At 40.0% G+C, this 72,089-nt stretch overlaps 2 protein-coding genes and 1 long non-coding RNA gene across 3 annotated transcripts; all 3 read left to right on the forward strand.

Moving 5' to 3' along the window:
• The first annotated feature begins 7,131 nt into the window (after positions 1–7,131).
• LOC124259797 (delta-like protein 4) lies at positions 7,132–13,272 on the forward strand. Its single transcript, XM_046694000.1, has 7 exons — positions 7,132–7,377; positions 7,496–7,638; positions 8,703–8,814; positions 11,227–11,363; positions 11,665–11,792; positions 12,846–13,070; positions 13,211–13,272. The coding sequence occupies exons 1-7, from the start codon at positions 7,321–7,323 to the stop codon at positions 13,270–13,272; spliced, it is 864 nt and encodes a 287-aa protein (XP_046549956.1). The 5' UTR covers positions 7,132–7,320.
• A 186-nt stretch (positions 13,273–13,458) lies between these two features.
• On the forward strand, positions 13,459–19,129 carry LOC124259794 (furin-like protease 2). The gene is made up of 8 exons (XM_046693998.1): positions 13,459–13,553; positions 14,206–14,316; positions 14,559–14,675; positions 14,811–14,921; positions 15,031–15,141; positions 17,663–17,780; positions 18,392–18,498; positions 18,797–19,129. Exons 1-6 carry the CDS (start codon positions 13,502–13,504, stop codon positions 17,776–17,778), a joined length of 618 nt encoding a protein of 205 aa, XP_046549954.1. The 5' UTR covers positions 13,459–13,501; the 3' UTR covers positions 17,779–17,780; positions 18,392–18,498; positions 18,797–19,129.
• Positions 19,130–32,386: 13,257 nt separating this feature from the next.
• LOC124259795 lies at positions 32,387–57,599 on the forward strand. The gene is made up of 3 exons (XR_006893921.1): positions 32,387–32,398; positions 43,471–43,477; positions 57,481–57,599. It is a non-coding gene; the product is annotated as an uncharacterized LOC124259795 (long non-coding RNA).
• Positions 57,600–72,089: the final 14,490 nt, after the last annotated feature.

A 72,089-nucleotide genomic window follows, 5' to 3' on the forward strand; every position in this document is an offset into this window, starting at 1 on the left:
CCTAGTGGTTAAAGCGTTCGCTCGCCACGCCGAAGACCCGGGTTCGATTCCCCACATGGGCACAATGTGTGGAGCCCATTTCTGGTGTCCCCCGCCGTGATATTGCTGGAATATTGCTAAAAGCGGCGTAAAACTAAACACACTCACTCACTCACTCTTGATAAGATGTTTTACTTAGCATATTTTAGCAATATTTACAGGTCATATTTTCAGTGCATTCAAATTTTCACGGCCTTAGCATTTATTGGTTATTAACTGAAAATCTGGGTTAGAATGGTCTTCAGCAACCCATGCATGTCGTAAGGGGCGACTAACGGGGTGGTGTGCGCAGGCTATCTGACTTGGTTGATATAATTATATCATCGTGTGAAGATTGCGTAAATCGATGCTTACGGTACCTATGAATGGATTGTCTGATCCAGACTCGTTTATTTACAGACCGTTGTCTTATCGCTGGAGTATTGCTCAGTGCGGCGTTTAACAATAAACATACAAAAAGCCACCCACATTGACTGTCCTAGTCATAGAATAGTGACAAATGCGTCCATAAAATATTACTAGTAACATGCCCTCTCCTTTGGCAAGGCCAAACGGTCCGCATCTGGTGGAGCTTTGGACAAACACATACGCACAATTAGGTACTTGTTTCGAATCGAACCCGGATCTTCGGCGTGAGGAGCAAATGCTTTAAACCACTAGGCTACCCCACCGCCCCTATGGTACTTGGAAACCTAAGTCAACATAGACAAATATAATGATCCGATCCGATCCGATCCGATGCATACTGTTTAGACTTATACTACATGTCCCAGTGTTTTTAGGTGAATTATTGACCTGCGTTTGCATGACTTTTTGTCTGTGACAGGTTCCACAGATGAGGCAGGATGTACTGACCAGTCCATATAAAATGTGCAGTGCGCATTACATGATGCACATCTGATGATCATAACCTTTTCTCAGCAGCACGAGAAGAATCGTCAAAATACTAAGATAACTATTTTTATGTTCTTAAACAAATAGAATGTAAAGTATCCAGTGTTATAAAGTGTGGATATGGTGATACCATGTTGTATCGATCAAAAGTATCCCATAGATGTTCAATGGGGGGCAAATCGGGTGATCGAGAAGCTAACACCTGAACATTGTTTTGCTGGAGGGAGTCCTGTCAAAACACGTGCAACGCGAGGTCGAGCATTAACCGTTGATGTTGATGAAGGGAACGACGTGACGTTGAACTGGTTTTCTCGCAAACAGTCTGGCTTCCCATAGCCAATTGCGCACTGTCTGGTCGGAGATTCGGCGCAGTCCAGGGATTTGGATTGTTGTGGATGATGCAGCCGTGGTGTTTGAATGAAGATGTCTCAACCGGATGTAGCGATCCTGTGCGGCGGTGGTAACTCTAGGTCGACCTGACCTGGGTCTGTCATTAACACTCCCAGTATTGTTGTATCGGGTCCATATGTTTGACATGGTCTGTCTGGACACGCTGAAGTGCCTTGCCACCTCATGCTGCGATGCCCGTTCTTGTAAACGGCCGATTCCGCTGTGTCGTTTGGCTTCTGTCAGTCTGTTCATTCTCTCGTCGTCTATAGTGGCTTAAAGCAATGCATGTGGAGTACCATTGATGTGGCTTTTTAAAGCCTACAGTCATAGACTTCAGCTCAGGGAGTTACACAATTTCATGATTCACGTGCATTTCATGCAGGGTGCGTTTGAGCGATCCACTGAAGACGTTGTATGTTTGTGTGTGTGTGTGTGTGTGTGTGTGTGTGTGTGTGTGTGTGTGTGTGTATTTATGTGACTTAAAATCTTAACTCACTCACTCACATTTCGTATCTATGTGTTATAGAAGATAACATACATTATATACTGAACAACAAAAGAAAAGTTTTTAAATATAAGACAACCAAAATTATGTCTAATGATTTATTCTATAGAAAATACTGTCAATTTAACAGCTGACAGTGACTGTTGACATTGAATTGCAATAATTTCAAATTGATCACAGTCCGTCAAATGGAGATACCCCTGAACGCGAAAAGTGACAGTCTCTTTAGTAGCGCGTAAAGCCACCTTGAGCTTGCACACAGGCCGTGCAACATCGCCTCATTGAGTTCACTAGAGTCTGAAAGAATGCCTGAGGCAAGTGGTTCCACTCAAACACCAATCTCTGTTCCAACTGTGCAAGTGTGAGTGGCTGTACACCTGCAGCAATCCTACGTCCAATGTCGTCCCAGACATGTTCAATGGGAGCCCTATCCGGGGAAAGAGACGGTCATTGAAGAACGTTAATGTTGTTCTGAGCCAGATAATCCATCGACACCCTTGCTGTGTGAGGGTTGTAGACTTGTAGATGTGTCAAAATTGGCCCCACATATGGCCGTCGGCAGTGGATTCCAGCAGCCCGTAGACGACGCCTAATCGTATCGCTGGACACTGCTCCCCTTGACCCATGAACTAAGGCTGCTGTTACTGTTGCTGCTTGAGTTCGGTACCTTAGATGAGTGACCCGGATGAACCGATCTTGTGCATGAGTTGTCGCTCGTGGTCGTCCTGTACGGGGACGATCAGACAGCAACCCCGGTTTGCTGATGACGTTGAGCAAGTCGTGTAATGGTGGTAAGATGATAGCCCTATTGCCTAGCTACAGCGGTTTGATGAGCTACCTCCGTGCAACTTTCCAATGACCATTCCCCTCCGCTCAGTCGTTAGTCTAGGCATCGTTTTGCTGTGTGCGAATGTTTCGTATGGACGTCAAATCGCATGACATCATCTCATCTGGGATCATTACGTCACTTTACTATAAACGTTCCGTAAACATGAACACCTTTCTTTATCAGATTTATTTTTTTCGAAACTTGCGTTTCTTTTGCTGTTCAGTATATATGTTAGTGTGCAAAATTAATAACCTTTTAAGACACCTAGGCATTTTTGCTAACACTAACATGAATAATGATTATTCTCTGATAACTTTAGCACAACCTTGTCTTTATGCGCTTGATACATTACAAACTCTGGTTATTGTAGCAACACTCTATATAGAATGCATGTATATATACTGTACACGAGCCTCTGGCCTTTATATTGTGAAAAAACACTATCTTAACTATCAATTATCAGTATGGTTATAACACTACAGACAGACTACACTGTATATGGTACAAAGTCGCATATGTGATAGATGGGAACCTACAAACCTCGAAACCTCGAGCTGATTACTAACACAGGTAATCATTTAGTGACGGTTGTCAAGGACTGATAATCAGTACTATGTGCTGATGTCTTATCTGTTTAGTTGATAGTGACAACCAACAGTGACAACCCTGTTTGGGTCGAACTAGAAATCAGTCATTGTTTCAAACATGGAAGTGAAAATATGAAAACAACACACTAAATTTGCAAAAAAATTATTAATAGAAATAGGAAAGATGCTTTTACAAATTATTGCGATTGCGAGTAATATATATCTCATTTTCGTAACACTCTTTTTGTGTTCTGACAATGCTAAATCTAAAAGGTAGTACTTTAGCCACACTCAGATGGTTCTGCCGTTACGCAGCGTATCCGACTATCTGTCTAATTACTATGACAGACACCCAAACAGTCACAAATTTATTGATCTACTGAGTGCGTACAATTCTTTAACTCTACGAAATGTATCAGCATTTATATTCAATGCATTAAACTATAGAAAGACTGTCATGTCTTAGCTGATTTATGTAAAATCCACGTTAATGATTGCTTATATTCTACCGTATGCATATTGTAAATGTACTACAGGTCTGTGGCCTCTTTAGTACTGAATAAACAGATTGGAGTGGATTGGACAAAGGGATGTAATTTATTTAAATAGTAACTGGATTTCATGGCTTTTCACAACTCATATGTTTGTAGATCTTGTCTAACAGAACAATGCACTTTCAACAATTAATCAATGTGTCCCTTTACTTCGTTTGTTTCAAATAAACACGTGTACAGTTCTTTGAAACTTGGGTCGTTGTGTCAATATTACTATTGCGACTGATGAAGGGGGAACAATTATTGCGACAGCGATAGTCTATTGCAACATACTATTGCGACAGCGATAGTCTATTGCAACATTCTATTGCGACAGCGATAGTCTATTGCAACATACTATTGCGACAGCGATAGTCTATTGCAACATACTATTGCGACAGCGATAGTCTATTGCAACATACTATTGCGACAGCGATAGTTTATTGCAACATACTGTTGCAACAGCGATAGTCTATTGCAACATACTATTGCGACAGCGATAGTCTATTGCAACATACTATTGCGACAGCGATAGTCTATTGCAACATACTATTGCGACAGCGATAGTTTATTGCAACATACTATTGCGACAGCGATAGTCTATTGCAACATACTATTGCGACAGCGATAGTCTATTGCAACATACTATTGCGACAGCGATAGTTTATTGCAACATACTGTTGCGACAGCGATAGTCTATTGCAACATACTATTGCGACAGCGATAGTCTATTGCAACATACTATTGCGACAGCGATAGTCTATTGCAACATACTATTGCGACAGCGATAGTTTATTGCAACATACTATTGCGACAGCGACAGCATTGCGACTAGCGATAGTCTATTGCAACATACTATTGCGACAGCGATAGTCTATTGCAACATACTATTGCGAAAGCGATAGTCTATTGCAACATACTATTGCGACAGCGATAGTCTATTGCAACATACTATTGCGACAGCGATAGTCTATTGCAACATACTATTGCGACAGCGATAGTCTATTGCAACATACTATTATTGCGACAGCGATAGTCTATTGCAACATACTATTGCGATAGCGATATTCTCTATTGCAACAAGTATTGCAATAGTTTTTCTCTCCTTGAATTGTCTCATTTGAAGTCATTTCCCAAATGAATGCATAGGTTATATGAAATAAAAGCAAGTTGAAATAGTTTAAGTCTATTTTAATAACTGACAAGAAACTTGAAACCCAGATCAAGTAAACAATTAAAACATAAACTCAACGAAGCTGCCAGTCTGCGTCCAAAAATCCTATATTTTGCGCTGCGCATTTATCAACGGAAGTCAATTACTAAACTATCGATAGTCACACATACTATCGATGCATCGACAATTTTTCGTTTCTACCATCGACTAATTGCCATTGCTTCGATAGTTCGATCCATCGTTACAGCCCTAATTACTGATACATACATTAGAAGTTGGTTTCCTTATCCGGGATAGTGAGTGGCAGTGTAAAATGGATACACAGGGTACTTCATAATGATACAGGCAAGTGTTTTGGGGAAGGAGGAAGGCACAAAGATACCCTGACACAACCGCCAACTATCAAATATCTACATTCACCCATCTACCATAACGTTCATGTCTTTACCAAGGAACCTAAGTTAACATTGAGGATAACTTCCCAAATGGTAGTGTTTCTTTATAGAGTGATCAATCTCAGATCCCACAGTACTGTTCGGTTTGGTAGCGCTAGATAGTACCATGTGTGATTGATATTGCTTAATGATCATATCATTTCGTGAGTGAGTGAGTTTAGTTTTACGTCGCAGTCAGCAACATTCCAGCTATATGGCGTTACTGAAGTTACTGAAGATCACTTCTAACCCGGATCTACACGGGTTCATTTCGTGAAGGCTAGTTAATAAATTCACCCAGCGAATCACAACATGAATAATTCCATTATCTTAAGTGTTTTCATGTTCATCTGATGTTGCTTGCTCGGTCCACAGGAACATCAGTAGCTGCGTCATGGCATTAAATGGCTGTGTTAGAGGAAGAAGTTTTGGATAAGTAAGAATAAGTTAGAGGAAGAAGATTTGGATAAGTAAGAATAAGTTGGATTGTCCACCCAAGCTATCCGCGAAGATTTGGATAAGTAAGAATAACCGATGGATTGCCCCACGCCAAGCGCAAACCGCTAAAATTGAGGAGGCGTGCATCTCTTCGATCGGCATACCGTTCCACTAACCGATCTTACCCTAAGTCAATCGTAAAGTTAAGATCCAGAGTCTAAGTTGACCAACTTAGGATCGCCAAAATCAATCGTAAAGAAACCAAAACATTATTCTATGTGAAGAAGAAGAGCGAGCATTACACTGTGAGCGTGTTTTTCGAGACCGCTCATAGATTCTAGATACATTATCAGATGATGTGATTTTGGCGAGGTCCAGGATGCATCGTCACGCCTTGTTTATGCTGATCGATAAGGTTCAGCCACATGGGTATGCCAAATACCCAGCGTTCACGCGCACTTGCCCCTGAAACCAAAATGCTCTCTACCGTAAAACTGCTCTTTTTCGCTCGAGGTTTCTTCTCTTCCTTTACACATGGTTCCAAAACTGCTAGACTATGCAAAGGGAAATAACTCGTGCCTCGCATTTTTCTATCTCTCGCACGAAAGAATCTCGATCTTAGCTACAATCGGATCGTAAGATCGGGATCGGCTACGATCGGCCTAAGATCGGTTAGTGGAACGGGCGTAACTTTTAGCAAAGACAATTGTAAAATTGGCGTAACTTGCTAAGATTGATCTTAGATAAGATCGGCTAGTGGAACAGCACCCTGGTGACGTAGCAAGTGGGAACCAGGATTCTATCGTCAAGCTTGTTAGAACTTGCTAATTACTGTAATCTACATGCAACTGTTGTGACATACACACTGATATCTGTGGAATACTGTAAGGGACATTCTCGCGATCTCGCATTCTTGCGGTCTCGACCTTTGGAAACAAGCTAAAAATGCCCAAAGTGCGAGAATGCGAGATTGCGAGATTTGACTGACTGACTGACTGAGTTTAGTTTTACGCCGCTTTTAGCAATATTCCAGCAATATCACGGCGGGGGACACCAGAAATGGGCTTAACACAGTGTGCCCATGTGGGGAATCGAACCCGGGTCTTCGGCGTGACGAGCCAAGCGAGATTTGACAGCATGTGCAAATGTCGCATTCTCGCGTTGTCGACTTTTGACAAAAAGTGCTATGTACCAAAAACACGAGAATGCGAGATCGCGAGAATGTCCCTTACAGTATTCCATTGATATCTCAGGGTTATCTCATACTGTACTGAACCAAGTGATAATGACACTCAACGATAACATCAATTGTTGATAGATGCAGAAGTAGAAGACAAACCTATTGTGTTGTACCTTTGGTGTTAATTTAAAACGAGTGGGGGGAAAAATAAGGAGGTGCATATATGTTATCCATTTAGGTGGGCAAACCAGTATTACATTTCTGGACATCAGCAAACAGAGGAGGGGGTATCCAGTTGTCTACAACCCAAAAGCATCATGTGGAGTTTGAGCTACATGCTTGTTGTGATTTTCTTGTTTGTTTATTTGTTTAAGGTAAGTAAATAGGTAACATTTTTCTGTTCGGTATCAATGTCGAATGCTGTTTTTAATTTTTTAAATTGTGTACATCTAATTCTGCATCTAATCATATGCAAACCTCACTCCCCGACAGCCCAGTACCAGCAGCGGGCGTGTCTCTGTACATCTGCTGGAGTATCACAGGTCATCAGATACAGGATGCAATGGAAGCTTGTTCTCATCTAATCCCTGTGACCTAATGTTCACCGTCTGTTTCAAGGGGTTGTCCGGCAAAGAGTAAGTGGTTTTACTACACATCAAAGTCTAATCTGAACTTGGTAAACAACCTTGAAGTTCTACTAGCCATTGTCTACAATCATTAGGAAAAAGTCATCTAACGCATATTTTACTATATACACTGACGTTGCTGAAGATGGTAAAAAGAGGCGCTTTTCGTCAGGTACAGACTATTGTAAATGTACGACTTCCCAATTATGACCGACAACAACCGATCGTATTTTGAGAGTGTGAAGGTGTCTCATGATTTTGTCACAGTTCCTGTACAAAGACGAGTGACCAGTACAAGGGCACGAGGGATGTCAAATTTGGGACGAGCATTAATGGCGGGATAACCAACCCCATCGTCAAGTCGTTAACCGCGTTCCAGGTAAATTTAGCGATCTTTGTGTTGCTGAAAATTCAGTACTGAAGCTATTTAAGCCATTACGTTTACATCTACACTTGAAATAGTACTATGTTATGCATGTTACATTCTATGCATTCTCCATCGGTAACCATAAACAGTGTACAAAAAAGGTGGTCCACGGATGAAACTTAAATTTACGTCCTTTTCTGACAGAAACAAGGTGACTCTTACATATTGACAAGAGTGAATTTATTTATGCACATACTGAAGCCAAGGTGTGAAGCATATTTCAAAGGATGCAAAGAAAGCCTTTTTGAATCTGCTCATCCCTGTAGCCTAATGTTCACCGTCTGTTTCAAGGGGTTGTCCGGCAAAGAGTAAGTGGTTTTACCACACATCAAAGTCTACTCTGAAGGCGAACAAGTTTGACGTTCGATTAAATCCATTGTCTACAATCATTGAAAGACTATTTATGGTTAATGCATATTAACTATATAATTTAACACTGGTGAAGATGTACAATGGTGCAAAATAGAGGTTGTTCTTATGAGGTATAGATTGAACATGTACCACTTTCGAATTAAGATATGCCGCGCACAGGTCTCAGGTACATCATAATTCAGGTATTTCATCACATCAGATGGAATCAGCACAAATCGTATATTATCCTATATGCACGGGAAGGGTGTGACAGAGCCTCATGATTATATAACAGTTCCTGCACAAAGACGAGTGACCAGTACAAGGGCACGAGGGACGTCGCATTTGGGACGAACATTAATGGCGGGATAGCCAATCCCATTCTCAAGTCGTTCACTACCTTACAGGTACATTTAACTAACTGGTCATGTCGCTTAAAAGTCAGTAGTGAAGCTATTTAACTAGTGACATCGTTACAGGGAATGTGTGAAACCAGGGATTTCACATAAACCCTAAATCCAGAGTCAGTGATTTTATGAAATCCCTGTTATTCCTAGGGATTTCATGTATTCCCTAAAATTTCCAGGGATTTCATGAAGTTACTGAAATATTAGCTCAGGGATTTCATGAAATCCCTGTAAGGCTTTATTGAAATAGAGAACACCAAATTTATAATGCGAGTACAGAGTATATGCTGATAAAATTCATTTGTTTGGACAAGATAGGCTGTTGTCATACAAGTTATTACACTTCAGTAGCACTTTACAACATTTACAACGTATCGATTTACATTGGTTAGGACCACAGTTACATTTCTGGAAACCCTGACCACCACAATTCGACTCGAAAATCACAGCTGTGTGGAGGAACAGTTCTTTGTCCATTGTCACATCATTCGTAGAGAGAAGACGCTGAGGACAAACATGAAATATGTGCTTTGAAAAATACCCTTTCCTTCCCAATGGCCTAATCTGTTTATGCTTAAAAGTAATGGTGACTTGATGTTTCACCAATATAGGATTCGCTGCAGTCGCATTCTGTCTGGTAGACGACACCTGCAGGATCTGGCTTCTTTGCCGGGGTGGGTCTGCCTGTGGCAAAGAAGCCAGATCCATTAGGATCAAAGAACACCAGGCCTCTGTAAGAAACAGACTCTAACTCCGCCATAACCGACCACCTTAAAGCCAACCCAAACCACAACATCAGTTGGAACACCACCAAAGTCATCGAGAGGACCAGCCTGATTTAAAAACCCGAAAACTACTTGAAGCTGTCCACATAAAGAAGATTTGTCCATTTGTTCAGCCATCAACAGAGATGAAGGATATTTCATCCCCAAGGCCTATCATCACTTGCTCAATTAATCTAATGTAACCCCACTCAACCATTGTACAATATCCATTGTGTAACACTGTACATTATCCATTGTGTAAACATCACTTCACTACTGGCTTCCCAAGAGTCCTTATATCACTTATGTAAACAACCTATGGACATCATTCCCTGTTGGCTGCCCATCAACATCCTTAATCTCTTATGTATACAACCATGTACATGTTCTTTACTGGCTTCCTTTCAACCTACTTAATCCTGTGTTATCAACCTCTCCTATTGTATAAACAACTCATTTTCGCCTCATCCCTCATCTATTGTACAAACATCCCATGCATATATACTGGCCACATAAAGAAACAGTGCACACAGAAAATAGAAATATAGGCACACAGCGTATTTATACATAAATTATACATTTGTGAACACAGCAAGTACTGGAGACAATCAAACGCTCATGCACGTGCCAGGCGACGTGACGTCATTGGCGGTGTCCTGAGGCCTTGCAATTTGTTACAGCACGTGCATCCCGTACAGATGCACACAAAATGTGAAACTCTGAAATTGCTGTCACTGTCGAAAGCTTGATCTTTGGTCATTCAAACGTTCACCAATTCACATGAGAAGATACTTGCACATCATGCCAAGATTAACATGTGCTCAACGTCATTAAACCATTGGAATGGTTCGAGCAGGAATGAGCCAACAACAGGTGGCAGCACATTTCCAATGCCATCGTAACACGATATCTGCATTGGTCAGGCGTTATCGAAACAGTAATGACGTCGCCGACCACCCACGTTCAGGGCGTTCCCGACGTAACGACGCCAAGACAGGACAGATGGAATCGGGTGACTCATCTCAGATACAGGTTCCAGACAGCAGTGACCACGTCCCAGACCATTCCTCAGTCCTTCAATGCTCATTTGCTAGCCTTTGAACTTCTGACGTCATCGTTACGGATATTGTTCATGTTCTTTTGACATTTTCTTTGGTCAGATACTTCAGCTTATAACGTGTCTACATCATTTCGTCTTTGCTGTGTTGTATTTCAATTATGAAGGCATTTTCTGTGTGCACAGTTTTTTTATGTGGCTAGTATATATCACCCAAATTACTTCCCATGTAACACTTGCTTGACAACGACATTAGAGTCTATGTCGAAACGTCGCCTATATAGACTAAAGAAGTTGTATATCCATAAAAATAGTCCTCATTCTTCATCTACCCAACTTCTACAATGCCAATCAAAGAAAGTTGTATACAAATTTGCCGCTTTTTAGGAATATTAAGGCAGGTTTTAGCGGTTAAAAACGATACACCTGGACAAGTTTACGCGAAATCCCTGGTTTCACACATTCCTTGTAACATATTAACGGCAAAAATACCTACTCATGCACATTAGAACATGCAAAACGAGGATGATCGAGTTGAAACTACATCATACTGGTTAACAAAGTAATCAAACAGAAATTGTATTTGTTCAGACAGGTGCGGAGGTTGAGGTCAAAGTGGATGATGATTACTGGTTGTCATCAACACCTCTTCCTCTGGATGACTTGAAGACCCCTCTACCGCCGTTTCACAATGGTGGCACCGTCAACCTTACCGACAGCAATGCAAGGTGCGTGACTACAGCAATATTTGCCCTAAGAGTGTTCTCGTCTCGCTCTGTATCCCACTCTACATCTATATAAAGAGGTCTATCTTACACAGATTTTAACATTATGTTTTATCCATTCAAAACATTTTCTTCTTAAGTCTGCCTTTAACGTCCGACTGAAACTCTTAGAGCAGATACTATATATTCTTTTGCCATGACATTTTGAATTGTCATGTGTAAACATGTTCAGGAACGACTTATACCTTGTACATCAATATCTGCCACTACAAGAAATGTCAATATGGGTGACTCCACATTGCAGATTGACACTGACCATCACTGTGACCTGTGACCCCCACTACTATGGACCGAACTGTTCTGTCCTGTGTAACCCAGGGTCAGCTGACCACTACACATGTGACCCGGACGGGTTAAAACACTGCATTAAAGGTATGTTACACAAAGTCAAGTTACACCTGAACTAAAGACAGGCATGCAGACAACTGAACATGCCATCGACATTAACGTTTCTTAAAAACGAAGTTCTTACCTCAGATGTATTGTACTAGACACTGAGAAAGCCTCGCACTTCTTTAACACTTAATTAAAATATGTAAGGCTATCCAGGGATGTCTTTCACGTACTTTGAATCGCGCGTATAGCATGTTATCGTGAAAATGTGATATTTGTTTGGTACAACAGGCATAGATAGCGCTACACATTTTGATCCCTTCGTTAATCCTTTTGTCAGTGTCTAAGGGTTGCACTGTACAGCCACCGTCTCAGTGCTCTAGGGGATAGATCTGCACATATCTAAATCAATGTTAATGTACAAGATGTGAACCCATCTTAGAGATTGTCTAGGAAGTAGAGCACACACCTGCCATCTTCTTCACCTTATGTCCATATCATCTCCAGTCCACAGAAGCTGCGATATGTTTTAATGAAAACTAAAATCAGACAATGTATGTAAAACTTAGCAACCGGAAACGACCATGATTGCTATATTTTGTACGAATATATTGCGTATCTCGACATATCACGTGTTTGTAAAACCGTGCATCAATGGGCGTCATTCATCCCTCAGTGAACTTAATACTAACTGGAAAGTGATGGCATCACTTAGGACATCTAAGAAACAAATTGAAACAAGGCTTTCTACAACATGATTATTTACAAAGATTATTCAGGACGTAAAGTGACACCACAATTAATCTTCTAGAGACTGGGGATTTAGAATCTACAGTCATTATGTCAGACTTTAAACTAGTACAATGTTGTCAGTGTTCAATAACGCATAGTCGGTCTCTTTTATTGTTTACCTTTACAAGCATAGTGGAAAAGCTAGATATATTTAAAGTAAGTCATCACATCACATGTGTGTACGATGCATGCATATATTTTGTTTAACTCTATAAATCTACTCACATGTTAAAATCTTAATTATTTAAGTTATGCAAATGGAATATGCTAGCAACTAGATGCTATCTCTGTAATTTTCAGGCTATACCGGAAGTGCTTGCCAACAAACACCGTGCCACAACGTTGCCTGCCACAACGGAGGAATGTGTGTTCTAGTAGGGTCAACATTCAACTGTTCCTGTCCATCTGGATTTAGTGGTGTACATTGTGAGACCACACCTTGTACAAAGAATCCATGTCAGAACCAAGGAACGTGTCATGTTGTTGGATCGATAGCCACCTGTTCCTGTAAAGCTGGATCTCATGGTATACGTTGTGAGACCAATCCCTGTACAAAGAATCCATGTCAGAATCAAGGAACGTGTCATGTTGTTGGATCGATAGCCACCTGTTCCTGTAAAGCTGGATCTCATGGTATACGTTGTGAGACCACTCCCTGTACAAAGAACCCATGTCAGAATCAAGGAACGTGCCGTTTTACTGGATCAAAGGTCACCTGTTCCTGTAAAGCTGGATTTAATGGTACACATTGCGAGACCAATCCCTGTACAAAGAACCCATGTCAGAATCAAGGAACGTGCCGTTTTACATCAATGTTTTTACGTTCTTACGCCAGTTGTGACGTTATATTAATTGCTCTTTGTGTTTTGGGTTTTGTTAATACCATTAAGTAAATATTCTGTTATTCAGGAATGTACTGTGATGTTCTGTCAAACACAAATGAAGTCACTCCATCAATGGCAGCATCATCAACAGACCGGACTCTTCCACATCTTCCGACTCCAACAGGTATCAGTTTAAACAAGTAAAACTTAAATTTACCTGTCAAGGTGGAAATGATAACTGACAAAGTTGAACCTTCATAGGATCAGGTTTCCAGGCCTTTACTTAAAATAGGCTAGACCCAAGTAGCTTCCAGGCGCGTAATCATATAATGATTGAATATAGAATCATGGCTTCTATATGTACTAATAAATCTGTGAAAAGTAACATCATGATGGCAATTACAACCTCAATCATATACTGCAGTGTGTGTATATCACGCAGGTCACAGCCGCCCACAAACCACAGCCAGATTAATTTTGCCACACAGCGTCTTACAGGAAGCATACTACCACTCGTAAAATACTAGTTCCGCTTGTAAACATTATTGCCATATATGTCAATGTTGTGTGAATGTGTGAGTAAAATATGGCCCCCATAAATGAACTATTTGGGACACTGTTATAATGGAACTATGGCAGTCAGAAGTGTGTCTCGTATTGTCTCGTATATTTACTTTCAAAAAGGTAAAATCTCGAAAGTTATAATTTAAGAGAAAAACAAGCTGAAGATTGACCTAACCATTTGCACGATACAATTTATCCTCATCATAACGGGGAAAGAACTGAAAAAAGACCGGAGACTAATGTCCCTTTATGTTTTGCTTCTGTATTTGCAGGTTGTGCCCACAACATCAGTAACTGTGAGTTAGCGGAGTGTCCAGATCTGACCTCTGTCCGATGTGTCCGGTGTCGGGCTAGTTACACAGAGGTTGAGGGACGCTGCATGAGTAAGTTCAAAATATAATTGAAAACAAAATGCAATTTAGAAATAATACAGTTTTCAATGCTAATATCGCCTAGTTGGGTGATAATTCATTGTGGATAGTTGTGCACAGTATCTATTAGACTCAGCCGGCCATTGGTTCGAAACCTCGATTCCTTTCCGGAGCCTACAAAATCTCAGTTTTTAAGAAGACGACTTTTCAATCAAACCCGGAGTGACTATGAGAACTGATGAATTATGTTTCAGCGTGTCCAACCCGCACCCCTATCCTGCATTGTGAGGAGGAGCAATCAGTCGGCTGTCTCTTCAGATGGTGCAGCAGGTGCGAGCAGGGATTCTACCGGGAAGCTTCTGCTTGTGAGGGTGAGGCTTCCTTATAACTCGCATTCTTCCAAATACACCACCTAACTTTCTTCAATGTATACAGAAATCTCATAAGAAATCATGTCAAAAGCTTTTGATGATACGATTGACAATATGTCTTAACATCCAACACAGTGTGTCCCCGTCTCCACGCCGGATGTCGTGATCACGTCTGCTCCTCCGCTGATGACGTCAGGTGTGTTAGATGTCAGCCGGGTTTCTTCCTGGCTGGAACCACCTGCAAAGGTAAACAATAAGTTTAACGTTCATCTTGTGCTTATGTTTAATCTTATGGAATGAATGTACCACTGAGGCCAAATACCTTGACATATCAATTCCATATGTGCTCTTCCAGAATGTCCTTCCCCAAACCCAATGTGCGACGAATTCACCTGTAGGGACTCCAATGACGTCACATGCACCAAGTGCAAAGATGGATTCCTGGAAGTAGACGGCCAGTGTCTCTGTGAGTTATTTTAGTTGAAACACAACGTTATACTTACAAGTCTTTTCATCAACTTACTATACAGATAAGAGAGCGATGGGTGTGGTTTGAGCAGTAGTCCAGTTATATCAGGGTGTTGTAGTATGCTGTGGGAAGAAGGCACTTTGGTGAACCCCATGAGTTTGGTGCTGAAACCACGAATAATAAAGGGACACAACTCTGCAAAGAGATTTGAGACGTCTTATTAGACAGGGCAACTAATGGCCCGCTCGCGTGAGAATACATTTCATCGTGTAACCAAAAACAATTTCGGCAAGCAAGCATTTGTAGCTCTTTGAAATGGTAACTTTCTTAGATGTTCCTTCTTGAAAATGAATATCAGAAATATCACAATGGTAACTACATGGTGAGGTGAGGTGAAATTGGGGTTTAAAGTCGTGCTTGAGAATATATCGCTCATATGACGACGTGCATGCGTGTGTATGTGTTTGTGCGGCTGCTTGTACTAGCCCAGACTGAAGCTGGTTTTATAGTGCTAGCCCACTGGGATACCATGCCGCAGTGAAGCATGAATACCCCACTCAGACACATTATACTGACTCCGAGCCGACCAGTCTTTGTTGTACCCATTAATGCCGAGCGCCAGGCAGAGACCAACAAGTACCATATTGTAACGTCATTTGGTATGACTCGGTCTGGGATCGAACCCGCGACCTTCCGCTCTCCGGGCGGACGCTCTAACCACTACACCACGGAGGCGGTCCTGGTAACCACAAACTATTTAGGGGCGGTGGGGTAGACTAGTGGTTAAAGCGTTGGCTTGTCACGCCGAAGACGCGGGTTCGAATCCCCACATGGGTACAATGTGTGAAGCCCATTTCTGGTGTCCCCCGCCGTGATATTGCTAAAAGCGGCGTAAAACTAAACTCAGTCAGTCAGTCAGTCAGTCAGTATAAACTAAACTCTGTCAAAAAAGAAACGCAACCCCTGTATTTTAGAGATTTTGATCTGAAGTTTTTAGACGACACAGCATTTTTATTATTTAAGACAGAAGTCTGAAATTTGGCAGAATAATAACCAAGATGGGCATGTTTAAAATTGTCATTTCAAAAGTCATCTCACAGACACCAGTTTGTCACCAGGGGGGCGTCTTTCTCAGTATCTCGCATGAGCACCACGATCTGCAATCACTGCACGGCATCTCCTTGGACAAGAACGGATAAGACGCCGGATTCTTTCCTGGGGAATGGCTCTCCACTCCTCCTGCAGTGCAACGCCGAGCTGTTGCAGCGTCTGTGGCGGCGGCTGACGTTGACGTACGCGTCGACCCAGAGTATCCACAGGTGTTCAATAGGGTTGAGGTCTGGTGATTTAGAGGGCTATGGCAAGACATTGACGTTGGAATTCTGCAGAAAGTTCATTGTTGCACGTGCAGTATGAGGCCGGGCGTTGTCTGGTTGAAAAATCTGTGTCTGTTGGTCAATAATCGGGAGAAGGTGAGGCTGTAATACGTGGTTGATGTAACGTTGGGCTGTCAGGTTCCTTCAACGATCACCAAGTCTGATTTCTGGTTGTATGAGATGGATCCCCAAACCATAACGCTTTCTCCGCCAAATCTGTCCCCCTGTCGGACGCAGATGGGCGCAAAACGTTCATGACGTCTCCTATACACACGTTTTCTTCCGTCGTGATGTTGCAAAAGAAAACGGGATTCATCAGAAAACCAGATGCGCCTCCAGTTTTGTAAAGTCCATATCCTTACGTTGTTGCACCACCTGAGTCGTCGGCGGAGATGTAGGGGGCGTAGTACAGGTCCAACAACTGGTCTACAGGCACGTAAACCCGCTTCTTTCAGACGGTTCTAATCGTTTGAGCTGACACTCTCCTCAAACCTGGTATTTGTGTGGCAGTCACGGTTGGTAGGGCATGCCGATTACGCAGGTGATGGACCCGGATGTACCGATCTTGAAGGGGGGTCGTGATTCTTGGCCTTCCACTTCTCGGGCGATCGTTGGTCAAATTGAAGTTGTTGTAGCGGCTCCAAAGTCGGGATATCGTTGTTTTGTGAACATTTAGGTGCCGTGCAACAGTTCCAAAACTTTCTCCGGCTTGAACACGACCAATGGCGATATTTCGGTCGGCAGCACTCAATCGTGGCATTTTTCACACAGCTTTTCATGCGACAAATGAATGAATATAATACGAAAGCACATGGGCTTTTATACACCCCTACATTAACTGCCATTTTCATGATTTGCATGTGGTTTTTTTGTGCGAAGTCACCATGAGGGTCATTTCATGCGTTGTGACGGAATAAGCAATAAAATACACTTATGCGTACAAATGCAGTTGTTTGGATGGTAATCTTCATTAATTACGTGTATAATTTCAATACATTCGAATAACATTTAGTTTGGAAGCAATAACTTCATTCAAACGAATTTTTCATATCTGAGGACAGGGGTTGCGTTTCTTTTTTGACAGAGTTTATTTAGCGCAATTGTGCAAAGATCGTCCATGACCTGATTTCATTTGGCTGCAGTATGTCCGTCCACGAGCCTGATTCCTGACTGTGTAGACGTTGCCAGAGACGGCTGCTTTAAAAAACTGGTGCAGGAAGTGTGCTCCAGGCTTCTTCATCAGCGGAACAGCTTGTGATGGTAAATAAAGTTAGCCTTTCGGCCTGTAAACGGTACGCTGCCCCGAAAGCCGATGTTTAATTATTCTCATAATCTTTTTCCACTTTGTTTTGCTTAGCGTCATAAAAGGTCAATGCCAGAAAAATAGGAGTGACCGAAACAGAAACCCGTACACAAAAAGCCAAAACAATGATCAAAACTCCACACGGAAACTAAACGCAGATCAGTATCTATGGAACAATGAATAGATGTCTTCCAGAAATGATCATGAAGCTTCTCGTTGATTGCCCGATCTGCGAGGTCTGCCTCTTCAAACTCTTTAGAATATAAATTAGAATTGTCTGAATATGCCACCCACTGTTCTATATTTTAGGACGTTAAAAGTGCATTAGCTCTTCCAATGTATCACTGGCCAATATACATTCGAGCACACCTCGTGTCATCATTTTCAGTGATGATCCATATACTTTTCATACACCCCTTACACAGAACAGAAATCTGTTCTAAGGATAGTCAAGGCTGGGTATTCATTGGTAATGACGTTTCAGAAATATGTCATATCATCACCTGCCGAAAATGTATTAATTAACATACTTTTCCACGTTATTATTTTCAAAGTGTCCATTTTTCAGTCTGTCCCCACCTGGTGTAGGCTGTCAACTTGCTGAATGTAATTCTACCCAAGACTCGCGCTGTGTCACATGTTTCCATGGCTACGACTTAAAGGGTGGAATCTGCAGTAAGTAGTTGTTATTCCATAGTTCGGGATCGGGTGGTCAGTCTCGCTGACATGTTTGACACATGTTTGACACATGTCAGCGTATCCCAATTGCGTAGACCGATGCTCACATTGTGATCACTGGATTGTCTCATCCAGACTCGATTATCAACATTCCGCCTCCATATAGCAGGAATATTGCTGAGAGCTGCGTTAAACAAACCATACCACTTGCTTATTAAAACAGTTTATTAAAGTCGTGTGTTTCACATTTCTTGTGTAGATTGTAATGATACAAGCACACTTGTTTTGTTTTCAGCACATTCCCATGGCAACGAATCAACTACTACCTTAACCCAATGCGTGGACAACCCACACGTCGATTGTGCTTCCCTTCACTCATCTCTCAACGTCTGCTCAGAACCGACTACGGCCTGTGAATACTGCCCTCGTTACTGCCACATGTGCAACACGTGCACCCAGGGTGTGCCTATCATTGGCTGATGAAGCAGAATGAATGAGATCTGTTTCAGGCTGTTTTGCACAGTATTTCAGTCACATCGGGTGTGCCGCTGCTGAAACCCCGACGAGATGACTGTGCAAATGTTTGTCATTTACGCGTCTTGCGGGTATGATGCTCTCAAAAGGAAAATGTAATCAGCCTGATCAAGTGTTAGGACCCATAGTTATATATTTCTGGCACGACGAAGGGACGCAACTCTGCTCAATACCAATGGGACTTAGAAGCTGTCATTGTTGAGATAAGTATACGTATAGTATTATGAAACAAATCCTGTAAGTTTGTTTTGTTGGGAATATATTTGTGCAATCATTTTATCGATATGATAACGCTATAATCTGCAAATGCTGTACAGTCACTTCTTGTTGTGTTTGTTTATTTGTTTAACGCCAAACTCAGACAGATACTTCAGATACATGACGACCGTATGTAAATCATGTCTTGAAGTGATTCGTAATTTGACATCGATCAACGCAAATGCGATTCCATGTATAAACCAAGTCGCCCAGCTTGACCACCCGAAGTACCAGCCGTATATGGACACGGAGTCAAAGTCATGTAGACTCTCAGTAGGAAGGCGTTTCCTATTCTCGCGGTACTTACGGATATCGGCTGAAAAAATAACACAAACAATTCTTATCGTATTAATGCTTGTTGTTTTTAAATGATGGGCCTTCTCCTCTAACATCTGCATCTATCAGCTGCCAGATCCATCAGGTGAATTACCACTCGTGAGCCCGGTGATAAACAATGCCATCCGCCATTGACGAAACCAGGCTTCTCCGATTCTCGCGGTATTACCAGGAATTAACGTTATTGAGTGTATGTAAGAGCAATCCTGCCGGAAAGGGCGGGAAAAAGTAATGATATGTCCAAGTTGGTATAAACTCGCCAATATTCGTGATACTGCAAGATTTTGATCATTCACCGACTTGGTCCACTTCCTAGTTACCAGTCGGTGATGTAAACAACCGCTAAGTGTCGCGCATCGGCGATTTCGGCAGAAAACGTGTTTACCGCGAGAATAGGAAACCCGCGAGAATAGGAGACGGACCTATACAACATGTGCTCAGTTGTGTGTCAAAGAACTACGACGGTTTCAGATGAATCAGTTTCTGTTATCGCGCATGAGCATTGTATTTTCTCAATGTGGTTTCCTCAAATGTGTCAACAACCGAACAGATACAGATAAGTCCAAGATATTTTGTAATCACCTTCAGTATCCAGGTAAATCCCGCATGTGTGTTCGGGCGTGCAAGAGAGAGTGATTTGAGCCAGTGGTTGTGCCCGTGTGTAAGAGTGTGTGCGCACGTGTGTAAATACAAAGTGTACAATGTTGCATCTACATCCACGTACACACCATTACAACAACATATACAGCAATGTTTATCTTTAATGGGATTCTGGTTTAACTGGTTCCACACTATACGTATGAGAAACACATGTTAAAACAGTTGGTTGTAGTGCCAATGTATTTCCTTTAAGGCCATATACGGGCATGAATACTTAATCAAACCCAGGGAAATATAGTAGAAATATATGGACATTTAATTAATTTTATATCAAGAACAAGAGTTGCTGAAGAGCAATTCTGACCCAGAATGTCTTAGTCAGCAGTCTGACTTATCGTCTGTACTGTTACGTCATCCGGGTGACAGCTGGTTTGATGGACGATGGACGTGAATTTGAAGGCACAAAGATACCCTAACACAACCACCAACTATCAAATATCTACATTCAACCATCTACCACAACGTTCATGTCTTTACCAAGGAACCTAAGTTAACATTGAGGATTACTTCCCAAATGGTAGTGTTTCTCTATAGAGTGAGCAATCTCAGACCCTACAGTACTGTTCGGTTTGGTAGCGCTAGATAGTACCATGTGTGATTGATATTGCTTAATGATCATATCATTTCGTGAGTGAGTGAGTTTAGTTTTACGTCGCACTCAGCATTATTCCAGCTATACTGAAGTTACTGAAGATCACTTCTAACCCGGATCTACACGGATTCATTTCGTGAAGTCTAGTTAATAAATTCACCCAGCGAATCACAACATGAATAATTCCATTATCTTAAGTGTTTTCATGTTCCTCTGATGTTGCTTGCTCGGTCCACAGGAACATCAGCAGCTGCGTCATGGCATTAAATGGCTGTGTTAGAGGAAGAAGTTTTGGATAAGTAAGAATAAGTTGGATGGTCCACCCAAGCTATCCGGCATCTCTTCTGGGTGCCGTTCCACTAACCGATCTTAGCCCTACGCCAATTGTAAACCCCTAAAATCCCAATCTTAGCGTGACGTTATGATCGGCATACCGTTCCACTAACAGATCTTACCCAAGTCAATCGTAAAGTTAAGATCCAGAGTCTAAGTTGCTCATGACCATCTTAGGATCACCAAAATCAATCGTAAAGAAACCAAAATGGCGGCTTTCATTATTCTATGTGAAGAAGAAGAGCGAGCATTACACTGTGAGCCTGTTTTTCGAGACCGCTCATAGATTCTAGATACATTATCAGATGATGTGATTTTGGCGAGGTACAGGGTGCATCGTCACGCCTTGTTTATGCTGATCAATAAGGTTCAGCCACATGGGTATGCCAAATACCCAGCGTTCACGCGCACTTGCCCCTGAACCAAAATGCTCTCTACCGTAAAACTGCTCTTTTTCGCTCGAGGCCTGACTGACTGACTGAGTTTAGTTTTACGCCGCTTTTAGCAATATTCCAGCAATATCACGGCGGGGGACACCACAAATGGGCTTAACACTCGCTCGAGGTTTCTCTCCACGTTTACATATGGTTCCAAAACTACCTCCATCATCTGCTAGACTATGCAAAGGGACTCGTGCCTCGCATTTTTCTACCTCTCGCACGAAAGAATCTCGATCTTAGCTACAATCGGATCGTAAGATCGGGATCGGCTACGATCGGCCTCAGATCGGTAAGTGGAACGGGCGCAACCTTTAGCAAAGACGATTGTAAACTTGGCGTAACTTGCTAAGATTGATCTTAGATAGGATCGACTAGTGGAACGGCATTCTAGTGGAGGATGCATTCGTCGGTGGACTCTAACGCTTTATAAATATCCCTATTATTATTATTATGTTTTACAGATTAAAGATAATATGCAGCAGAGAGGGTTCGGTTGATCCTGGCACATTTAGGCTGGTAAGGCTCATCATCAGCTCAGGGTCCTTGCCCCCTCTACACGCAGCCCAGACAGCGAATGGGACTTCTCCCAGGAAACGCTGCCTAGTCGAACCCACCAAGAACTTTCCGAAAATATGAAGGCTCCCCAACACTGCAGCCTTCTGCATTACCCAGAGTGTCAGAAGACCTGTACTCCCGGTGGAGAACCCGGGCACTCTCCTGATCTGCGCCAAAAGATCAGGAGGTACCAAACCAAGGGCACCGAGAACAATGGGGAGCCTGACGACAGTGTACTTGGGATGCAAGCGAGACATTTCAAAGGCGAGGTCCGCATATTTATCATGCTTTTCCTTGATCTTGTCAATCACATTCCTGTTAAAAGGGACAGAAAATTCAATGATATATATAAATTCATTGGCTTTATCAAAAAGGACAAGATCAGGTTTGTTGGCTGGAATTCTTCTGAGGCTGTACATGGGCCTATTCCACAGAAGTTTGAAAGCATCATTTTCCATGACGCCCTGGACATGTTCAGGGTCGTACCATGGATGGACCTCGGAGTCAAAGCCACAGGCATGTCGGAGACGGTAGTAAAAGCAGCGAGCCATGCCATCATGTCGTTTAAGATATGCTGTTTGTGCCAAGGAAGGGCATCCACTGACAAGGTGTTGGACAGTCTCTGTGAATTCATTGCAAAGTCGACATTTCATGTTAATATTCTCTTTAAGAATCACATTTAGGCGATTACGAGTGGGAAGTGACTGGTCCTGAGCAGCAAAAAGGAAGCCCTCAGTTTCACATTTAAGACCAGCCGACTTCATCCAGGCGAAGGAGTCGGAGGGATTGCTATTCTGTTCCACACACTGCATGTACACACGATGCAATGGCTTCTCAGAAAGCTTCTCCACAAAAGACCGACTCTGGGCAGACTTGGTGAAGGACTTCACCTGGTTTACTCCCATCGCTGTACCGTCCAGCAGTACATCGCCATCAGCAAAGTCAACCTCAAATTTCAGATTCTGTCCAACAACCTTGGCACGCTTAAAATAGCTGTGGAATTCCTTGCTTTCATCATGAGTCTTCACATGCATCACCAGAGGATCATCCGATAAATAAATATGTGCAAAAGTACACAATAAAATTCTGTCATGAAGAGCCTCCACATTAATCAAACCCTGACCTCCAGAATTGATTGGCATGTATAAACGGCTACGAGAGGAACGAGGGTGGTGGGCTCTGTTGTCAGACATGATCCTTCTGGTCAGACGGTCAAGACTCTGGATGTCTTGTTTTGTCCAATCAACTACTCCAAAGGAATAGGAAAGGACTGGCACAGCAAAAGTATTGGTGGCTTTGACCTTGTTTCGAGCATTTAGCTCTGAACTCCAGATTTTCTTTAAACGAGATTTGTACTCGGCCCGAAGTTTGTCTTGAATCTGGGCATTCTGGAGCTTGTCTCGAACTTGCATTCCAAGATAGGTGTTGAGCTTTTCAATGATGTCTGGGATAACGCTGTGCTTTTGACTTGGGAAGATGCTTGAAGTGAAGAGTCTCACGTTGACGAGGTGTCTGGATACGGTGCTGTCCATTCCATTCCTGGCTTTCTCGGTGCAGGATATTATATGATGGTACAAACCGTTGATATTTGTGGGCTCGCATGATAAAGATGTAAGTTCCTTGTGAATATGGTGTCTGTATTGTTCAAAATGTACATTGTTGCATTTATGCCAAGCAAGGTGCTTTCTACTGATGTTGGATTGACTGAATGTCAGAGTCTCGGGTGGAAGGAGGATTATCATTTTAATGAGAAGATGATCTGAGACGCAATTCCAGTTTTCGGGTTCCATATATTGTCTATCCTTTGAATGTGATTTGGGGAGTAGTCTGTCACGAATAAGTAGTTGAGTAATGTCTGTCCCGGTTGAAATGAGAAGTGAGGCCCTGTGCAGAATGGTTGAGCATTCAGACAGGAGAGGTTGTTATGCGTTACAACCTTGTTAATTGAGTTAAAATGTAACGTCACCTCGGCAATATTTCAGCCAGAGTGTCGAAAAGGGTTTTACATACACAATAAGTAAAAGTTGTTAAATATTCAGTCATCGAAGGACTGTAAAATAACTAGCGTATCACAGTTGGTGTCTAAAACTAGCCTGTAAATGTAAAACTATTTTATTTACAAAACAATTAGCCGAAATTTAAAATAACAAAAATATTACGTTTAATAACCGGTAAGTTTAAGTTTACTTTGAAAGTTTTGCGACTTACGTACCCTCTCAGGAGGACAACAATGTTACGATACTTCAACCCCCTTTGAGGATACAGCCACTAACAATCACTGTTACTAATCTATACTACCATCTTTATAATACCATTTATCTATTTACAAAACATATTATCAAAAATTTATCTTATGATTCTATTTCCTTTAAAAATCAATTATTAAATCATAATTAACACTATAACGAAATCCTTAACTGTTTTAACATTGAAATATTTACCCCTTGTGATGGAAAAATCAATGCAGTCAAGCAGGACATGCTTGACCTTTATTCAAGCTCGTTAAGAAGTTTGGATCTTGAACATGAAGGATTTTACAGTTCAGCATCCATGTCGTATGGCATATCATCACTCTGTCTTGTAAGTTGTGGACGTCAAGGAGACCCTGCAGATCTGAGAGACACGTCTCGTAAGAGTCAATGCCATATTTATCTATAGGCATGTACCAACGAAGTAGAAACAGAGGCTGTGAACTGAGTCTGGTAAGCACAACGAACTCGTAAAGTAGTATCCAGAGATGAATCTGCTTTTGCAACTGAGATGTATTGTGTATTGATAGAGTCCAGGTAGCAGAGGCTGTCAGTTCGTGTTCTGTTACACAGGCAACATCAGTATCGTGGATGTCGAGTATCTCTCCCAAGGAAACAGCTGATGCTGTTATCTACGAATGTATGAAATCTCATTATGATACTTCTTTACTGGAACGTAAATTAGGAACAAAGCACAGTAATATTTTAATCAAATTTTAAACCGCCAACCATAAATTACCTATTGAAACAGGTCGCTGGGAAAATATTCCCTCAAATAAACGATTCTGTCCGTCATGTCCCTCCCAACTCGGAGATGAGTTTCATTATTTATTTCAGTGTAATAAATTTACTGCTTCCAGAAATATGTATTTAAAGAATGATTATGTAAACAACCCTAACTATTATAAAATGTCAGCCCTATTTCAAACTCATAATATGAAGCAATTAAGAAATCTATGTAAATTTATTTCCATTATAATGTCTGTCAACATGACATGATTAGTTTACCTGTACATAATTGCTGGATTTGTTTCAAGCCATAGCCTAAAAGTGATATATTTTTAAAAAATACCCCCCATGATGCTTTGCATGTATTTGTAAACTTATGGTAATAAAAAGGATGATTGATTGATTGATTGATTGATTGATTGATTGATGATATAGCACCTCTAACATTCCAGTTCAATACATTCAAAGCTTGTGTTTCTGACATCTGAGGAGTTGAGAGTTAATGAATTGACAATAGTTAGCGCACCGTGGATTTGGTTCACGTGAATCGCTATCTTCATCACACGATGAACGTCAACAATAAAAAGTCAGTCCTCAAATGTTGACAGACCTCGTCCAGATGAACACTACCAAGCCGGCTGTCGTCAACTGTGTTGTTTCAAAAGACATTATAAAGCACCACCTGTGATCAGCAGAGCGTTAAATGCATTAAATGTTCTGCTGACCCAGATCCATATATATATATTTTCCAAAATACGAATACTAATATTACTGGGAATATCTCCTTATAAGAACCACATTCGCCCTGGGACCTTAGACATCCCAATAATTTGTCTTATACTCCAAACATTCCGCCCAACCCCTTCTTGCAATGCAATAGTCCAGACTCCCACTGGTGCTGAATCTCCGAGCTCACTGAGGCTAATTCAGTATATACTGAGTTATCTATTTCTATCAACATTTCCTATTTTCAGTGACTTAGCGCTTTGTAAAGCGTGTCACGATACTGTAATCATTGATCGAAACATGCCCCTGATATGCTTATTGGTTTTTCCAGACGATACCTATACATGTATTTCTGATGTTCTCCCACATTAGACAACTGTTGAAAAATCCAATATTCAACTTGTACGCTTTGTAGCCTTTTTGTGGTATTTCTGCGTTGGTTCCCAAATATTATCACCACAAAAGGAATATCCTATATTTTGTTTGAATAGTGAACAAATGACCTGCACTAATGCCACACCATTATGTAGTGTAACTGATCTCCTGGAATATGTCAGGTCAAGAATTGCTACTACGTTTCACTTTCACTATGTTAATACTCTTATTTTCACAATGAATCAAAATACAATACCATATACAATTATACCAAAAAATTGAAGTTACTTAATGTAATCAATTTCATGCTTTTGCATCTATCTGTCGTGTGATGTCTGCATACTTTTTGCCGACTAAATACTCAGTGTTTACTAAGCGTGAAATCATGGCGTGACATCGCGATATGCTGACACATTCGCCAGTCGTGGTAAAGCGAAACTTCGTGTGCCACTGTGCCCCGATGTACGTTGGTAAGTACGCGATCATTTTCAGGAGGTTCCGTATGTTTGGAATACAAAGTCCGGCATAACACTGCAAACTAGTCAGTCCTACGCTGTAAGCTTAAATCTTAAAGAAGGCTACGCTGGTATGGGCGTTGATTTATAGTAAATTACATTTATAACGAACTCGAAACACAACTAATTTGAGTTATAACCGTAACGCATTTCGACTAAACAATAGCTAACGGACTGGACAAATATGTTCGGTTTATCAGTTCTTTGTAAGCAGACAGACAGACAGATTATTTATTAAAGTCTCACCCCTGTTATACATATATACAAACTAATTAAACATATATTTACATAAGGGCCATTCCATACGGAATTATGAGAGACTAAAATTCTTTAAAAATTGCATGTACATGTATTATGAGTAACAATAATTAAAAGTTATATAATACGGATTTTCTCCTTTCTAAAATAACATGGCAGGTTTTGGCAGCTATAAAACAGATATTGCTATTGGACAGGATAAAAGCAGTTTTTTGTATATCAGTAAGATTACTAAAATTCTGACATAGGCTATCACAAGTATTTAAAAGACTAAAACGTTCATCACTATAAACCGGACAATTAATTAAAACATGAACTTCGTCTTCAACACAGTGTTTTAAAACATTTTCTGTCAATAAAACATTTTTGCAGTGCCGCATCTTTATATGCATGGGATATTGTTATATCCTACCATAAAAGCATGTTGGTCAACGTTATTAATGATGTATAGCACTGCCGCATCTGAACTTAGTCATATGCATGATGGATTAGAAATTAACGGACGTATAATCATTGTAAGCGCGTATAAACATCCTTAAATAGTATACCGTTTATAACGAAAGCGTAAAGACAAATATGTTGGTAAGCGTAAACGTCGGGCTTAAAGAAGGCTACGCTGATATGGGCTTGAAACGTTTATAAAGGCTAACGGACTGATATGTTCGGGATTCTTTGTAAGCATGTTGGTCGTAAGTACGTTGATGCGTTGATGTATAGTATACTACGTTAACGAAATAACGAAACTCAAATAGACACAACTAACGGACTGGACAAATATGTACTCGGTTTTATCAGTTCTTTGTAAGCATGTTGGTCGTACGTTCGGGCTTAAAGAAGTCTGATATGGGCGTTGATGTATAGGGCGTTTATAACGAAAGAAGGCAACGCTGATAAGGGCGTTGATGTATAGTATACTACGTTTATAACGAAATCGAAGGGACAGCTAATTTGAGCACGTGATAACCGTATTTCGTTCTACATTTCGACTAACAAATAGCAAACGGACTGGAAAAATATGTATCAGTTGTTCTTTGTAAACATGTTCGTTATATACGTAGTTTTCTTTATTTGAAAGGGTGTGTAACAGCATATGGTAAACATACAAGCGACAAAAGAAAATACAACCCTTAAGCATAAGATATCTCAGTAAGCGTTACGATTAAGATGATATCATTATCACATGTCATTGAACCTTGTGTCGTGCAAAGGTGAGCGTATACTGACCCACATATGACACAGTTATGACAGCGATGATGATCAAGTAGCATTATGCCGCGACACGACTAGATAACATGCAGAATGTATGCACGTGTAGGCTTGATATGCTGTTCTAAGTCTAATTAACCAAATTCAGCCGCCCCATCACGGGTTTCCTAAACAAACCAAGATAAACTAAACCAAAACGATTGTTTTAATGCATTTGAAAGTTGAAAGGACCGTTGTTAAAATTGGTGTCTTTCACATCACTTACTCCGTAAAAGGTACTCTGCGGTTGCCTAATTTGCCAAGTAAAGAGCTTTATGATTACTTCAATAAGGAATGAATTAACAGCCATAATCCCCAAATTTTGGAACTTTGTGCTGAAAGGAAACATTGATTTCTAAAGGCAGTTGCGTATTAAGCAAAATGTGTAGTTTAAACATAAAGGTTTTAAATCAAATTATATATTAGAAACTAAAACAATGTAGCACAGAGTGAGTATTGATGAATGAGATGATAAGCATCAATACCAGATTCGAATGGCGCGTCATCCTTGGTTTTTCATTCATCCACACCTGATCTGGAGGTCAGATGACTACACAAGCGGTTATTACATGTTATTCTGTTATTACATGTTACAAACCTACAGAAGGTGTATTCTATTTCTTTGACTTCCTTTAACTATGGAAGAGACTGTTTCAAAGTTATGTCATGCAATCCTTTAGAATTATGGAAACATATGCCTTTGGTATTAAAATAGCTGCATTGAGAGGTTGTAAATGTCATGCATGTACATGTATATACCACAAAACATACTCTACATGTATATTGTATTTCTGAAACAGGCTATAACTATTTACTGTCGAATTGTATGCGTCTGTGTTGTCAAAGCTGTCCTATAAAATTCATATAACAAGGAATAATCAATGAAAATACCCACCTTTATCATACAATGGATAGTGTTCTCGGCAGGATAAAGCCAACGGATATTTTCGGTATCCGTTGGGGTCATATACGGATATCGATGCAAATTAGAGAGGTCATATGCAAATCTTAGGGACTACTTTCACGGTGTAAACAAACATGGCGTCACGCCCATCTATCGGCGATCGTGTCCGTATTGACGGCCGTGGCTACATACTGTGAGTTCCTTGATCAGAGAAAATTGTTGTCTCGTAATTATAGAAGGGACTGATTACGAAGCAAAGTTAGAATTTCAGAGGGTCCGGAAGATACCAACTCCAGTTCCCCGACCGACTGTCACTGTAAGCTAGCAGACGGCACGGGGTCCAGGTTTCGTACCGTTGAAGTAGATGACATCAATAAGATAACTGAGAACAATGAAGACAAGAATACTGCTAAAACAACTGCCTATACAATGAAACTTGTGACCAGTTATCTGTCAACACAGAACGAGTTTCGTCCCATCGAAACTATACCCCTTAATGAACTCTCCACTTTCATGTGTAAATTTCTCATCGGTGTCATGAAAAAGAACGGCTCAGACCCCGAACCACTAACTCTGAGGTCATATCTGGCTAGTGTTGACAGATATCTGAAAAGTAAAGAGTATGGCCTCATTCTTTCTCATTCACCTGAGTTCTCTAAAGTTCGAAGCATATGCTGAAATCACGTCAAGTCGATTTAAAAAAACAAGGAAAAGGTAACTTACCAAATCGTGCAGATTCCATATCCGACGAAGAAGTTAACAAACTGTGAGAGAGTGGTCAATTTGGAACAAACACTCCTCATTCCATCATTAACACATTGTGGTTTTTTAACACAGTGCATTTCGGGCTCAGGGGTGCCGAGGAGCATCGATCAATGTGTTGGGGGGATGTCTCCTTAAAATCCGACAGTAATTGCCACGAATACTTGGCTTTCAATGAGAAACAGACCAAAACACGGTCAGGTGTCAATCCTAAAGATATCAGAGAGGTGACACCAAAAATGTGGCAAAATGTTGATGATCCAAGTAGATGTGTTGTTAGTATCGACAAGCAATATGCAGCCAAGCGTCCGAGTGGTTATAGTGAACCGTGTGATCCCTTCTACATCGCAACAAACACACTTGGTCCGAATTCGGTTTACACTGACACAACCATCTGGTTTCGTCGCCAACCAATCGGTGATCGAAAGTTGTCATCTCTGATGAAATCCATGTCAGAATCTGCACTTGAATCATCCAAACGCCTGACCAACCATAGCGCCAGGAAATATCTGATCCAAAAACTTTCGGACAATCATGTTCCCCCAAACCAAATAATGCAGCTCTCGGGTCACAGAAACATTCAGTCAATAAACAATTACAGTAAGATTAATGAACATCAACACCGTGAAATGTCTCGAGTTCTGTCTGACACAAGTGGCAATCCTGGAAATTATCTCTTGACCTTGCCGGCGGGCACTTCACATTCCATCATGGCACCTCGTGCAGTTTCGTGCACTTCCACTCGATCCGAAAACCAGATGACTGTCAATGTTTCTGGTGGTGTTAACACTTTGTTTGGGGTTCAGTGAAGGGTGGCAACATAACTGTAAACATTGTCCCAGCTAAAGCTTCACCAGCACCGAAACGCAGGCGTCTTGCGATCATTGACTAGGACAGCAGCCAGGAAAATCTCGAATGAACTGTTTGACACTGTCAGTTGACAAGTGCGCTTGCAGAATGTTACGCGAACATTATATTTGCTGTTCAAACGGTTAATTGAAATTTTCTGAAATTCCACTCGAGTTTTCGTTATTTTTCAAACGTAAGCTAAGATTTGTTGACAACAATACACTCTTTAACATAAAAAACTTACTAGGAACTAGATGACGTAACGCAGTCAAATGAGTGATCAGTAGAAAATTGCGTCGCAGAGTTTTTGACGTCACGAATTACTACGCACATATTTGTGACGTCAAACATATGCGGGCACATTCCACGAAGTTTAGTTTCATGATTTGAGGCAAATTAAATCGCATTTTTAAAAATTATAAAGTAAGAATGACATTGTATGATAAATAGGTTATCACACTCGTGTGTTTTGGGATGGTTAATATCCTGCAATAGGAATAAACACTATGTAGTTAGCTCTCCAAGGCTCGCTAAATACAATGTTTATTCCTAATGCAGGATATTAACCATCCCAAAACACACTCGCGTGATAACAAATATATATCACAGGCTATAGGGAATGTAACCTACGCCATTCGTATGTGTGCCATAACATACTGTCTTATCATAATATTGAAACTGACTGTAACTTTATACTGTCAAATAGTAGCGACAAAACCCTTTCGACGTCCATGAGAAATCTCTGCTTAAAGAAGAGTTGATTGTACAATTGTGACAAAATCATTTATGTTTTTCTTTCAGCGGTATTACAAGTGTGCGATGTTGGGCTTTTCAGTTGTAACCTTTAATGTTGTAATAAAAAAACGTTTGAGCAAGAGTGGTATGGTACTCTTTGATAACTTGGTACAAAGATCCTGCTCGATTGTATCTCAAATGTTGTGAAATGTAAACACCAAAGGCTGGGGGTGCTCCACATGAAAGGAAAGTTTGAAATCATCCCTTTTGTCATACATCTTTCATGAGAGGTGTTTTTATTTGACACTCTGAACTTTCTAAATGGTAATGCAAACACTTTTCGGTGTTTTTGTTGCATCTCCGCAACAGTCCACATCAAAATCAAAAAGAAAACAGCTGCACGTGTAGCAGATTACTCAGAATGTAAATTACTTGCATATAAGTGTATATTGAAAAATGTGGGTTATGGCATTATTGAAACTGACTATACATTACTACGGTCTAAGAAAAGAAAACAGGCTATAAGTATAGGTATAAAGTGTTAGTCGTAGGATTCTAGATACACGATCTTCATGGACGCCAAGGCTGATTTCATTCAATAAGGTTTGTAGAATTATTTATGAAGCATATACTAATATAATTTTATGTTGAACATATTTTTGTGGTTAGATGGGTCGTGTGAGAAAAAGAAGTACATAATTATTAGATTATTATTTAAAAATACATTTGGATTGCACGGACATGGCTTGAGATGGTCATAAAAATACATGCCAAGATCTCAATGAATGTAGGATCCGATACAACTAAGGAAAGGGTTGGTCAGACATCCCATAGCGTTGACAGTTGTTTAATGTTTGGTCCTAATTTGATTATCTACAGATTGTCACCCGCCTTGATATTGCTGGAATAGTGCTAAAGGCGTACAACCATACCCACTCACTTACGTATTTAAAAATGGTGGCTGAAACAGCTGACATCCGTGATGTACATTCATCTTTAATTTTTTTTTTTTTTCATACTAGTTTTAAATCTCTATCTGTTTTACTGTCCTTTGTGAACAGATTTTAGTTTGAAATCTATTATCTAAAATTGTCGTAGAATTGTATAACTTGATCAAGTCACAATATGGCTGAAATACTGCCGACGTCATTTGAATTAAAACTCACTCACTCACTTACTACATTCATCTTTCAATTATTCTCCAACGGCAAACCGATACCTATTTTAATATTGTGCAAGAGATCAATGTACATGTGATTTGTAAGTCTTTGATATCCAGTCGAAGTTGAAAGAACGTAAGGGCATGAAACGTTTTATGGATAACAGCTTTTTTGTTGTTATTGAGGAACTTAAAGAATTTAGAGAAAATAAGTTAAAACGTAAAATAACAGAATGCATTGTCTGACCAGGTGACCAGACAGTCACATTGTGACAGATCCTTTCAAGCCCTCTGATTGGTCGACGCTTGTAAATCTGAACATTCTTTATAAATTCGCAGCAAATTTTTATTTCATCACCTGCTTAGTTCCAAGGCAACCTCGTCTGGTTTGGCTTCATCCATTTAGAAAACACAGCATCGAAGTTCTTCCGAAGGAAGTTTAGAGTTTTCTTTTCCTTTAGTTAACGAGCGTCGACCAATCAGATGGCTTGCTTCGACCATACCCCCGTTTTGTGCGGACCTATTGTCATCCATTTGTGACGGACATTCAGTTGAGGGTCATAATCGGCTCCAATCGACTTCCAGAAATAACAATAAAGGATAAATAGGTGTTACGAGTGGTGATCGATAGGCCAATCATCCATGATTATGTTTACATGAAGTTTTAATGGATTGCATGCGATGGTAGCGTAGCGATCGGCAAAGCAGCGTCCAGCCAAATCAAGATTTATTGTACTGTGAAGCATTTAGAGTCGGAGGTCATCTGAATTTCTTTTTAATCTTTAATTCTCGCAAAGACACGAGGGCCCGTGCTTCGGATCGCCGCTTCATCTTGAAGATTAGTTGGGGCATTATATCCATCAAGGGTTGTATGGCATTAAGCTGATTAGATACTTGCTTGTTTTGACGTATTACCGTACAGCAGTTTTAGTTCAGTGTGTGGAACTGCACGACATTGACCTTTCGAGAGCAGAATCATTTGCCCCAATGACTTACAAAAATGGGTATCCAACAAAACAGGACGTCAGTGTTAGCCACGGAAAATTCAAATTTGAATTTTAAGTTCCTTCCTTTACAAAATAGTGCAATAAATATCAGGAAGATTGGATATTCCTAGGTCTTCACGGGGATCCCCGACAGGCTACAGAGATGCAGTGACAACAAAGACACGTGCTTTACATCTGATGTATGCGGAAGTAGTGACAAGGCAAGGGAGGCTACTCCCAACACAATCTAGGGATCTGGCAAAGGCCCAGTCGACAAGGAAGTACAGGGAGCAATGAAAACATTCTAACATAGAACATTGAAGGTTTGAGGAAATACGACAGTCCTATATATGCTCTTACAGAGTTATTAAGTCCTATATCAGTGCTTAAAAAGTTAAATATGACGTTATAGGGTTCAGTGAAAGTGTTGGTACGTTCTGATAATGAATTCAGTGAGTTTCTAACAGTCTACCGTGTTTTAATAGTGTACGTCAAAAAGTTCACAACATCTGACGTTATGGTGAAGGTTTGACTGTGTTTAGAAAGGACTTTTTCAGGAATATTGGTGTCGTTAAACGTGTGTAAGAAGATTTTCAGAACTGTGTTGTTTTGATTTTTCATGCAGCACGTGCTAAATGGGAGAGACATAATTTCCTATTCCCATACATATATCCAGAGAATTCACCAATCGGCTAGAGTGCAGTTTCTCGGGCGCAGCATCAGCCAGCGATGACTGCCCCCGCGGAGCAATTATAGTACATGTACAATAGCGCCCACTGTCTCGTTATATCAAGCTCCTGTGCTCTCCTCTAAATAAGTACACTTCTGCAGAGGCAAAAAATCCAGTGAATACTTCTGATGTCGATCTTTCACCGGAGACGTTAGTAGGTCTTAATCACCCAGTCATGCCTGGCTCACATTTGCCTTGCAATGGGTCTACGGCGCCCGAAAACTGCGATTCTACAGACGCCCTAGCCTCAATGATTTTGACAGCGAAGTTTGACAAATTCGAAAAAATTGGAAGCCCGTAGGTGGCGCTGTGCACTAGCACAGATCTCCGTACAATCTCCGTAAGATCTCCGTACGATTTCTGTGCAGCCTCCATGCAGGTTTACCTCGGCCTGTCCCCAAGGAAATCACACGATGCCCGCAGACAATGTGAACACAAACGTCGTAGCCAGCGGTGACCCACGATGCCTAAAACATCGTACGGAAAGTCGTAGACTACTTTGTCATACTGCGTCCGTGGCAGATGTGGTCCAGGTCTTACTGAGCAGTCCATAACATCAGTGCAGCAAATAATAAATCTCCAGGACCAAATATTGTAGCTTCAGGGTTCTTGAGGGCTAGCTGACATCTTATTGTTCCATACCGTTCTCAGCTTTTTAATTCTATTTTTTATAGTGGTAGATTTCCCAACTCTTAGGGTGATAGTATTATTTGCCCTTTATCTAATATAAGTCAAGTTGTAAAAATGATCCAAATAATTATAGAGGCATTTCACTTATAGATTCCACTTGTAAGATATTTATGTCTGTTATGAATAGCCGCCTCCAAGTATGGTGTTATGTGCATGATGTTATCACAAGCTGGTTTTAGACCTAATTACTCTACCATTGATTACATATTTTACTTGCAGTCCTTAGTTCAGTAAAACATTAGCAAAAAGGATGGAAGATGTCACTGCCTGTTTGAGATTTCTCTAAGGCATTTGATACTTATTTCTACTAATCTCTTCAGTAAAAGGTTTTTATGATAGCAAATTCAAATCTCTATTAAAAATTGAAAAATATTACTTTTTTCTTCACAATTTAGATGTTGTAATTTTCAGTTAGAAGTTGAAACTGGTAGATATGGAAGAGAGGCATTGCCAATCATGTAAATCCAAGGGTATTTTTCTACTTGAAGATGAATGGCATGTATTCTATATTTGTGAAACATATTCTGTGTACAAAAGGAAATACATAGAGAAATATTTCAGTATTTATCCTGCAATTAATAATTTTGTTACACTGATAAATATACTAAGCAGGAAAAGAAACGTCAGTTTGGAATTTTCCGTCGCAGAAACGGATAACTGTAAACTCATTTAATGTTTTGATTGTATATTTTTGACAACATCTCTAACTTCACCTGAGCAAAGACATTCCTTCCCAAACTCAGAATGGAACCCAGGAAATGGTCTCAAAAATGCAACCCGATCTCGGACATGGTACGGTGTTCTCCATGTTTTTCATGCAACTCATGCTGCACGTGCTGTTCACAAGGACCAGCCCTATAAAATGCACCCCCCAAACCTGGTTGAAACATTCACATTACAACGTCAGCAGGATGCCGTTACTCACAACAGCTGAGAGAAACCAGGCGCGACAGCGTGTACAGAATCCCTTCATGCAGGCATCCGAAACAGCACGCCAGACAGTGGGAACACACGGAAGACCTATCAGTACTGATACAGTACGCCGACGTCTTAACAGCGGGAACCTCCATTGCCGTAGACCTTACCGTGGATCTATCCTCACCCCTCCTCATCGGCGTGAACGTCTACAGTTTGGCGATACAGGCAATGGAGAACTGTTCTGTTCACAGATGAGAGTCGGTACTGCGTATCAACTGCAGATGGCAGAACAAGAATATGGCGACGACGTGGCCAGCGTTACTCAGACCAATGTGTTATGAAAAGAGACTCATGGGGAGGTGCAAGCATCATGGTATGGGGTGGAATAGGCCTGAACCAGAGAGTGGGTCGTGTGGTGTTCCAAAACTTTGGTCCAGGGAGAGGAGGCGGCATCACAGCGGTGCGCTACATCAGCCAAGCTCTCAGACCCCACGTCATACCACATTTCGCACGTCACCGGAACAACATTTTCCAGCATGAAAACGCCCGGGCCCATACTGCCAGAGCTACACGGGACTTCCTACAGCAGAATGGTGTCAACATTATGCAGTGGCCAGCCCGTAGTCCTGATTTAAACCCAATTGAACATCTTTGGGATGAAATTCAGAGGAGACTGAATAATGTCATACCAAGGCCGAACACAGCCGATTTATTGCGCCAGGCCCTTCAAAGAGTGTGGTTCCAGGTGCCAATGGCCTTCATCAATCGATTGGTACGTGCACTCCATGCATAGACGCTGTGCTGCAGTTATTGCTGCTCTTGGTGGTCACACTAGATACTGAAGTCAAGATTCTGAATGGACTGCAAATGTTCACGTAATGTCTTGAAATTGTCTTGAGTTATTCGTTGATGTATCAAGATATTGTACACAAAAGATGTTTTTGATCCGCTTATTATGTCCATTTCTGTAATTATTTGATCACAGTGCCTATCTAATTTTGAATTCGTACTGACGGTTTTGTTTGCTGCTGAGTACAGTAATAACAGTGATGTACTCGTAGCTGGAATATTGTGGTGTGCAGAGTTCTTATTACCTAATTCATCATATTTACACAATATGAAAAACATTATCAGTGCTATGGATGTTTGCCTGGAAGAATTCATATAGCATCACCCGCAAAATCATGATCATACATCAAACATCATCTCATTCTCCCCAATTCACCCAGTACAGCAGTATTTGAAATTATGCATCCTATTTTCAAAGCGTATTTCCAATATTTGGTGTGAATAATTGCAATGCTTATCCATCCTTCTGTACACCATATTTCAATTTCAACAAAGTGTTTTGAGTTATCAAGACAAAAATGGAAAAGAAATAGATGGTACCAAGATGCTTCCATGTAGGAGGCACTGCTCCAAAGTTGTGTTTTTCAGTAAAAGTTTACAGGACGAGGACATATATTTATAGGTAAATTTGTTCAGCACAAATATGAAAATGAAGGTCAATATTTTACAAATCGTAGAAAAGTGAATAATGTATGTTGTGTCTAACTACCAACTGCACATGTATGTCAAACACATTCTGCATCAAACGGCCGTAGCCATATACAGAGTTTAAATATGGCTGCCTTAGCGGGTACACACTTTGCTACTGTTTGACGGATGAACCCCAAATTTGTCATGCATGTTCTTTCTAAGGAGAGATCTTATTGTGTTCAAATCATCAGAACAACAAGGGACAGAAAGGTGAGGTTCTGTGAGTGGTATGAGTTTATGTAGATTCAAGTGTACTCCTGGCTATCATACCCTGAAAACAAGATGTTGTAAAAGTGAAAAAAACAATACTCTCAAAATTTATTGCACTAATTTGTCTGTAGCTTACACAAAATAGTACTCCCATTATATAGTTTAAGCATCTTAAACAAATTTCATCACAAGATGGGAAAGGTAGGGCTTGCTACATTTGTTAAACGGGTCCGAAAACCATAGTGCATTGTCAGCAGAGGCTGTCGGTGGGTCATGTTTTACATTCATGAGACCACATTACATAAAGAAATGCATTAACCTACACTGCCGTCGTCCCTTCATGCGTGACTCAACGTTGATGTTGTTCGACCTCAACAAACCTGAATGAGACACTTATGGCGATGATTTGCCACACTTTTCACAAGTTTCTGATATTTTATTCAAGTCACGTCTCGGGCACACTGACACTCAGTCCCATCAATCATGACACGTGGGTACCGATCCACAAAACGCTCGTAGCGCTACAACATTCGTAAGCCTATGATAACTAGAGTTACCACAGGTTACGAACGCTTTGTGGATCCGGACCCTGGTTTCCCATAGTTTCTGGTAAGGATGTAGAAATCAGATTCACATTGTTCCACCGTACACAATCTTTGCAGAAATTTCTGTAGACGGATCATATTGTTTAACGATGTGTTTTCAACTGTTTTCGTGTGCATCGAATACATCCGTTTGTTCATAAATAGTTAGAAATACAGTGTGCCATTCAGTTATTCATTATTGGATGATATATACATATTGGACGCCTCAGGGGTTAATGCAAGGTACTGACACACAATTTCATTTGCGTGTGCGTATGTAATACACACACAAAAGTCCGAAGATATTTGGTACAGATATTATTTCTTCAATTCTAATTCTTTGGTACAGATATGATTTTTTTCAATTCTAATTCTTTGGAACCGACCTAATTTATTCAATCCTAATTCTCTTGGTACAGATATAATTTCTTCAATTCTAATCCTGGATATGTAAGGATTGATGTTGTATTTGTTGACGGTCACAAGCTGGTGAACGGCTCAGCTGATGCACGTCAACAGATGTAACTTCAATCCATATATTGACAGTTACGTGAATCATAGCAAAACAACCCATTCAAAAAGCAAATTCAACTGGAATGAAACCCAGACACGGTAAATGCTGAAAATGGATTAATATGAATATTCTGTGAACTGTGCGTGTGTGAGTCATAGGATGGCTAGATAAGAAGGGTTGTAGTTGCATCTCACGATGCCAGTGTGAAGATATGTGATTGTTTGTTTCGTACGTAGAACAATCTCTGTAACAATAAGTTTCTGTTACTGAGTTCTAATGATGCTTCATGTGTACATGTCTATCTAAAGGTCGTATGATAGCGAGTAACAATAAGTCAGCAATATTAGTCAGCAGGGCATATGTACATGGTCTATCTAAAGGTCGTATGATGATACAGTCCCATCGTACGTAGAACAATCTCTGTAACAATAAGTTTCTGTTACTGAGTTCTAATGATGCTTCATGTGTACATGGTTAGCGAGTAAGTCAGCAATATTAGTCAGCAGGGCATATGTGCATGGTCTATCTAAAGGTCGTATGATGATACAGTCCCATTGTGTTCATGACAAACGAAATATTGACAGATTTGTAACTCTCCGCTCGAATGACAACGGCAATCATGCGACATTGCCTACTGCTGGGAAATGAAACACCGCCAGCCTGGCAATGTTCATCTGGGCGAATCACCAGCTACTGTCAACATATATTGATAGCATACAGAATATTTACATAAACAGTAAACTACAGTCACAAAAACTCAAGGGGATCTCAAAGGTTAGTTCGTTATACCCGCAGTTCATCATTTCACACTTTTCGACTAAAGCATTCACCAAATGTCCCGGACAAAAACAGTTACAAGAGTGCTCGATATAAACGTAGGTTGCTGTGATTCTAACCGGGTTGGTTCATTTGGGAGCTTTAGTTAAAGCTTTCGGCTGTGATAACGCCGAGGACTCGGATTCTGTTATCAACATTTTTACGTGAATCCCATTTACGTGACATTAATGGAACATTGCTTAAAGTGACGTAAAGACGACTCAGTCACTGTGACTGTAAGGTGATGTTTTGATGTTTTCCTTATTGTTTTTAGATTAAACTAATATTCAATGTGATATTCGACATCGTGTATAGGTATCGTTTTTTAAAATGAAATGAAATGTATGGTTTTACGCCGCTTTTAGCAATATTCCAGCAATAAGAACCAGAAATACATTGTACCCATAGATTGCATACAGTTATTATGTACCCCTCCGCCCCTGACAATTTCATGTACAGATGCATTGGTTATGTCGTCTACACCCTTGGTTGGCATTATTTACCTGTACGAAGATTGGCTAATATGTCCATTCATTCAGATTAGCTATTGGGGTGATAAGTTAGGAAACGTTTCAAATGAACTGAATCAGCAGAATGAATTATGAAACAAATTAGACACATTCAGTCAATGAGTGAATAGCTTGTCCTGCTTCATTTTGATATTTGAACTCTAAATTGATTTTTAAGTTAAATTGAATGTAACATATGCTGTGTTTACAAAACAAACTTGCGTTATGCATGTACTATACTTCACAAGCAGATGCTTCCCCACATTTTCCACAATGTCCAAAACGTTCCCTCTTAGAATATGCATCACATTTTGACTTTATCAAATCGGGTAACGCAATTATTTACTCTGCTGCCCGAGTTGTTGCCCGTGTTCCACGCTATGACAGCATCGCTCCCATTCTGGAACAACTTCACTGGCTCCCCATATCCTTCAGAATAAATTTCAAGCTGCTTCTCTTCACACACGCACGCACACACGCACACGCGCACGCACACACACAATTACGTTATATGCAGTGATTATGCATCCACCTAGCTGAACTAAGCAGGTAACTTAATTATTTACACATTATATGTCTTCATTCATCCTTGTTTTTTGTGTTCTCTGAGGCCGAACAACATCGCTGTATGCACCCTTACAAGGACTTCCGTTTTTGGACATCAATTGTACAATTCAGAAAGAATATAAAGAAAAAGGAACAGAAAAACACAAGTGTAGACGGAAACAAAAAAGGTTTATCAGATATATGGTATAAGGGCGCCTGTCCTAAATACAGGGTTGAGAAAGCCAGTCAGTAATGGTTCGAGGTCTGTCATGTTGATTATTGCATATCAGTTATATAAACGCCAAAAGGTACGTTTTCGCAAACCTTGATTTCTAATTTGTGTGAGTAAGGTATATATTATTGACATCTGTAATAAACAGTATTTCGGAAAGGTTTACATGTTGTTCGATATTTCAGCCATCATCAGTATAATTGCTAGTATGCATCCATCTTTGTTGAAGGCTTTCCACCATGGCTGTCAATATACCTGGCATCGTAGTTGTCGTCATCTTTTACATCGTCATCCTCGCCATTGGGATATATGCAGGACGGAGAACCAGGCAGACAAAAAGCGCAGATGAAATCTTTTTAGCCAATCGACAGATGGGATTCCTTGTATCTTTGTTTTCATTAACCGGTGAGTGAAAGACAAATTTGAGTTTGGTCATCACGAATGCACGTTAGGCATCAAAACGAACTATCCCCTACTTTTTAAGAGTATGCATGTTTTAACTTTAAACATAATTACTGCAAAAGTGTTTTGTGAATATGGTTTTAGCATTTATTAAACATTTTCACTTTACGACACCAGCATTTAACGTATCCACCTTCTATTGTGTAAATACACAGGATGCTATCTCACCAGTGTTCGAGTTACAACGTCTTCTCCAATCCCTCATTAGGACATCAAAAGTCTCATGCCCCTGATAAATGTCATCTGTAGATACGGAGTACACTGCCTCTGCCTGGCACATAAATTGAGCCTCAGAACCTAGGATAGTATCTTATGATGTACCTCTAGTGGAAATTAATTACATACTCAAAGAAACGAATAAGGGATGTTCCATTATTTATTTCCAGAATTTCACACACAGTGCAATTAATACCTTGTAAAGAAACCTGGAAAAAAATAAAAGGACACTTATACTTTCACGTGTTCCCTTATACGTTTCCATGAGTATGGTATTATTTTACACAATGACATTGGTATTTCAGCGACCAACGTGGGCGGAGCTTACGTAAACGGTACGGCTGAAATAGTCGCCTCCAGTGGAATTGTATGGGCTCAAGCACCAATTGGATACTGCATCGGTCTTTTCATAGGTATTTATGCCTCTCAGTTCCACAAGTCGGAATGCTACAGAAGCATAATGTGACGGTCCTTTGATGCGATACAATGCTGTCTCCAGAAATATGAACGTTCCATTTTTCAAAACAATTCGGGATGATAAGTGATGATGGAATTTCAAAACGTCAACCGAAAGAGAATAATAGGTCTCGAATATCTAATGATGATGCGATAGTGATGGAAACAATATGAATGAATTCCTAAACATATGAGATGTCACCAAGCACTCACAAACAAGTACGGCTCTTCAGTTGGTACCCGCATGTCAGATAATGAAAAGTGTAAGTGTCGGTTTGTCGCCTAAGGTCGCACACGGTAATATTCCTGTCATCCGACTGCGGACTGTAAACCTTTAGCAGACAATCAAGTGAATGACACCATGATACATAATCCACTCTATGTATCACTCAACCGGACTAGTCCATCATTGAAAAAGGTACCACTGAATAAGGGGAAATGAAACAAGTCAATGTGCAGTTCAATGTATATAACTGCATCACTCATAATGTTCTATTCAGCAAATTCACTACAAAAGAAAACTGACCCATAGTTTTACCCCACTTCCTCCAGGCGGATGGTTCTACGGTCCAAAGATGCGACGGGCTGGGTACGTTACCATGTATGACCCCTTCCAGGAGAAATATGGAGCCAAAGCAGGAGCCCTCATGTGTATCCCTGAATTCGTTGGGGACATTTTCTGGACGGCAGCAATTCTATCGGCTTTAGGTATAGTTAAGTCTAGTTGCTCACACGTAACGGTTTCCTCTTAATGGGTTAGTGAGTGAGTGATGGATAGTTTATAGCTGTGTGTGAATATATCGGGTTCCAATAGCACAAACAAGTCGTTTACAGTATAAATACCGAATCGGATTCACTATCCCAATGTTCTTTCAGCTGACAAAAACTATTTGATATCAAATTTCAGTTCTCTTAAATTGTTATAAGACTGCAACTATTTCACATTATTATTGCATTCAACGGTGCATCAAGGAATTACGCCACTCATAAATAATGTTTGAAGCTGGTTCTAATTGTTTGTACATACTATTATTCGAGTTTACAAAAACGATGGGCAATATCCTTAATATTGTAACGCCGAGCGTTAAGCGTAGTACACGCCTTCTCTTTCTTCTGTTTGTTCTATAATCAAATCCCAGCCTTGCGGACAAATGATTTAAAGTGAGTGAGTTTGGTTTTACGCCGCTTTTAGAAATATTCCAGCAATATCACGGCGGGGGACACCAGAAATGGACTTCACACATTGTACCCATGTGGGGAATCGAACCCGGGCCTTCGGCGTTGCGAGCGAATGCTTTAACCACTAGGCTACCCCACCACCCCCAAATGATTCAAAGTATGAACAAGAACCTATGTCGGGGGTAAGGGAATGGTTACATAAAATCACCATATTTTCACATAGTAAACCCTTAAAATCAGAAGTTAAGTTTTTCTATGTTGAAAGCTATTATATTTCCTTTTTTGAGTGACGGGGCGGTGGGGTAGCCTAATGGTTAAAGAGTTGGCTCGTCACGCCGAAGACCCGGGTTCGAATCCCCACATTGGCACAATGTGTGAAGCCCATTTCTGGTGTCCCCGCCGTGAGTTCGCTGGAATATTGCTAAAAGCGGCGTAAAACCAAACTCAGTCAGTCAGTCAGTCTTTGAGTGACATTTAGAAGTTGGTGTGATGAACAACGAGGAGAGTTCTATGGATATATAACTTCTATATTATTAACATGGGCGACGTTTCGGTTTAGCTTCTAACACTTGCTTGATAATGGTGATAGTAGCCACACCGATACGTCGCTCATATTAATATTTGAGAAGTTGTATATCCATAGAACCCTCGTTATTATATTTCCATCTGAACTTTTGCTACGACCAGGGTCAACGATGTCCATTATTATGGATCTGGACCAAACCACTTCTATTGTGGTGTCCGCTTGCATTGCGGTCATCTACACCTTCCTGGGTGGCCTTCGGTCTGTCGCCTACACCGACGTTGTCCAGCTCGCTTTTATTGGGATAGGTCTGGTGAGGACATTTCTGTAAACATGTTCTGTAGTACTTCAAGTATGCAGTAGATCCGGTGACAATATAAATATTAACTCGTTAGGGAGAAGGACATTAATGCTGGTGAAGCAGGTCAAAAGTTCATTTTGCCCAAAGACAGTCGAGTGAGTGAGTGAGTTTAGTTTTACGCCGCACTCAGCAATATTCCAACTATATGGCGGCCGTCTGTAACTAATCGAATCTCGACCAGACCATCCAGTGATTACGAGCATCGATATACGCAATTAGGATACGATGACATGTGTCAACTAAGTCAGCGAGTCTGACTACCCAATCCCGTTAGTCGCCTCTTACGACAATCATGGGTTACTGAAGATCAATTCTAACGAGGATCTTCACAGGTAAAGACAGTCAATGCTTTGCTTTGTCATTGCATCATGCTGAAAGTAAAATCTCTTGTACCAAAATATACTTCATCGTTATAATTATGTGAGGAAAAATTTGTAGTTATTGGAATTCTCCAAGTTACACTTTGATGAAAAGCTGACAGAGATTTTCATATGGGGATATACAATCTACAAATTTGATAGGATTAACTATAGATTTATAAGTGTTATCATCACGTGCTACAAAATGTAATCACATCATGCAGGGATGGTATTTATTAATTTAGCAATTACTGATTCAATTGTTTATTCCATGATATAAATTTCACGCTGTAGCACGTTAAAATACAAATTGTGTAGGGCAGGAGGTGTTCACTCTTTTTTGCGAACACATGTGTTATCCCTGTTTTTCAGTGATCAGTTCATATGATTTTCACAGCAATTGTGACCTTTATGCCCAATAGAATCTGTTTGAGCTGCTGACCCGTGAATATCCGGGTTAGAATATTGATCTTCAGTAACCAATGCTTGTCGTAAGAGTCGACTAACGGGATCGGGTGGTGAGGCTCGCTGACTGGGTTGACACATGTCATCGGTTCCCAATGGCGTAGATAGATGCTCATGCTTTTGATCACTGGATTGTCTGGTCCAGACTCGATTATTTACAGACCGCCGCCATATAGCTGGAATACTGCTGAGTGCGGCGTAAAACTAAACTAACTCACTCAGTGTTTGAGATGCGAATGGCTGGCTATTCTCTTACATTACGTTTTGATTATATATTAATACAGAATGAGAATGTCCTTCGTAATAATGATAAAAAACGATCGATCATCACATCACAATTCTTCATTTGTATCACCATCATGGTGCTTTACACAGGTTATTGCGTTCCCGTTTGCCTTACGACACAGTGCAGTGGATCTGGGTGACCTTGGCAGTAAATGGGTGGGGCAGGTGCCCGTCAGTAACATAGCCAACTACCTTGACCTTTACGGCTTGCTCATAATGGGAGGGATACCCTGGCAGGTGATGATTCCTTCACAAGCAGTTGTTTATAACCTTATCAGATTAGTTCATTTAATCTTACCTTTTTGCAAAATGACACTCTTTGTAGACAGATAATGAGTGCCCAACTACGTAGGAGTTACGTACAGGGCACCGATGTTCAAAGGAATGTTCATTTCAAAATCCTATTAGATAAGGTGTACATGTTCCATAACTGTTCAACTCATTAACTTTATCAAGTAAGTAGGCACCAATATGTGCGAAACTTTTGAACATGCATTCATCTATGTAAAGCGAGTCCGAAAATTGGTGCAAGTCAGGGTGCTCTTTCTATGACTCTTCCTAGGTGTTTGTTCAGCGTTCCAACATGCAGGAAAAAGGCCTTTCAAAAAGGTTGATAGTAGACATGTGGAAGACATTGTGATAAAATATCCGATTCAATTCCTTTTTTAACTTTACGATCCTGTGTATTTTTAGTGACTTGTCCTTCTCCTTGGCAGGGTGCCACCAGCAGGTCAGGATACCCATAGTTTTGACAGCTATGCAGTCACTATGTTGTATCTCTATATGATAGCGGTTCTTAACACATGGACATGTTATAAAAGGAATCGTACTCTGCTTTTAACAGAGGTTATACATGATTATGAAAAGGGTTTTGTGTCTTGTATTCCACGTCCTGACGTAGACCTGACATCAACGTGTGTTCCATGTATTGTTCCAGCCCTTCTATCAACGAGTGTTGGCGTGTAGGACCCCTGAGATTGCACGGAACTCATTGATGATATCGGCCGTCTTCTGCTTGTTGTTCGCCGTTCCTCCTGCCATCATCGGCGTAGCAGGAGCAGCAGCAGGTTCACACATTCACATTTATTTGTAAAGGAGCATCATCACTTATTGTAAATCAGTTACTGCTTACATAGGCGGATCCATATGATGTCCTGAAAGTGTATTAAATGACCATTGAAACTGACGTGAAAACGGGTGAAAATGAACTTCCCCTTTCTCAAAAAGCTGTATCCGCACCTGCGCTTACTAAAAAATACAGACCAACTTCGTTTGTATGACGAAGAAGGATCATTCAGCGCTAACTTTTTCTGAATACCTATTGATGAAAACTTGGCTCCATCCTAGAACATTCATGAAACAAAGATGATAGTTAAAGACAAAAACATTGCTATGGTTCTTTATGTGCTGTTGTTGTAAGATTGTTTGATGTATATGTATATTATCTTACTGCATACAAAGCCAAGACGAAATTCTATACTTCTATCCAATATACAATAACCTGAATATAGTGGGGTTTTGTGACTATAAAGGTATTGGTGAATTGGAGTTTTGACATATGTAATGGTAAAGGAATGATTTAGTATTACAGTTTAAGTTCCCCATCTCATTCACATCAGAAGAGACTCCAATAGATTTCCGTCCCTTTCAAAATTCTACGACAGTCGTTTGGATATTTCAGACTGGAATCAAACCTCGTACCCAAATGAGGTTCCTCTGGCCCAAGATCAGCTGCCATTTATTCTGCCCCTGGTCCTCCAGTACATGTGTCCACTCCCAGTGTCCGTCATCGGTCTGGCGGCAATTTCTGCTGCCGCCATGTCGTCTGCTGACTCCACCACTCTCTCCACTGCCTCCATCTTCACCAACAACTGGTACAAAGGACTCTTCAGGACCCAGGTTAGTCTCTCTTACAGTCCCTGAACCGCATTACGTTCCTTCCGCCTAGCCCTTTCTGCAATGCGAAAACCTAAAATTAAACACGTCTAGATTTTTTTAGATTCTAAATCTCAAATCTCACTGGGGCTCTTTTCAATTTGAAGGGAATTATTTGTTATTGGGAATTATATATTCAGGGAGTAAGCGTTAGTCTAGAACATAAAGATCTTGAATAGATTTGAAATACTGAAACAATAAGATGTAGTTAAACCCCTATGATGCTGTATGAGAGGCATTCTAGAGCTTGTAAGTAATAGGAATGACAAGTCTTTAATGATGATCAACTTCTTTATTGTGCAATAGCCTTCAAGAAGTTGTAAGTAATAGGATGACAAGTCTTTGTGGATGATCAACAGTTTTATGTGCAATAGCATAATAGCTATTGCACAATATCGATGTTGATCATTCATAAAGACTTGTCATTCCTATTACAATTTCTAGAATGCTATTGCACAATAAAGTCGTAATAGGAATGACAAGTCTTTAAGGATGACCATCTTCTTTATTGTGCAATAGCATTCTAGAAGTTGTAAGTAATAGGAATGACAAGTCTTTATGGTTGATCAACTTCTTTCTTTTATGTGCAATTGCATTCTAGAAGTTGTAAGTAATAGGAATGACAAGTCTTTAAGGATGACCATCTTCTTCATTGTGCAATAGCCTTCAAGAAATTGTAAGTAATAGGAATGACACGTCTTTATGAATGATCAACATCGATATTGTGCAATAGCTATTATGCTATTGCAAATAAAACGGTTGATCGTCCATAAAGACTTGTCATCCTATTACTTACAATTTCTTGAAGGCTATTGCACAATAAAGAAGATGGTCATCCTTAAAGACTTGTCAATCCTATCACGACTTCTAGAAGGCTATTGCACATAAATTCCCACTATGATGGTCTTCTCCAGGCATCTGACACGGAGTTGATCTGGGTTCTTCGGGTGACAGTCGTAGTAGCAGGAGCCCTTGGCACGGTTCTTGCCATAACCTCCACCACAGTTTATGGACTCTATGTCATGTCCGGCGACCTCATGTATGTCATTCTCTTCCCCCAACTCACCTGCGTCCTCTTCATGAAGGTTTCCAACGCCTATGGAAGTCTGGTCGGTTTCTTCCTCTCTATCATTCTTCGTCTTCTCTGTGGAGCATATCTGTTACATCTGCCACCTGTGATTCAGTTACCGCTTTACAGCGAGGAAGAAGGGCAACTGTTTCCTTTCAGAACTTGCATCATGGCTGTTGCCTTCCTGGCAATTGTTCTGGTTTCATCCCTAACCGACACAGCATTCAAGAGAGGATGGATAACAGAAAAGTATGATGTATTAAATTGTTTCTCACGAAGGGATGAGGCCACCAGGCTACAAGACTTAAACAGAAAAGACATCATCCGCCAGCATGATGCATTAATAGCTAATAACAAGTCGGACTCGAACGGATTATGAAGAATTGATTGTAAAAAGAGTTTTTGATCTGTCACAGGGAACACAGGTAACGTCACTACAAAAACTGGACCATATACAAACCTAAAGACCGATTAATTCATTACGATAATCGTGCTTTTTAAACCCTATTAACTTACACTACAGATTGTTTTTATTTTGTTACAGTTAATAAATTGCCGTTACAAAAGGTTTAAAAGTCCCCTTTGAACCAGTAAAATAGAACACAGACAAGTCTAAATAATTCAATAATATATTGAATAAACAATAAGCAAGCTACAATGAATGACAATACAGATATTTAGTACAATGCAATTGAGTCACAAATCTAAACTATTGGGCCACAAATATCAAATATTAACACACCAGAGTCTTGACATTTACAGTGAAAGCAGATATACTGATTAAGGGTTGTTTACAATGACATATGTTGAATATAGACGAGCACGGTCAGTCTTGAAATGTAGGTCAGCTTGACAATGAGACAGATGTGTATAACTCCAGTCAAGTCCCGTCGCACAACGCAACAACCAACCATTTATATAGCTCTTCAAGATAGGCTGTATCATTATCCACACAGAACATTTACGAAATCGGTGGAAAACTCCACGGCATGATGAAAGCCGTAGATAAACAAGATTGCCAAGGGAGGCAAGTCTGAAGCCTTATCTCAAAAGGCGTGCAGCTAAAAAATACTATTGCCATTGAACATGTATGATGCAAGATGTGGCCCACAACCTACACTCAAAACTTTAAACATTGTGATCCATAATAACTATCACTTAATCAATGTGATATTACAAATTACAAAAAAAACACACTCTTATAACAATATGTCCTGTTTATTCAAATAATGTACATTCAATATGCTCAGGAAGTTTGAATGCCCAATGCCCGCCTAGACATTGTTGAAATTTTGCAAACAGCAACGTAAAATTAAACAACTTCTCTTACTTGAATACCCATAAAATTATGTTTGCTTGTACCAGTGCAGACTTATGCCACTCTAGATAACATGTTGCAGTTTATCATGAAATCACCTCTCAGATATAGTATACCGACTGCAAGCCAACCAGTCTTTATTTCATCCTCCTCAATGCAAGGCAGCAGGCTGGGTAACAACAAGTACCATTTGAAACTCTTGTTTGGTGTAGCCAGGAAATCAGACTACAAATCATCAAACTTTAAAGTAAACAGACTTATGAACAAAAGGTGTTCACGTGGCGTTGTGGGAAATTTTGCATGCAAAAGAGGAACTATGTGACAGAAGTGTACGTGACGTATTCTGCGGAAGACGTTGACCTTTGCATGTATTCGTTAGTTGGACAAGTCGAATCGACACATGCTCTTACTTTAGCGAATAGATTGCTAAGACTCCCCAGCTAACACACAATGTTTTCACAACCTGGTGGGAAGGTTTTAGATCACAGCGTTACTATTACGTTATTTTATAACGTCATTTCACAAAGTTACAGCATGTACACATATATACGTTGTCAAAACGTCATGTATCGATTATTACACAACGTTATGTTTCATTGTTTCTGAAACGTTAACGTAGATGAGACGTTAACTGTCTCTTTCCCGAAAATCGTAAGAACAAAAGTGGCATCGACTTATTCGTAATTTCTGCAGAAAACAAAACTGTAGTGCATTATCTATCTACTTTATTACACTTTCTGATTACCATCCCATAAATATACTGAAATCAAAGTAACGTAGTTTCCATACTTACTTACAACGTTAATATCACGTCACTGTGGAACGTCATGTCACGACATTGTGTCAACGCAAATAGGAGTCCACAGAATAACGTTGTACGGACGAAAGCATAGCGTTGTGACAACGTGAGATTGTTAGCTGGGTTGTTGCCTTCCAATCCTCAGATATCAATAATATATATCAATGAACAAAACAACTGCATCCTGTTCTTTGGACTGAGAAGCGGACTAGATAGATAGATAGATAGATAGATAGATAGATAGATAGATACATAGATACATAGATAGATAGATAGATAGATAGATGTAGCAGACAACAGGTTGCTTGTTATAATAATGTTTAACATGAGGAGGTGTGCAGTTTACTTTTTCTGTGGAAGTATTTCTAATAAAATATCATATATTTCATATCGAAATAGTTTTGTTGTTTGTTCATATATTTGTTGCTGAAATGGGTTGGAACTACACACAAGGAGCACAGAAGGGAATCTTCGTCATGATTTACCGGTTCTTGTGTTTGGAGTGCTTACAGACTGGTACATTAACCGATCCTATGTCCAAGCAGATAATACAGTATCTGTGCAAAGGCTACAGATTATCATGGTGTTAATGTTGGGGTACAAAGAATGTAGTGGCTGTTGACCCATGTGCGATATATTCGGACTCCTTATATGTCTTCATTTACTAGCAAACATCGCAACTGAAAAGTTAGTCAATTATATGCAGTAAACCCTTACTGAAAGCAATTTATATTCTTTCAAACCCCGTACTGAAATATATTTAGACCTGGCAAATATATCCCAATATCAAATCTGTACCTACAGAACTCCAAGAGGTGACTTTGTTCCGCTTATGATGTCTGCTGTAGGAAAGAAATAAACTTAAAGTATTTTATTCTTTGTCTCAAATACAAAGGAACTTCGGCTCAGCTTAATTTCTGTCCCTAACAATGGAAGGTCGATTCGTGACCGCAGATGTCGGTGGTCAACATCAAGGACATGAGACTCTGCCCAGGGCAAAGTCTGCAGGGAATTTAAATCTGAAACTGGGCACATTACATCCTGACTATTTGCTTCAGACACCACGTGTGCGGCGATTTACAGTGAAGAGGACATAAAATTCACAGATGTAGAAAGTTGGAGAAGGATCCGACTGTACAAATATTGAGAAAGGTTCAGATGACAAACCGTGACATGTTTGAACAAAGCGGTTTTCATGGAACCTATTGCAAAACTATCGTCGCCTCCTTAGTTACTTGAATTGGGTGGTGGGGCAGTCTAGTGGTTAAAGCGTTCGGTCGTCACGCCGAATACCGGCGTTCGATTCCCAACGCGAGTACAAAACATGAAGCCCACTTCTGCTGTACCCGGGGCGGTGGGTTAAAGCGTTGGCTCGTCACGCCGAAGACCCGGGTTCGAATCCCCACATGGATACAATGTGTGAAGCCTATTTTTGGTGTCCCCCGCCGTGATGTTGCTGGAATATTGCTAAAAGCTGCGTAAAACCACACTCAGTCAGTCAGTCTGCTGTACCCCACAGTAACATGGAATATAGCTAAAAGCGGCGCGAGACCCGTGAAGATCCGGGTTAGAATTGGTTTTCAGTAACCTATGCTTGTCGTAAGAGGCGACTAACGGGATCGGGTGGTCAAGCTCGCTGACTTGGTTGACACATATCATCGGTTCCCAATTGCACAGATCGATGCTCATGCTGTTGATCCTGGATTGTCTGGTCCAGACTCGGTTATTTACAGACCGCCGTCATATAGCTGGAATATTGCTGAGTGCGGCGTAAAACTAAACTCACGCACTTACTCATGTTCATGCAACTTTCCCCGAGGTCCAAACTTACATTGTCACGTGTATTCATTTGATTTATGTCACAGGACGTGTGGGAGGATAATGACCGTACGCGTGACTTTTACTGTGACTTGAATTCCGTACCTAGCACGTATGCTCGGTCGTTATTCCACACCAGACTTTGAGTGACATATTTATGTGTTTCTTCTTCTCCACTAACAATTCATGGCCTGGGAACAGAGAATTCAGACTTATGGTATATCTGTGGCTTACGTTTCGGAGTCATTGCTTACAAGGTTATCAGGTGAATGGTTGCTAGGATACATATTCAGAGGTCCAAACTTACAACATATATGATAATTGTTTGTTTCTAGTGTCCTCATATTTTGACAGAAAACTTATGTATCACCTATGGGTCAGTGTATGTTTGTTTGTTTCTAGTGTCCTCTTGACAGAAAACTGTGTCACCTATGGGTCAGTGTAAGCTCACCTGCTTCATTGACCCATGATAGTGAGTGTGTGAGTGAGTTTAGTTTAACACCGCTTTTAGCAGTAGGCTATCACAGCAATATCACGGCGGGGGACATCAATTCGTCGCTCGATAACTACAGTTACCACGGAACTCTTCAATCATGGGAAGTGTAAAAGTTGGAATGTCTGTCAACAGCTGTCTAGTGGCGTCTAGTGACCTCTAGACAGATTTAGGGAAAATGTGACAAAAAGTCTTTGTCTTGGTTAAATTTGTTTACTGAAAAATATCTGAATGTGTATTTGAACTGGTTAATTTTGTTTAACGCCGCAGTCAGCAATATACAGCTATATGTCGGCGGTCTGTAAATAATCGAGTCTCGACCAGACAATCGAGTGAACGACAAGCGTGGTTGCTGACGATCAAGACTAACCCCGATCCCTGAGTGAATATTACTGTATGTTCATGCAAGAACACAAGAACAACAAAAATAAAAAAAATAACAAAGGTGGAAACCTGAACGGTAGGCCAACTGTTTATCAGCTCTGAATGGTGATAAGCATTGGTCACAATGATCGTGTGGTCAGGTTCGATGCCATACAAATTTGTATTCTGAAATCAAACATATCATATTCTATACATGTCAATGAAGACATTTATATTTAGTTTTCTAGTTCTAAATGGTGTCGATACGTGCAAAACTGACACTAAAATATTGCTTAAAATATTTCTCAAACTGAACATGCGTGTAATCTTGCTGCCATACCCCCGCCGGAATTTTAAATGTGCAGATCTATGCCACAATCAGTGCACAGCTCTATTCAGTAATGTATTATTTACGTCAACCTTAAATCGCATCACATTTGTCAGAAATCGCCTAAGACCATTTTTGCACGTGCATTTTATTGCACTGCGGATGCAGCAGGACCTAGTTTCGGTCTCATTGTTTCTTAAATTCAGAATACAAAGGAGCTATTGGCACAATAGTCGGGTGTAAAACTGGAAATGCAAGTATTGATAAAAGGTTTTGGGGAAATAATTTTAATGTAATTATGTTCGGACCAACAATTAGTCACTGCAAACATTTTTTGTGATATCTACATTCCTTTAATGAAGTCGTCGCACATCATTTAAATAAATCAGGATGATCAGTGACCAGTTTCAAATTTCCATTTTCATCAAACTGTCACCAAGCACCTGCCTCATTTGTTGGATGTCCTCTTAAACATTTATATATGTGTTGGCCCCCATGAGCACACGAGTCTGTAGGATAAATCAATTTAATATTCAGTAAGTGGTGAACTCGTTATGAGTTGACCACCCCGTATTGTTAAACAATGATAATTGGCGTTAATTACATCAAAGGACACCGGCAAGTCGGCCTGGCGTACCTATCTGCATGTCCATTTGGTTCAAATGTCGGCCTGGCGGGACGCCCCCATTTAATACCCTGCTTCTGACAAAATCAATACAATGTTTTTACAGCAACCAACGAGGGCGGAGCTTACGTAAACGGTACGGCTGATATAGTCTCCTCCAGGTGAATTTTACTGGCTCAATCGTACAATGTAAAGGACTAACTGTCATTCCCTGTGGATCATAAGAATAAATACTTGAAGCAAAATGGCAGCAATAAACATACGACGATGCCATGTGGTCACGCTTAAAACATATGCTTTATGCTGACAGCATGCACATCTATAGGGCCTGTAATTCTCGCGAGGCGCTACTTCCGGTATACTTAACTGTTTCACTGCTCCCTTTGCGCACGCAAACTTGCGATATGCGAGACAGGGCCCAGCTCACTTCCGCACCAGATTGACAAGCGCATATTAAAGAACCAGCTGTCCTGGTTCCAAATTGCGCAACCACCAAATAATGTGGGGATGGTTAGAACGGGAATGCGTTATTCCTGAAAGGATTATCGGTTCCTTACTGTCAACTGACAACCATGAGAAAAAGTATGAAACGTTGTTTGTCACCGGAAGTACTAAGGTATCGCGAAGTGACGTGACCTACTTATGGTCCCTATTGACAATGATGATGACGTTTTCTTTACAGAAAATTGTCTTTTATTTCGTTGATCACTCCTCTCCTAGGCGGACAGTCCAAAGATGCGACGGGCTGGGTACGTTACCTTGTATGATCCCTTCCAGGAGAAATATGTCTTCGATCCATCGCGCATATCTATGGTGTCTAGCTCGCTATTATTTAGATAGGACTGGTGAGGAGAGAATATCAAATGAGATACGACCTTGTCCAAGGTGTACAGCTGCCTCCTCCATTAGTAAAATTGATATTTTGCATTCATGGCTGTATAAAAAAAGTTGTTTTATGAATAAATGTTGATTTCATGTATTACGTTAGCATATGCGCGGGTATGTGTTTTAAGATGGCTTGTAATTATAGGTAGAGCTTATATTTATACTGATTCCTAGCTGTATGTGAAACCTTTGTGTTGTACGATTAAATGTTGTCGATGCATTACGTTAAAATGTTCTTAAGATGGCTTTTAATTATAGGTACATCTTGCCCATTTTCACCATTTGAACTAGTACAGTGTAGACCATGATGACACAACGCCAAAGGGTCAAGCGCAAATGAAGATATGAGTCCCTTATACGATTCCGACTATATCCGGGGTGGTGGGGTAGCCTAATGGTTAAAGCGTTCGCTCGTCACGCCGAAGTCCCCGGGTTCGATTCTTCACATGGGTACAATGTGTGAAGCCCATTTATGGTGACCCCAGCCGTGATATTGCTGGAATATTGCTAAAAGCGTCGTAAAACACAACTCACTCACTCCGTTATATCCTAAGCACGTGTCAATGAATTAACCTCATTACCTCGTAATGAATTTCATCTCACCTGTTGAGTTGTGTGTTCTCGTTCGCCCTACGATACAATGCGATGGATCTGGATGGCCTTGGCAGTAAATGGGTGGGGCAGGTGCCCCGTGAGCAATAGAGCCAACTACCTTGACCTTTACGGTTTGCTCATACCCTTAAAGGTGAGGTGAGGTGAAATTGGGTTTATCGTCGTGCGTGAGAATATTTCGCTCATATGACGAATACCCTGAAAGGTAATGAAACCGTTCAATACTTTATAACTTCATATCAAATGGTGTATGATCTTCATACTTGAATACAGAATTGATTACATCTCTCATTTTTACACATATAACATTCCCAACACTACACCAACGTCTCTGAATCGGCAATCGGCAAACATATGACAAGATTTCTGGATCTCAAGGATAAGGATGGAATAACAATGAAGTCCACAACTATGTCAAATTATGTATGTTAGCAACTAGAGATCCATACTTAGTTCATGCCGTTTGCATGCCAGTAAAACCAAAATATTTGGAAACGTGACTGGTTTTAGGAATGCACACGTTATCACTGAAACATGTATCCAGTCAATTTAATTTTGTATATCTTTGCAGATATCTTTGCTTTCATTCGACTGTTGCATGATGTCATAGTGCCAGCTTCCCGGTTGTAATGTTTCGCAAATTAAATATCAGATTCTTTAATCTTTTTGGAAACTGCATCATTTGTAACAATAACAATGTCTCAATTGAACTTGTACTATAGTAATGCGATATTGCCGTATATTCCGACGTTACATATTTTTTGTTTACTCCCTACTTTTTAACTATTTCAGTTTTTTTTATCAACGCGTGCTGGCGTGTAGGATCCCTGAGACTGCTCGGACCTCCTTGGGTGAGTGAGTGAGCGACTAAAGATTTACAGTCACACCGGCAATGTGTCTGCCATATTGTGACTAAATCAAGTTATAAATTACGATAAACATAGACTAGTTAAATTATAAAACACCTGTCGACGAAGGACGGTAAACTCAACTAGAACATCAGAGATATGAATATAACACTAGTTTGTGAATTTAGAACATTTTTAACTTTTGAAGACAGTACAAGATATAAACATGCTATAGATCGCCAGCAACTGAAGGTAGACCACCATACTAGAGCCCATGGGGACTTACAGTACCTTTGCTTCCTGCATGGACTCTAGCTGGATTTACACAATCTCTTCAGCTGTTAGCAAGTGTAAACAATCTAGCCATAGATTAAGATAACGGTTAAAGGTGGTATGTTTAAATTTACTTAAATGTTTCGGGACTTATCTTCTCAGGAGGACAATAATTTAACAATATTTAACCCCTTCGAAGGTACAGTTACTAACAATCTGAATTTCATAATTTAAACCACCAATTATAAAAATACATCTATCTATAAAACATATGAAATTCATCAATCAGTTCTATTTGTTTTTAAAATTCGATAATAAAATGACATTTTAACATTATCAAAAAAACTCAACAGTTTTTACGATGATATATATTTATCCTTTGTAATAGAAAACTCAATATAGTCAAACAGGACATGCTTGACCGTGATGGACCTCCTTGACGATATCAAACGTCTCCTGTTTCTTGTTCTCATATACCTCCTGCCATCATCCGGATGATCAGGTTTGACAAACATGAACACTAGCTTTGAGTCAACACTGATCGATAAACAAACAGCTACTTGGATTACAGCAATGTTTATTGGATGGATGATCCTTGTTTGGGAAGACGTAAGGCAAACTATTCTCATTGACAAACACGAATACTAGCTTTGAGTCAACAAAGATACACAAACAAAGTATGTGTGAGTATGGATTTACGCCGCTTTTAGCAATATTCCAGCACTATCACGGCGGGGGACACCAGACATGGGCTTCACATTTAGTACCCATGTAGGGAATCGAACCCGGGCCTTTAGCGTACCGATCGGACGCTTTAAGGGACCGTTCATAATTTATGGCTAAGGGGATGATGATTATTTTTAGGGGTGGGGGTTCGGGGTGTCACCCATTTTGTTCTGGGGAGGTAGGGGTAGTCATCAATTTTGTACACACGTACTAGGGTGATAGCCATTTTTGTGCATGACATGCATGGTGGTGGTTGAGGGGTGCGGAGTGGGGGTTGGTGTCACTTCTTGTGTACATAAATCTAGTAGGGGTGACTATTGAGGGGGAAACAACTATTGCGATAGCGACAGTCTATTGAAACCAACGATTGCAATACTATTTTGTACTAATTTACTATACATCATCAATTTACTATGTACTTCCCATCAAAAGTGTAAACTCACTAGTGTAAATACAGCCACTTACTTCAGGCAACTGTTCTAAACTAAATTTTGCAAAATATTCCATACTGTTGAAAGGTACTGTTTGCACATGAACTGATGTATTGTAAAACAAATTCGTAACGTTGAAAAGATTATTGTCATGAGTTTAATAAATGATGAAGCTCAGTGAAAATTGGCGAATACTTTACACCAGCTGTTCACATGCACGATATGTGTACTTGCTTTTCAGCAATTTGATGCATGATCTTCGTGGAATTCATCTGCATAAGGTTTGCAGTTGGTTCCCCCAAGTTAGTGGAGAAATCAATCTTCGATGTAACCATATATATATATAGTGAGTGTTTTAAGTGATTCTAAACTTTTGATGGGTTATTCTCTCCTTTCTCATTTCAGGTGATTTCCCAAATAAATATATAGTTTATTTGAAAAAAAAGAAAGAAGTGGAAGTAGTTTCAGTCTCTTTTTTTAACTTTTTTAAAGTCCAGACCAAGTAAACAGTTGAAACAAAGCCTTATTGTTATTCGCAATTTCAAACTCCTGGTTTGCTTCCATGCTTGTTTAAGAGGTAGGAGGGGCGGATAACTCTAACTCAAAGTGATCGAATCGGCTACTTCTGTCTCTCTCTCTCTCTCTCTTCTCTCTGTCTCTCTCTCTCTCTCTCTTCTCTCTCTCTCTCTCTCTCTCTCTCTCTCTCTCTCTCTCTCAGCAATAGATCATCAGCAATAGATGCTGATGATCGCTCCTTGGTTTGTATGTAGAGGAAGAAAACGATTGTCACAAGTGCTAAATGTTCCAGATTAAAATCAAGAAACACTGGCTTCGCCTGTAAAAGCATATGACAAGAACTTGAATTCATTTATATTGTGTCACCTTATTGACATTAAATTTAATAAACTTTGTGATAGTTCAAAAACGTTTCTCCAAACACCCCACGTGATGGTGGCGCCTTGATCATGAATTGTTGCGTGGATATGTGCGCTATATAAATATCCTATTATAATAATAATTTGGCTAGGAATAGGCCACAGAGGCTTGATCTTTTTTTTACAAAAAGAGCTTCGTAGGCAAAATCTCTTAGTTCAAACAATTTTAACGCCATGCATGAACACTACATTATGCGGAAATTCGCTTGACCCAGTTGGCCCAAAGCCAACATTATCTCAGTTTTATGCACCGTCAGAAACGACGTGAGATATCATTCATTGTGCTGCTCGAGCAACTCACAAAGCAATTTGTCTTTGTGTTGTAGACATCAAATGACTACTTTGACCCTGTTTTTATTGTACCGGGGTGAATACGCTTAATATCAGAGGTTGTGGTCCTACCCACTTGTCTGTAGTACTCACCTCTTCGCCGGCTACGGTTTAGGGTCAGCGTCTTCTAAGAGAGTCTACTTGAAGGCTAAATGCATGTAGATAGAGGTGGCTTTTAATGGTAGGTGTTGAAATAAAATTCATGTTATTGTATGGAGATATGAGGGGCTAACAGGAGGAGATTTATATATATATTGCTATACACTCCCATAGTCCACTCTCACAGTTGAGAGATTGCACTAGTTTATATGCCAAATATATATTTAGATAATTTGGGATATTGAAGTCCCACATCGATTGTACGCACAGTCCACAATTTTGTCCACTCACTAAGGAAATTTAAGCATGTGCTTAGTGAGTGCGTTTATAGCTTTACGGGCTTTTAGAAATATTCGCAATATCACGGCGGGGAACACCAAAAATGGGCTTCACACATTTCCACGTGTATACATGTAGGAAATGGAACCCAGGCCTTCGGCGTGACGAATGAACGCTTAGACCATTAGGCCACCGCATGTGCTTAGCACAAGTGCGTTTCCTGCGCGTGCACACACGTTGGCTTCGTCGAAACTCATGATGCCAATAAATGATATGACATTTTGTTATGATTAGACTTTAATATTTTGTCCCGTAAAGAACCGGATTAGAATTGGTCTTCAGCAACTCGTGCTTGTAGTAAGAGGCGCCTAACGGGATCGGGTGGTCAAGATCGCTGACAAAATGTCATCGTATCCCATTTGCGTAGACCGATGCTCATGCTGTTGATCACTGGATTGTCTGGTCAAAACACTAATAATTATTTACATACCGCCAGCATATAGCTGGAATATTGTTGAATTACACAACAAACAGTCAAACATTCAAACAAACAAATAAACCATCCAACAAATATGTTGAGTTCAGCAACAACACCACGGCATTGAAAATAGCTTAATTCAAATCATAGGGTTTTTTGTTTTGTTAAAATAGTTCAAATGGCAAAGATTTTTATCATGTATTTTTCTCACAGCTGTCTCGGTGTTTAAATGAGCCCTAAATATTATATGAAATCATTATGAATCAGTTATGACGTTATTATGAAGTTCCTAACAACTGGTGTATTTTGGGATAATGAACGTCCTGTAATGCAACATAAGCCTTACAAACAAGCAGAAAATTATAATCACATAGTTCGGGGCGGTGGCGTAGCTTAGTAAATAAAGCGTTCCCTCGTAACGTCGAAGATTGGGTTCGATTCTCCATATGGGTACAATGTGTGAAGCCCTGTTTTGGTGTCCCCCGCCGTGATTTTGCTGTCATATTGCTAAAAGCGGCGTAAAACTAAACTCACTCACACACTATCATGTGTCAATTAAGCAGGTGACCGTATACTGACCCACAGGTGACACAGTTTTCTTCAGCGATGAATGAAGTATGCTGCGACACGAATTGATAACATGGATCCAATTGGGTACACGCCAATAAATAGTCCCCAGTAGTCTTATACCCATCATTGGAAACTCTCATGCTGCTATGAATGCAAGGTGGGGTCATTAGTGGAAGGGACACAACAGTCGGGGGATTTAGCTGAGATTATTTCAGGTTTCGGGTGTTTGAAACCGAATCCTAGTTAAGAAATCTTTTAAAGCCTCAGATCAAATTCTCGCTTGGCGTAATCTGGGGAGATATTGTTTTCCTGATCCCGGAGATAGTGTCCATGTTGTCATCTTGGATGTCACAATAGAGATAACCTGTAACTGATCTATGCTCTCATGAGTGAGTGAGTTAGTTTAGTTCTACGCCGCACTCAGCAATATTCCAGCTATATGGCGGCGGTCTGTAAATAATCGAGTCAGCACCAGGCAATCCGGGGATCAACAGCATGAGCATCGATCTACGCTATTGGGATACAATGACATGTGTCAACACAGTCAGCGAGCCTGACCACCCGATACATACATACAAATATTTGTATAGCGCCGATATCCAGTACAACTGCTCAAAGGTGCTTTGTTTTCCCTCGATCGTTGGATATCCATCACAACGGCACATCGTAATTTCAATCTCAACTCCCTAGGCGCACCAAGTTCATGTGGCTTTTCCATCCTTACGAGGTACCCATTCACATCTGGGTTAACTGGGACGCATAGTCACAGTACTTTGTCCAAGTTTACTGCACGTTGCTGTACCCGCAACTAGGTGTTTGCACGTATTCATGTGGCCACCATCTGGTCATCTACCAACGGATTCGTGGGTTCTTTTAAGTGTGTGTACTGTACACTAGGGGATCTTGTGACAACACTGTCTGCACACAAAGTTGACTCCAAGGGTTTTACACCCGGTCACAGGGTGGGCCGATCACGGAATCCAAGCTCGCTGGATTACTAGCCTGGTGCCTTAGACAGCTCGCCCACCGCGCCCCGATCCCGTTAGTCGCCTCTTAAGACAAGCATGGGTTACTGGAAATCAATTCTTATTTCTCCCACAGTGTTACCCGGACCAGGATTAATTCCAATGTCGGCAGACATCAGCACACTGTTAAAACACTGGGTAGATTCCGGTAACAAGGGATAATTTGAGCTATGATCTAGGGATCTCGGGATGGGTCTTTGGGTTGTCAAATCGTGGGAGCCTAGTAGTTAAAGCGTTCGCTCGCCCCGCCAAAGACCCTGATTCGATTTCCGACATGGTGGTCGAGAGAATAGTACATGTGACGATCTCAAAGGACATGTAACATACAATCCTGACAGTACCTCCCTGAACATCTCTGAAAGCAACAGTGACTATGTTCCTAAGAATCGTGATTGTGACCCGAACAACCACGCTGTAATGACAACCACATCATTAACAATTCCCAATGATTTATCTCAAAGTGATTATGTTAATAGCAATAACGGTGGATCTTGGAGCACTAACTCTATACCTAGTAATAAAAACAATGAATCATATAACATCTGTAACAATACTGATACAGGTGATACAGGAAATTTGGCAAGTTACTTGAACACTTCAACATGTGCTATAAAAATAGTGCTACTAGTGACGACTGCTTTGCAAATACTACTGAATTAAATGAAAGATCTGGAAAGGACAATGCCCATGGTGTTGTAAGTAACAGTAACACTATCGACAACAGTGATCTCACTGTCACTGACATAGATGTTGATGGTGTTGTGAGTAACACTAACACTATTTATAACAGTGATGTTACTGTCACTGACATAGCTGTTGATGGCGTTGTAAGTAAGAGTAACACTATTGATAACAGTGATGTTGCTGTCACTGACATAGCTGTTGATGGCGTTGTAAGTAAGAGTAACACTATTGATAACAGTGATGTTGCTGTCACTGACATAGATGTTGATGGCGTTGTAAGTAACACTAACATTATTGATAACAGTGATGTTACTGTCACTGACATAGCTGTTGATGGCGTTGTAAGTAACAGTAACACTATTGATAACAGTGATGTTGCTGTCACTGACATAGATGTTGATGGTGTTGTGAGTAACAGTAAGACTATTGATAACAGTGATGTAACTGTTACTGACATAGATGTTGATGGTGTTGTAAGTAACAGTAACCCTATTGATAACAGTGATGTTGCTGTCACTGACATAGATGTTGATGGTGTTGTGAGTAACAGTAACTATTGATATTGATAACAGTGATGTTGCTGTCAGTGACATAGATGTTGATGTGTTGTAAGTACGAGTAACCCTATTGATAACAGTGATGTTACTGTCACTGACATAGATGTTGATGGTGTTGTAAGTAACAGTAACCCTATTGATAACAGTGATGTTGCTGTCACTGACATAGATGTTGATGTGTTGTGAGTAACAGTAACCCTATTGATAACAGTGATGCTACTGTCAGTGACATAGATGTTGATGTGTGTTGTGTTGTCGAGTACGAGTAACCCTATTGATAACAGTGATGTTGCTGTCACTGACATAGATGTTGATGGTGTTGTAAGTAACAGTAACAATATTGATAACAGTGATGTTGCTGTCACTGACATAGATGTTGATGGTGTTGTGAGTAACAGTAAGACTATTGATAACAGTGATGTTACTGTCACTGACATAGATGTTGATGGTGTTGTAAAGTAACAGTAACCCTATTGATAACAGTGATGTTGCTGTCACTGACATAGATGTTGATGGTGTTGTGAGTAACAGTAAGACTATTGATAACAGTGATGTTACTGTCACTGACATAGATGTTGATGGTGTTGTAAGGTAACAGTAAGACTATTGATAACAGTGATGTTACTGTCACTGACATAGATGTTGATGTGTTGTGAGTAACAGTAAGACTATTGATAACAGTGATGTTACTGTCACTGACATAGATGTTGATGGCGTTGTAAGTAACAGTAAGACTATTGATAACAGTGATGTTACTGTCACTGACATAGATGTTGATGATGTTGTGAGTAACAGTAAGACTATTGATAACAGTGATGTTGCTGTCACTGACATAGATGTTGATGTGTTGTGAGTAACAGTAAGACTATTGATAACAGTGATGTTGCTGTCACTGACATAGATGTTGATGTGTTGTGAGTAACAGTAACCACTATTGATAACAGTGATGCTACTGTCAGTGACATAGATGTTGATGTGTTGTGAGTAACAGTAACCCTATTGATAACAGTGATGTTACTGTCAGTGACATAGATGTTGATGGCGTTGTAAGTAACAGTAAGACTATAGATAACAGTGATGCTACTGTCAGTGACATAGATGTTGATGTGTTGTGAGTAAGAGTGACCATATTGATAACAGTGATGTTGCTGTCACTGACATAGATGTTGATGTGTTGTGAGTAACAGTAAGACTATAGATAACAGTGATGTTACTGTCACTGACATAGCTGTTGATGGCGTTGTCAGTAACAGTAAGACTATTGATAACAGTGATGTTGCTGTCACTGACATAGATGTTGATGGTGTTGTGAGTAACAGTAAGACTATTGATAACAGTGATGTTGCTGTCACTGACATAGATGTTGATGACGTTGTAAGTAACAGTAACACTATTGATAACAGTGATGTTGCTGTCACTGACATAGATGTTGATGTGTTGTGAGTAACAGTAACCCTATTGATAACAGTGATGTTTACTGTCAGTGACATAGATGTTGATGGCGTTGTAAGTAACAGTAAGACTATAGATAACAGTGATGCTACTGTCAGTGACATAGATGTTGATGTGTTGTGAGTAAGAGTGACCATATTGATAACAGTGATGTTGCTGTCACTGACATAGATGTTGATGTGTTGTGAGTAACAGTAAGACTATAGATAACAGTGATGTTACTGTCACTGACATAGCTGTTGATGGCGTTGTCAGTAACAGTAAGACTATTGATAACAGTGATGTTGCTGTCACTGACATAGATGTTGATGGTGTTGTGAGTAACAGTAAGACTATTGATAACAGTGATGTTGCTGTCACTGACATAGATGTTGATGGTGTTGTGATGGTAACAGTAAGACCTATTGATAACAGTGATGTTACTGTCACCTGACATAGATGTTGATGTGTTGTGAGTAACAGTAAGACTATTGATAACAGTGATGTTACTGTCACTGACATAGATGTTGATGGTGTTGTGAGTAACAGTAAGACTATTGATAACAGTGATGTTACTGTCACTGACATAGATGTTGATGGCGTTGTAAGTAACAGTAACACTATTGATAACAGTGATGTTGCTGTCACTGACATAGATGTTGATGGTGTTGTGAGTAACAGTAAGACTATTGATAACAGTGATGTTGCTGTCACTGACATAGATGTTGATGTGTTGTGAGTAACAGTAACCCTATTGATAACAGTGATGCTACTGTCAGTGACATAGATGTTGATGTGTTGTAAGTACGAGTAACCCTATTGATAACAGTGATGTTACTGTCACTGACATAGATGTTGATGGCGTTGTAAGTAACAGTAAGACTATAGATAACAGTGATGCTACTGTCACTGACATAGATGTTGATGTGTTGTGAGTAAGAGTGACCATATTGATAACAGTGATGTTGCTGTCACTGACATAGATGTTGATGTGTTGTGAGTAACAGTAAGACTATAGATAACAGTGATGTTACTGTCACCGACATAGCTGTTGATGGCGTTGTCAGTAACAGTAAGACTATTGATAACAGTGATGTTGCTGTCACCGACATAGATGTTGATGGTGTTGTGAGTAACAGTAAGACTATTGATAACAGTGATGTTGCTGTCACTGACATAGATGTTGATGACGTTGTAAGCAACAGTAACACTATTGATAACAGTGATGTTGCTGTCACTGACATAGATGTTGATGTGTTGTGAGTAACAGTAACCCTATTGATAACAGTGATGTTACTGTCAGTGACATAGATGTTGATGGCGTTGTAAGTAACAGTAAGACTATAGATAACAGTGATGCTACTGTCAGTGACATAGATGTTGATGTGTTGTGAGTAACAGTAACCATATTGATAACAGTGATGTTACTGTCACTGACATAGATGTTGATGTGTTGTGAGTAACAGTAAGACTATAGATAACAGTGATGTTACTGTCACTGACATAGATGTTGATGGCGTTGTCAGTAACAGTAAGACTATTGATAACAGTGATGTTGCTGTCACTGACATAGATGTTGATGGTGTTGTGAGTAACAGTAAGACTATTGATAACAGTGATGTTGCTGTCACTGACATAGATGTTGATGTGTTGTGAGTAAAGTAACAGTGATAACCCTATTGATAACAGTGATGTTGACTGTCAGTGACATAGATGTTGATGGCGTTGTAAAGTAACAGTAAGACTATTGATAACAGTGATGCTACTGTCAGTGACATAGATGTTGATGTGTTGTGAGTAAGAGTGACCATATTGATAACAGTGATGTTGCTGTCACTGACATAGATGTTGATGTGTTGTGAGTAACAGTAAGACTATTGATAACAGTGATGTTACTGTCACTGACATAGATGTTGATGTGTTGTGTCAGTAACAGTAAGACTATTGATAACAGTGATGTTGCTGTCACTGACATAGATGTTGATGGTGTTGTGAGTAACAGTAAGACTATTGATAACAGTGATGTTACTGTCACTGACATAGATGTTGATGGTGTTGTGAGTAACAGTAAGACTATTGATAACAGTGATGTTACTGTCACTGACATAGATGTTTGATGTGTTGTGAGTAACAGTAAGACCTATTGATAACAGTGATGTTACTGTCACTGACATAGATGTTGATGTGTTGTGAGTAACAGTAAGACTATAGATAACAGTGATGTTACTGTCACTGACATAGATGTTGATGGTGTTGTAAGTAACAGTAACAATATTGATAACAGTGATGTTGCTGTCACTGACATAGATGTTGATGGTGTTGTGAGTAACAGTAAGACTATAGATAACAGTGATGCTACTGTCAGTGACATAGATGTTGATGGTGTTGTAAGTAACAGTAAGATATTGATAACAGTGATGTTACTGTCACTGACATAGATGTTGATGGCGTTGTCAGTAACAGTAAGACTATTGATAACAGTGATGTTGCTGTCACTGACATAGATGTTGATGATGTTGTAAGTAACAGTAACACTATTGATAACAGTGATGTTACTGTCACTGACATAGATGTTGATGGCGTTGTGAGTAACAGTAACCCTATTGATAACAGTGATGTTACTGTCAGTGACATAGATGTTGATGGCGTTGTAAGTAACAGTAAGACTATAGATAACAGTGATGCTACTGTCAGTGACATAGATGTTGATGTGTTGTGAGTAAGAGTGACCATATTGATAACAGTGATGTTGCTGTCACTGACATAGATGTTGATGTGTTGTGAGTAACGAGTAAGACTATAGATAACAGTGATGTTACTGTCACTGACATAGATGTTGATGTGTTGTAAGTAAGAGTAACGACTATTGATAACAGTGATGTTGCTGTCACTGACATAGATGTTGATGTGTTGTGAGTAACAGTAAGACTATTGATAACAGTGATGTTACTGTCAGTGACATAGATGTTGATGCTGTTGTAAAAGTAACAGTAAGACTATTGATAATAGTGATGTTACTGTCACTGACATAGATGTTGATGGTGTTGTAAGTAAAGGTAACCACATTGATAACACTGATGTTGCTGTCACTGACATAGATGTTGATGTGTTGTGAGTAACAGTAAGACTATAGATAACAGTGATGCTACTGTCAGTGACATAGATGTTGATGTGTTGTAAGTACGAGTAACCCTATTGATAACAGTGATGCTACTGTCACTGACATAGATGTTGATGGTGTTGTAAGTAACAGTAACAATATTGATAATAGTGATGTTACTGTCACTGACATAGATGTTGATGTGTTGTGCGTAAGAGTGACCATATTGATAACAGTGATGTTGCTGTCACTGACATAGATGTTGATGTGTTGTGAGTAACAGTAAGACTATAGATAACAGTGATGCTACTGTCACTGACATAGATGTTGATGGTGTTGTAAGTAACAGTAACAATATTGATAACAGTGATGTTACTGTTACTGACATAGATGTTGATGGTGTTGTAAGTAAGAGTAACACTATTGATAACAGTGATGTTGCTGTCACTGACATAGATGTTGATGTGTTGTGAGTAACAGTAAGACTATTGATAACAGTGATGTTACTGTCACTGACATAGATGTTGATGGTGTTGTAAGTAAGAGTAACCCTATTGATAACAGTGATGTTACTGTCACTGACATAGATGTTGATGGCGTTGTAAGTAACAGTAAGACTATAGATAACAGTGATGCTACTGTCAGTGACATAGATGTTGATGGTGTTGTAAGTAACAGTAACAATATTGATAATAGTGATGTTACTGTCACTGACATAGATGTTGATGTGTTGTGAGTAAAGAGTAATCATATTGATAACAGTGATGTTGCTGTCACTGACATAGATGTTGATGTGTTGTTGCCGGTAACAGTAAGACTATTGATAACAGTGATGTTGCTGTCACTGACATAGATGTTGATGGTGTTGTAAGTAACAGTAAGACTATTGATAACAGTGATGTTACTGTCACTGACATAGATGTTGATGTGTTGTGAGTAACAGTAAGACTATTGATAACAGTGATGTTGCTGTCACTGACATAGATGTTGATGGTGTTGTGAGTAACAGTAAGACTATTGATAACAGTGATGTTACTGTCACTGACATAGATGTTGATGGTGTTGTAAGTAACAGTAAGACTATTGATAACAGTGATGTTACTGTCACTGACATAGATGTTGATGGTGTTGTGAAGTAACAGTAAGACTATTGATAACAGTGATGTTGCTGTCACTGACATAGATGTTGATGTGTTGTGAGTAACAGTAAGACTATTGATAACAGTGATGTTGCTGTCACTGACATAGATGTTGATGTGTTGTGAGTAACAGTAAGACTATTGATAACAGTGATGTTACTGTCACTGACATAGATGTTGATGGTGTTGTAAGTAACAGTAAGACTATAGATAACAGTGATGTTGCTGTCACTGACATAGATGTTGATGGTGTTGTGAGTAACAGTAAGACTATTGATAACAGTGATGTTGCTGTCACTGACATAGATGTTGATGTGTTGTGAGTAACAGTAAGACTATTGATAACAGTGATGTTGCTGTCACTGACATAGATGTTGATGGTGTTGTAAGTAACAGTAACACTATTGATAACAGTGATGTTGCTGTCACTGACATAGATGTTGATGGTGTTGTGAGGTAAGAGTAAAGACTATTGATAACAGTGATGTTACTGTCACTGACATAGATGTTGATGGTGTTGTGAGTAACAGTAAGACTATAGATAACAGTGATGTTACTGTCACTGACATAGATGTTGATGGTGTTGTGAGTAACAGTAAGACTATTGATAACAGTGATGTTGCTGTCACTGACATAGATGTTGATGGTGTTGTAAGTAACAGTAACCATATTGATAACAGTGATGTTGCTGTCACTGACATAGATGTTGATGTGTTGTGAGTAACAGTAACCCTATTGATAACAGTGATGTTACTGTCACTGACATAGATGTTGATGTGTTGTGAGTAACAGTAAGACTATAGATAACAGTGATGTTACTGTCAGTGACATAGATGTTGATGGTGTTGTAAGTAACAGTAACAATATTGATAATAGTGATGTTACTGTCACTGACATAGATGTTGATGTGTTGTGAGTAAGAGTGACCATATTGATAACAGTGATGTTGCTGTCACTGACATAGATGTTGATGTGTTGTGACTGACAGTAAGACTATAGATAACAGTGATGTTACTGTCACTGACATAGATGTTGATGGCGTTGTCAGTAACAGTAAGACTATTGATAACAGTGATGTTGCTGTCACTGACATAGATGTTGATGGTGTTGTGAGTAACAGTAAGACTATTGATAACAGTGATGTTGCTGTCACTGACATAGATGTTGATGACGTTGTAAGTAACAGTAACACTATTGATAACAGTGATGTTGCTGTCACTGACATAGATGTTGATGTGTTGTGAGTAACAGTAACCCTATTGATAACAGTGATGTTTACTGTCAGTGACATAGATGTTGATGGCGTTGTAAGTAACAGTAAGACTATAGATAACAGTGATGCTACTGTCAGTGACATAGATGTTGATGTGTTGTGAGTAAGAGTGACCATATTGATAACAGTGATGTTGCTGTCACTGACATAGATGTTGATGTGTTGTGAGTAACAGTAAGACTATAGATAACAGTGATGTTACTGTCACTGACATAGCTGTTGATGGCGTTGTAAGTAACAGTAAGACTATTGATAACAGTGATGTTGCTGTCACTGACATAGATGTTGATGGTGTTGTGAGTAACAGTAAGACTATTGATAACAGTGATGTTGCTGTCACTGACATAGATGTTGATGACGTTGTAAGTAACAGTAACACTATTGATAACAGTGATGTTGCTGTCACTGACATAGATGTTGATGTGTTGTGAGTAACAGTAACCCTATTGATAACAGTGATGTTACTGTCAGTGACATAGATGTTGATGGCGTTGTAAGTAACAGTAAGACTATAGATAACAGTGATGCTACTGTCAGTGACATAGATGTTGATGTGTTGTGAGTAAGAGTGACCATATTGATAACAGTGATGTTGCTGTCACTGACATAGATGTTGATGTGTTGTGAGTAACAGTAAGACTATAGATAACAGTGATGTTACTGTCACTGACATAGCTGTTGATGGCGTTGTCAGTAACAGTAAGACTATTAATAACAGTGATGTTGCTGTCACTGACATAGATGTTGATGGTGTTGTGAGTAACAGTAAGACTATTGATAACAGTGATGTTGCTGTCACTGACATAGATGTTGATGGTGTTGTAAGTAACAGTAAGACTATTGATAACAGTGATGTTACTGTCACTGACATAGATGTTGATGGTGTTGTGAGTAACAGTATGACATATTGATAACAGTGATGTTACTGTCACTGACATAGATGTTGATGGTGTTGTGAGTAACAGTAAGACTATTGATAACAGTGATGTTACTGTCACTGACATAGATGTTGATGGTGTTGTGAGTAACAGTAAGACTATTGATAACAGTGATGTTACTGTCATGACATAGATGTTGATGTGTTGTGAGTAACAGTAAGACTATTGATAACAGTGATGTTGCTGTCACTGACATAGATGTTGATGTGTTGTGTGAGTAACAGTAAGACTATTGATAACAGTGATGTTGCTGTCACTGACATAGATGTTGATGGTGTTGTGAAGTAACAGTAACCCTATTGATAACAGTGATGTTACTGTCATTGACATAGATGTTGATGTGTTGTGAGTAACAGTAACCCTATTGATAACAGTGATGTTACTGTCAGTGACATAGATGTTGATGGCGTTGTAAGTAACAGTAAGACTATAGATAACAGTGATGCTACTGTCAGTGACATAGATGTTGATGTGTGTTGTGAGTAAGAGTGACCATATTGATAACAGTGATGTTGCTGTCACTGACATAGATGTTGATGTGTTGTGAGTAACAGTAAGACTATAGATAACAGTGATGTTACTGTCACTGACATAGCTGTTGATGGCGTTGTCAGTAACAGTAAGACTATTAATAACAGTGATGTTGCTGTCACTGACATAGATGTTGATGGTGTTGTGAGTAACAGTAAGACTATTGATAACAGTGATGTTGCTGTCACTGACATAGATGTTGATGACGTTGTAAGTAACAGTAACACTATTGATAACAGTGATGTTGCTGTCACTGACATAGATGTTGATGTGTTGTGAGTAACAGTAACCCTATTGATAACAGTGATGTTACTGTCATTGACACAGATGTTGATGGCGTTGTGAGTAACAGTAAGACTATAGATAACCGACTGTCAATTGATGCTACTGTCAAGTGACATAGGTGTTGATGATGTGAGTAACAGTGACCATATTGATAACAGTGATGTTGCTGTCACTGACATAGATGTTGATGTGTTGTGATAACAGTAAGACTCTATAGATAACAGTGATGTTACCTGTCCACTGACATAGCTGTTGATGCGTTGTAAAGTAACAGTAAGACTATTGATAACGAAAGTGATATTCGCTGTCACTGACACAGATGTTGATGGTGTTGTGACGGTAACGAGTAAGACTATTGATAACAGTGATGTTGCTGTCACTGACATAGATGTTGATGACGTTGTAAAGTAACAGTAACACTATTGATAACAGTGATGCCACTGTCACTGACATAGATGTTGATGTGTTGGTGAGTAACGACGCTAAGATTGATAACAGTGATGTTACTGTCAGTGACATAGATGTTGATGGCGCATGAAGTAACAGTAGACTATAGATAACGGTGATGCTACTGTCAGTGACAAGATGTTGATATTGTTGTGAGTAACAGGTGACCA

This window comes from Haliotis rubra, unplaced genomic scaffold (genome assembly GCF_003918875.1).
Source record: "Haliotis rubra isolate DU_JTF1 unplaced genomic scaffold, ASM391887v1 Scf738, whole genome shotgun sequence".
NCBI classification, from domain to species: domain Eukaryota; kingdom Metazoa; phylum Mollusca; class Gastropoda; order Lepetellida; family Haliotidae; genus Haliotis; species Haliotis rubra.

Coding starts and splice junctions, on each gene's coding strand:
- LOC124259797 (XM_046694000.1), top strand. CDS start 7,321: ATGTGGAGTTTGAGCTACATGCTTGTTGTGATTTTCTTGTTTGTTTAT. Junction 7,378..7,495: donor TGTTTGTTTATTTGTTTAAG/GTAAGTAAATAG, acceptor ACTCCCCGACAG/CCCAGTACCAGCAGCGGGCG. Junction 8,815..11,226: donor AGTCGTTCACTACCTTACAG/GTACATTTAACT, acceptor GTATTTGTTCAG/ACAGGTGCGGAGGTTGAGGT.
- LOC124259794 (XM_046693998.1), top strand. CDS start 13,502: ATGGCAGCATCATCAACAGACCGGACTCTTCCACATCTTCCGACTCCA. Junction 13,554..14,205: donor ACATCTTCCGACTCCAACAG/GTATCAGTTTAA, acceptor CTGTATTTGCAG/GTTGTGCCCACAACATCAGT. Junction 14,676..14,810: donor GGAAGCTTCTGCTTGTGAGG/GTGAGGCTTCCT, acceptor CATCCAACACAG/TGTGTCCCCGTCTCCACGCC.